The sequence below is a fragment of the Bufo bufo genome, chromosome 3 (genome assembly GCF_905171765.1).
Source record: "Bufo bufo chromosome 3, aBufBuf1.1, whole genome shotgun sequence".
Taxonomy (NCBI): domain Eukaryota; kingdom Metazoa; phylum Chordata; class Amphibia; order Anura; family Bufonidae; genus Bufo; species Bufo bufo.
The window spans coordinates 171,537,801-171,609,889 of NC_053391.1; the positions used below are offsets into that span (position 1 = coordinate 171,537,801).

Below are 72,089 nucleotides of genomic sequence, written 5' to 3' on the forward strand. Positions count from 1 at the left end.
AGGAGGAGACTCGAGCAACGCCATGTGCCGAGTATCAAGAGCCGAATAGGTGTTCGGCCTAGCATGCTCGATCACCACTACTAGTGATCCATCACTGGATCGCTATTATGCATACAAAAGAGTGTTACTGGCAGTAAATATGTAAAAGTATATTTCCCAACCGGGTTAGGATAAGTAAAGTGTCTTCTTGAGTTTAATTGGCAACATAGTTCTTGAATGCAGCTACCCGCGCCGCAAACGGATCATGTAGTTTTACCCGTAGAAAAGTGGAATAAAAAAAAAATCAGGTCCAGTCTTGCAACCCTGTCTCTATAGGGGTTAAAATGACTTCTCTATACCTGTTACATGCAATCCTATCTGTAGGCAGCTTAGTATAGAACAGAAGCAACTGATGAAATATTAATATATACACTGTAGTTTTGTTGGAAAATACCCAGTATAAATCGTAGCTTGTAAGACCTCACGGGCAGGGTCCTCACCCCTTTTTTAATAGTCTGCTAATATGTTTATACTCATTGTACATGTTTTGTTTTATACTATGTATGTATACCCTTTTTTAGAAGTACAGTACCTTGGAATTAATGGCACATTAAAATAATAATAATAATAATAATAATAAAGCTGTATTTTTTCATATACCGTATTTTTCTCCCCATAAGCTGCACTTTTTCCCCCCAAAAGTGTGGGGGGGGAATGCCAGTGCGTCTTATGGGGCGAATGCTGCCATTTTTACATCGCAGCCTGCGATGTATCAGTGGGGAGGGAGGAGGGGCTGGAGGCAACTCGCAGCGAGACCTGTTGCAGTCACTGTACTCTAATACACCGGGACCCGCACACACAAGTATTCAGATGTAAACTGTAGGCAATTGATATGTTAACTGTAGGCAATCCATATTTAAACTACAAGGTAGCGCAATCCGCGTACATTAGTACTCAATATTGAATGCCAGTACTTGCAGGGAGGCTGGCCAGTCACTCACTTCCTCACGGCGCATGCTCTGCCCACTTTATTAATGAAGCAGGCGGAGCTTGCGTCATGAGGAAGTGTGTGACGGCCAGCCTGCCTGCAAGTACGAGCGTTCAATAGTGAGTGCTAAGGTATGTGGATTGCGCTACCTTGTAGTTTAAATATAGATTGCCTACAGTTAACATATCAATTGCTTACAGTTTACATCTGAATACTGGTGTGTGCGGGTCCCGGTGTATTAGAGTACAGTGACTGCACCGGGCCCCGCAGTGATTTTAACACCAGTTGCTGGCCCCCACTTGTATTAGGTTCACTATTTACTGTACACAGGGACACTGTTATGGGGGATATCTGTGGATGACACATATATAACATAAGATTCTATATATGTGTCATCCACAGATGCCCCCATAACAGTGTCATCCACAGATGCCCCCATAACAGTGCCATCCACAGATCTCCTCCTCCTTTAAAACCTGGGAAGACCACATGGCGAGAAGGAGTGTTAAGGCTGGACCCTGACTGCCCCCCTACCCCACCACAGTGTAACCTAATAGACTGAAACATGTGGCTTTAATTAGGAGGCCAGGGTAGGAGCATAGTCAGTGTGAAGTGGGTCTGGAGCTCAGAAAATGGACCTGGAGAAAAAATGTGGGTACAAGGGGTTCTAAGAGGGCCCTCTACCTACTATGTTGTGCTGCTGTTAGAGAGAGAAGCAGAGAAATGAAAGCTTGCATTGATAAGAATATTTAAGAGGAGGGGAACCCCACTAGGGACTTAGGAGACCATATCAGGAACAAATAATTCCTTGATTGATGATTGGAAAAGGTAGGAATTTCTTGCCTAATATTGAAATATTTATCCCATCTTCATTCTCTTTGCTTCAGCTCTCCTATAGGACCAGCAGGGTCACCCTTTCTGCAACTGGCTTTTTGTGGCTAGTTGTGACAATAAACTGGTTGAAAAGAACAGACATGAAAGACTAGTGATTCAAAAACTGTCAAGCCAACAGAGGATAATTGGGATAGAAGAAATTAGGGGGACCGGTGGGTATGGGTAACCCCTCGAATCCGCCTATTTCAGGAAACCCCTTGTGAGCGCCAATCGTATTAGGTCGGTAGGAAGGTATGTGTTTAATATAAAGTACCATAAAACAACAATAGACTACACTGGGTCTCAGATGCCTAAGAGACCGTTAGCTGTAGTATCTTACAAGCCAATGTGTGGTCAATGGATAACGCGAACAAGCAGAAACATAAGGGTAAAATACGTATAAAAAGATACATGTATCTTAAAAATACTAAAGTATCGTATACTTCTTACTCACTTCACGAGGGGGGTGGTTTACCAGGATAAGCATAATACACCTGTAAACAAAACACCTTCCCAGCCTGGATCGCTTCTAGGATTTTACAAGATGAAGGCAGCCAAACACACGGGTGCTTCTGTTCACTTGTCTTTATTAGGGTAGATATCCGGCTCAACGCGTTTCGGGACAGGCACGCACATCCCTTCATCAGGAGCAAGGGACGTGCCTGTCCCGAAACGCGTTGAGCCGGATATCTACCCTAATCTAGATTTTGGGTCATAAGTCTAAGCCTAGATGCACTGAGAAATGTGTTGGCATGCTAATGCTGTGTATAATACTACCACTGAGCTATGTCTGCCTTAACCGCCTCACTTCCGCCCATAGGATATAAACGTCCTATGGGTGGACGTCTATTTCTGACAGCACGTTTTAAAACGTCCTGTCAGAAATAGCAGCTGCACGCTAATCGTGCAGCTGCTGATCGGGTTGCCCGCTGTCAGTGACAGCAGGGCAACCCAGAGACAAGGCAGGGACAGTTCCCAGGTGTCCCTGCCTTCACGATCGCTGCAGACACAGCGCTCACCGAGCGCTGTGTCTGCAGAGCAGGAAGCGCTGTGCGCTTCCTGTTCCGGCCCGGCGGTCATGTGACCGCCGGGACCGGAGAGTGCAGGGGCTGTGTGAGGTCTCTCAGAGACCTCGATCAGCCCTGCTCTGAGGCTGTACAGCGCTGGATTGCTGCTGTACAGCCTCTCTAGGGGTGCATTTCCACTGTAACTGGGGCTACTATGTCAGCCCCAGTTACAGGAGAAATCAACAGTGAAAAAAAAAAAAAAGTGAAGTAAATGTCCCCCAGAGGTCTTGTATGACCTTATGGGGGACGAAAAGTGTAAAATAAAATAAAAATAAAATAAAGTGTTGAAAAAATAAAATAAAAAAAAGGTTCACATGTAAAAAAAAAAAAAAATCCCAAGTAAGGAATAAAAAAAAAAAAAAAAAAAAATAGAAAAAATAAAATAAAATAGACATATTTAGTATTGCCGCGTCCGTAAAAGCCAGCTCTATAAAAATATCACATGACCTAACCCCTCGGGTGAACACCGTAAAAAATAAATAAAAAAAACTGTGTCAAAACAAGCAATTTTTGTCACCTTGCATCACAAAAGGTGCAACACCAAGTGATCAAAAACGTGTATGTCCCACAAAATGGTACCAATAAAACCGTCACCTCATCCCGCAAAAAATGAGCCCCTACATAAGAAAATCTCTCAAAAAATAAAAAAACTATAGCTCTTAGAACATGGAGACACTAAAACATCATTTTTTTGGTTTCAAAAATGCTATTATTGTGTTAAAGTGAAACAAATAAAAAAAAGTATACATATTAGGTATTGCCGCGTCCGTAAAAACCAGCTCTATAAAAATATCACATGACCTAACCCCTCGGGTGAACACCGTAAAAAATAAATAAAAAAAACTGTGTCAAAACAAGCAATTTTTGTCACCTTGCATCACAAAAGGTGCAACACCAAGTGATCAAAAACGCGTATGTCCCACAAAATAGTACCAATAAAACCGTCACCTCATCCCGCAAAAAATGAGCCCCTACATAAGAAAATCTCTCAAAAAATAAAAAAACTATAGCTCTCAGAACATGGACACATTAAAACATAATTTTTTGGTTTCAAAAATGCTATTATTGTGTAAAACTTTAATAAATGAGAAAAAGTATACATATTAGGTATCGCCACGTCCGTAACAATCTGCTCTATAAAAATGTCACTTGACTGAACCCCTCAGGTGAACGCTGTAAAAATAAATAAATAGAAACTGTGCTAAAACAACCAATTTTTTGGTCACCTTGCCCAATAAAGTGTTATAATGAATGATCAAAAAATCATATGTACCCAAAAATAGTACTAATAAAACTGGCACCTTATCCCCTAGTTTCCAAAATGGGGTCACTTCTTGGGAGTTTCTACTGTAAGGGTGCATCAGGGGGCCTCAAATGGGACATGGCATCTAAAAACCATGTGGAGTTCCTTTCCTTCTGCGCCCTGCCGTGTGCCCATACAGCAGTTTACGACCACATGTGGGGTGTTTCTGTAAACCGCAGAATCTGGGTAATAAATATTGAGTTTTGTTTGGCTGTTAACCATCGATGTGTTGAAGAAAAAAATTGATTAAAATGGAAAATCTGCCAAAAAAGTGAAATTTAAAAATTTGATCTCCATTTTCCTTTAATTCTTGTGGAACGCCTAAAGGGTTAACAAAGTTTGTAAAATCGGTTTTGAATACCTTGAGGGGTGTAGTTTCTACAATGGGGTCATTTATGGGGGTATCCACTATGTAGGCCCCACAAAGTGACTTCAGACCTGAACTGGTCCTTATAAAGTGGGTTTTGGCAATTTTCTTACAAATTTGAAGAATTGCTTCTAAACTTCTAAGCCTTCTAACGTCCTAAAAAAATAAAATGACATTTCCAAAATGATGCCAACATAAAGTAGACATATGGGAAATGTTAAATAATAACAATTTTATGAGGTATCACTTTATGTTTTGAAAGCAGAGAAATTGAAATTTAGAAAATTGCGAATTTTTCAAATTTTTGGGTAAATTTGGGATTTTTTCATAAATAAAGGTGAAATATTTTGACTCAAATTTATGACTATCATGAAGTACAATGTGTCACGAGAAAACAATCTCTGAATGACTTGGATAAATAAAGGTGTTCCAAAGTTATTACCACATAAAGTGAGATATGTCAGTTTTGCAAAATTTGGCCTGGTCAGGAAGGGGGCAAAGGGCCCAGATGGGAAGTGGTTAAAAAGTATACAATGAAACAAAGACATGACAAAGTTTTTAGTATTTTCAGGATATCATTGTAGCAGAAATTGAATTTTTCTGTTTTATTTCAACCTTGAATGAATTATGACATCGCCTTGATTTGTGGAGATACTAAAGCAACTATATTCTACATAATATATTCCTTTAAAGCAAGATGTTTTAAGATTACATATACTAAATGATATGTGATGATCAAGGACTGGTCCATTAGGTCATAGAGTTCTCATGACCTTGTGACACTAAAGCACTCCTGCAAGACACATGTCAAAATCAATCTGTGGCCTTATATGATGCACAATCTACTTGTACTCAGTTTGGAAAAATATATAATTGGTCACTATGCAGCAATATTAATCTCACTGACTCCAAAAATCTAAATTAAATAATAAAGACAATGCAAAATCGAATGTACTGTAAATACTAATTGTACGGGAGAACAATATTCTGAAATAGAAGAATAAAATAAATCAATATCTCTGTATAACAAAGGACATATTTCCAGATTGGTGATGTGGCCCATCACACATTAATACAAATTTTGTGTTAAAGAGGCTTTAGGGTGTTAGATCAATGATGCTTAATCACTGTAAATAAACATTTACACAATGTTCTGTTATACTTTATGTTTGTTTCAATTCCTCAATATTTTAAACTTTTTTCCCCATCTTCCAGTAACTATCACATTTTCATTTCTCCTTTGATATAACCATCTTAAAACGTGTTTTTCATGGGCTAAGTATTTTTTCTGAATGGCACAATTAAATTTTCACCAACTCCACACAAAAATTTAAAAAATATATATTTGTGGGGTAAAATGGGAAAAAAATACAACCATATATAGGTTTTGGGTTTCTGGTTTTATGGTGTTCATTATAAGGTATGATATATAACAACAATTATGATGATTAAAAATGCTATTGATTTTTCAAAAACATAAAAAAAAACGTAAAAAGATGTTTTGTGTTGCCATATTCTGACACCGTTAACTTTATTTTTCAATAAGCTGCTCAGAAGCTTATTTTTGTGGGGTGCTTTTTAGTTTTTATTGGCACCATTTTGGGGCACATACTGTAGGATTTTTTAATTCTCTTTTAGATTCAATTTTATTGTGCATTATTTTACAATGTTCACTGTGCAGGATGAATAATGTAGTATTCCCAAAATTAAATTTTTGTATTTTTTAACACCATATTATGCTTATTTTTTATTTTAATATTTGGTTAATGTACAGTCAGGTCCATAAATATTAGGACATCGACACAATTCTAACATTTTTGGCTCTATACACTACCACAATGGATTTGAAATTAAACAAACAAAATGAGCTTTAACTGTAAACTGTCAGCATTAATTTGAGGGTATTTACATCCAAATCAGGTGAACGGTGTAGGAATTAAAACAGTTTGGCGTGAGCATGTATGGCTACCAATGGAACTGGTTCTCTTGTATTTATTGATGATGTGACTGCTGACAAAAGCAGGAGGATAAATTCTGAAGTGTTTTAGGCAATATTATCTGCTCATATTCAGCCAAATGCTTCAGAACTCATTGGACAGCGCTTCACAGTGCAGATGGACAATGACCCAAAGCATAATGCAAAAGCAACCAAAGAGTTTTTTAAAGGGAAAGAAGTGGAATGTTATGCAATGGCCAAGTCAATCACCTGACCTGAATCCTATTGAGCATGCATTTCACTTGCTGAAGACAAAACTGAAGGGAAAATGCCCCAAGAACAAGCAGGAACTGAAGACAGTTGCAGTAGAGGCCTGGCAGAGCATCACCAGGGATGAAACCCAGCGTCTGGTGATGTCTATGCGTTCCAGACTTCAGGCTGTAATTGACTGCAAAGGATTTGCAACCAAGTATTAAAAAGTGAAAGTTTGATTTATGATTATTATTATGTCCCATTACTTTTGGTTCCTTAACAAGTGGGAGGCACATATGCAAACTGTTGTAATTCCTACACCGTTCACCTGATTTGGATGTAAATACCTCAAATTAAAGCTGACAGTCTGCAGTTAAAGCACATCTTGTTTGTTTCATTTTAAATCCATTGTGGTGGTATATAGAGCCAAAAATGTTAGAATTGTGTCAATGTCCCAATATTTATGGACCTGACTGTATAACTTTTCAATGGGATGCAATGGGAAAAGCAGTGGTCTGAACTCTAACAATAGACTGGGTAATCTAGTTGCTTGCTTTGGAATTATTGAAACTGATAGTATATTGAAAGTGCTGCAGAATGTACAAAGTTGAGCAATCTTCATATGACTGTGCCTCGTATCCTATGTGAATGAGGAGTAATAAAATTTCACTCCACATAATTGCTCAGTGTTTTGAAGATAGAAACCACCTAAACATACATTCATGGAAATTACAGTTTGTGGTTTCAGCAGAATCTGCACTTATATGAATAATTCAAAATCTGATATCTGGATTTTAACTAAAATATACATTTTAAGTATTTGTTTATGTATTTTTACTTGTGGTTTCCAATTTCACATTTTGCTGGCTGACCTGTAAATCGTACCCTATCATTTATAGTGTTTTTTCTTCCTCCTAGCCTTCATACAGCTTCTAATGTTTATCTATGTATTTCTGTTATCTTATGCTTTAGTATTTCTAATTGTATTTTTGTTGCATACAAAGAAGGTTTTTAGAAGAAACCTCTGTGAGAAAATAAGGTCCATAAGGCCTCTTTCACACGGGCGAGATTTCTGCGCAGGTGCAATGCGTGAGGTGAACGCATTGTACCAGCACTGAATCCGGACCCATTCATTTCTATGGGGCTGTGCACATGAGCGGTGATTTTCACGCATCACTTCTGCGTTGCGTGAAAATCGCAGCTTGCTCTATTTTGTGCGTTTTTAACACAACACAGGCCCCATAGAAGTGAATGGGGCTGCGTGAAAATCACAAGCATCTGCAAGCACCCCTCCATCCCTGTTTTACTAAGCATTCTGTATTAAGAATGCTATTATTTTCCCTTATAACCATGTTATTAGGGAAAATAATAAAATCTACACAACACCTAACCCAAACCCGAACTTCTGTGAAGAAGTCCGGGTTCGGGTCTGGGTACCAAACATGGCGATTTTTCTCACGGGCTTGCAAAGCGCATTAAAACGCTTTACACTCGAACAGAAAAATCACGCATTTTCCCGCAACGCACCCGCATCTTATCCGGCCCTCACACGCGACGCCTGTGTGAAAGAGGCCTAAGGGTTGTTCAGATGTTTTGAGTCTTGCTGTGAACAAGAAGCAGGAGCTGTTCTATGTTCATCATGCTACTTGCTATAGATGGATTTTTTTGAGTGGCTGAAGTAATCAGCTGCTCTTGAGAACCAGTGTCAGGAGTAGAGATGAGCGAATCTAAGCTGACAAAGTGGAATTCGATCCGAATTTCAGGAAAACTTTGTTTAGCAACGAATGCAAATTTCCTTGCGCTTCGTGGTAACGAATTGTAATTTTCCTAAAATGATGGCTACACGTGTGAGGACTGAGGACATGGTGCAAGGAAATCTGGGAAGGCGGGATCACCCAGATTGACATGCCTACATGCAGCCAATTAGCAGCCAGCCAGCCCTATAAATACGGCAGCCATTTTAGATTCTGCCATTTTCCAGCGTTCAGAGTGCAGGGACAGACGTGTGAAGGCGCTAGGGACAGCTATTGGAAAAACCTCTATATTTAAAAATAAAAATAAAAATAAAAAAAGGATTTATAAGTGCAGGGAAAGAATAGGAAGGAATCCTTTCACAGCCTCTTAGAGCAGAGATAGACATCAGAAGGCGCTAGGGACATTGATAGGAAAGGGATTTACAAGTGCAGGGAACGATTATTTGGGGATCCAAATAGTCATTAGACAGCTCTGTAATTCCAGTTTTTTGCTATTGGGCTGCAACTGTTATGTTGGAAAGCCTTTAGTGGCTTACAGTATATCTTAGTATCTTATTCAGTACGACAAGAAAAATATATGCGTATTTCACTTCTGCAGTTATTTCTGTTGAAAGCATATACGGGCGTATTACAGTACAACAAGAAAAATATATATGCACTGTTGCAGTTATTTCTGGTGAATGAGTATAGGGGCATATTACAGTAAAAAAGGACAACTCTATACGCACAGCACTGTTGCAGTTATTTCTGGTGAAAGCGTATAGGGGCGTATTTCAGTACAACGAGAAAAATATATACGCACTTCACTATTTAATTGTTTTCTGGTTAAAGCGTATAGTGGCCTATTTCATTCCAACAAGAAATATATATTCTCAGGTCACTTCTGCAGTTATTTCTGGTTAAAGTGTATAGGGGCGTATTTCATTATAAAAAGAAAAATATATACAAACTGCACTGTTGCAGTTATTTCTAATAAAAGCTTATAGGAGCATATTACAGTAAAAAAAATATATATATATATACGCACTGCACTGTTACACTTATTTCTGGTGAAAGCGTATAGGGGCATATTACAGTAAAAAAAGACAAATATATACTGTGAGGTAGTGACAGGCCTCATGGCTGCTAGGGGAGATTCATGGCAGGAGTTTCCATGTCTTCCACGTCAGTCATCAATTCTGAGGCAGCACCAGGTGCTACAATAAGTCTGGGCTAAGAGCCCAGCCCAGACTGTCAGTCAGGAGAGAGAATCTTAGTGCAACAGAGGCATGCTGGAGGCTCTGGAAGGGTGGTTTCAGCCAGGCTGGCTGAGGGGCCACGGGGCTAGGTGTTAGCCTGAACTTTGGGGGATTCTGTGAGGTCTGGGAATCGACAGTCGCTAGGCCAGAGTCAGGCAGACTTCTGAGCCACAATCCCCCAAAGGTACTGGACTTTGTTACAGCTTGGAAGTGCTGGAGTATAGGCTGGAAATTCCGTATGTTGGTACCAAGTGTGAATGGTGCTATAAGTGAGGTAGGATTATCCCTGTTTAGTTAAAGCCCAGACGGGCAAGGGGTTTGTTTTGTTATTTTTATTTGGCTGTTGTGAAAATAAACCTGACGTTTGGATGTGCAATCTGTCTTATGTGGAGATAATTGTGAGAATGACCCCCGAAAATGAGCTAATCCCTCACAATTGGTGGAGGATGCGAGCGTGCTGAAAAGTATAAAGCAACGCAGGTTGCTAGCAGCAACGATAACTCAGGAGCCTGTTTGTTTGTTGGAGAAGGTGCTGCTGGTGATAATCTGGACTTTTTTTTTCTGTAGTGCAAACTGTGTGGGAATTTAAAGGTCCAGTAGCCCTAATTTACAGAGACTGACCAATGGAAATTTTGGTCAAAATGGCCACCTGGGTGAAAGGTGGTCCGGTTTGGCGGAAAACCAAGGCTACAGAGGAAGTAATGGAGCAGCTGGTGCGGGAAACTAATTCTTTGTTGAGGAAGCAGAGTGCTGCACTTGGAGAGGCTTCTCTGAACTTGGCTGAGAGTTGAGTGCTGGAAGAAAAGTGGATGTATGCCATTGCCAAGGGCAACCGTCGGGAAGACAAGAAGATGGAGAACGGTGCGGTTTTCCAAAGTTCCTATATCATCTGCGACTGTGCACAGAGTCCTAAAGGATGCGGCTGGAGTGACCGTCCAGGAACTCCAGGCCATGCTGTTTTTGGTGGCAATGGTTGCAGTAAGTAGTCTGCCGGTGTTGGGGATACCAGGAACCAAGAGAAGGCTGGTGATCTTAGTAGAGATGTCCTGGGAATATCATCATCTTCCGAATCCATGACGTCAAGCGGTAAGACTGTTCCTGTTAATATTTTTGTGGCAGTCCCAGTGACGGTGAGCCGGCCGCAGTGGAAACTGGCTGGGTCGGTGTATAGAAATTCACTGAGGCAAGAAACTGTCTCAGAAGTGTATAACATTGGGAAAAATGCAGTGTCTGAACAGGCGGGTAAGCCTGTTGCGGTTGCTCCCTCGCAGGAACCTACAGGGGAGAAGGTCTCTGGGTCACCCAAAGAGCCTGTGATCAAAGCTAGATTTGGGGTGGTGAAAATCAGAGATCCCATGCTAGCCCGAGTAAGAGGTAGCATGATAGCCGCCCCAGAGACTGATATAGTGTTACATGTTCGGGACAATTATGCGGATAAAACAGACTATCAGGTGGTTCTCACTGAGGGAATGTTGGGCCATAATTTCCCCTTATGCTTGGAGGTTTTGAGTAATGGAGACACTTCTGCAGAAAGTGACAAAACTCCTGCAGAACCTGTACCTGTCCCTTTAAATGATAATGTGAAGAAGCTGCTCATTGAGAACAAGGGTGCAGATAAGATGCAAAGTGAAAGTGTCAAATTACTTGAACGCCATAATGGGTGGGCGGGGGGGAGGGCGGTCCGCCCTGGGTGCCGGCTCTCACGGGGGTGCCAGCAGGCCCAGAAGCAATGAGCGCTTCCATCAATACAGATGGAAGCGCTTATTGCTGAAGCGCTGAAACCCACATACTGCGGCGGGGCAAGGAGCGGAGCGCATAGTTCCCTGCCCCGCCGCCGATCACCGCCATAGGCTTTACGCCTAGTAGGCCTAAAACCTATGCGGTAGTGAAATCTCAGTGCAGGCGCGCGTCGGGACTCAGCAGCACAGTGCCGGGACTCTGCCAGCAAGCGCAGTTAAGTATTTAGTAGAGTTGAGCAAACACCTGGATGTTCGGGGTCGAGAAGTTCGGCCGAACTTCCTGGAAATGTTCGCGTTCGGGATCCGAACTCGACCCGAACTTCGCCCCGAACCCGAACTTCAATGGGGACCCGAACTTTTCGGCACTAAAAAGGCTGTAAAACAGACCAGGAAAGGGCTAGAGGGCTGCAAAAGGCAGCAAAATGTAGGTAACTCCCCTGCAAACAAATGTGGATAGGGAAATAAATTAAAATTAAAATTAACCAATATCAATTGGAGAGAGGTCCCATAGCAGAGAATCAGGCTTCATGTCACCCACCACTGGAACAGGCCACTGTCAGATATTTAGGCCCCGGCACCCAGACAGAGGAGAGAGGTCCCATAGCAGAGAATCAGGCTTCATGTCACCCACCACTGGAACAGGCCACTGTCAGATATTTAGGCCCTGGCACCCAGACAGAGAAGAGAGGTCCCATAGCAGAGAATCAGGCTTTATGTCATAGCAGAGAATCAGGCTTCACGTCACCCACCACTGGAACAGGCCATTGTCAGATATTTAGGCCCCAGCACCCAGACAGAGGAGAGAGGTCCCATTGCAGAGATTCAGGCTTCATGTCACCCACCACTGGAACAGGCCACTGTCAGATATTTAGGCCCCGGCACCCAGACAGAGGAGAGAGGTCCCATAGCAGAGAATCAGGCTGCATGTCACCCAGGGGCGGTCTGGGCCGGGGGGCAGGGAGGCAATTGCCCCCCAGGCCGCCCTAAAAAATACGTCCGTCTTTAACAAATTATTTATATATATATATTATTATTTTTTTATTATTATTCCTCAGGGCCGCACCACCGATCACCACAGGCGGCGCGGCCCTGGATGTAATTGCAGCGGCGGTGGTGGCGGCGGGCAGTAGGAGATGAGCGCTTCCACTGTGGAAGCGCTCATCTCCATATTCATCTGTATCGCCGTCCTCAGGACAGCGATACAGATGGCTGTGCTGTGGGGCAGGGGAGGGAGAGGCGTGTCCCTCCCCTGTTCTTCTGATAGGCCGCAGGCACTAATGCCTGCAGCCTATCAGAGGCCTGAGCCGGGCAGCACACAGCAGGGACACAGGCCGGAAGAGGCCTGCATCGCATCACTGCTGATGGAGGTAAGTATTAGTGTTTTTTTTTTTCTTTCTTTGCTGGGGGAGCTGTCACTATGGCTATGGGGGGGAGCTGGCACTATGGGGGGGCTGCCACAATAGGGGGGCTGGCACTATGGAGGAGCTGGCACTATGGGGGGGAGAACTGGCACTATGGGGGAGCTGGCACTATGGGGGGAGAACTGGCACTATTGGGGGGGCTGGCACTATGGGGCTGGAGCTGGCACTATGGCTATGGGGGGAGCTGGCGCTATGGGGGGGCTTCCACAATAGGGGGGGCTGGCACTATGGGAGAGCTGGCACTATGGGGGGGAGAACTGGCACTATGGGGGAGCTGGCACTATTGGGGGGGGCTGGCACTATGGGGGGAAGCTGGCACTATGGGAGGAGCTGGCACTATGGGGGGAGCTGGCACTATGGAGGAAGCTGGCACTATGGGGGGGAGCTTGCACTATGGGAGGAGCTGGCACTATGGGGGCATTTCTTACTGGCACATTATGGGGGGCACCATGGGGGAGAGGAGCACTATGGTATATCTGGGGGCTCTAAAGGGGCTTTTTGTAATTATTGGCACATTATGGGGGGCACTATAGGGGAGAGTGGCACTATGGGGCATCTGGTGTCACTATAGGGCATTATTTGGAGGCACTATGGGGAAGTGGGGGCACTAAAGGGGCATTTTTTACTGGCACATTATGGGAGGCACTATAGGGGAGAGCGGCACTATGGGGCATTATTTGGGGGCACTATGGGAGGGAGTAGAGCACTATTGGGGCATATGGTGGCACAAAGAAGGGGCATTTTTTACTGGCACATTGTGGGGGAGAGGAGCACTATAGGGGCATCTGCTAGGGGCACTATATAGGGGTATTTTATACTGGCATACATCTTTACTGGCATATTATGGGGGACACTATGGGGAAGGGGCAGAGGAGCACTATGAGGGCATTTACTGGGGCACTATATAGGGGTATTTTATACTGGCATACATTATGGGGAACTTAGCTCAACTGCGGGCACTAAGTGGGGGTATTTCATATACTGTCATATTATAAGGAGAATTATTACTACTAGGGGTATTATGGTGAGCTTTACTACTACTGGGGTGCTATGAGGAACATGATTACTAGTATGGGCACTATAGGGGCATTATTACTACTAAGTGTGCTCTGGCAGAGAATTATTTCTATTGGTGGGATTTTGGGGAGCACTGTTACTTTGGGGGCACCCTGGCACAGTATCAGCTTAGCACAAATATTTTTGGGGGACATTATCTTTAAACTATTACTGTCTGGGCGCAGTTATTTCTTAGAGCACTGTGTGCCAATAATTGTTGAAGGGGGCACTATCTGTGTGGTAGTAGCATTTCCAGGGGGACTGTTTCTGCAGTATAGTATTGGGGGTGGCAGCAAAGGGTGTTCAGAAGATGTGAAGATGATGGAAATGTGGGAAACTAATGTCTGTTTCTCAATCTCTGCAGAGACTGGAGATGGCAGAAAAATCATCATGGCGGTCTGGTCTGAATGGAGAAGATGAGGAAAGAGAACGTCTACAACAAAGGTGACATCACTGGATGTAAGAAGTATGTGGCACTATGTAGGAGAGGAGATGCTCTGGCTCCTCCCCCTGTCATTTGCAGAAGGAGGATTCAGAGCTAGGTGAGGACGGCAAAGGGGGACAGCAGGCCACGGGCGGGTGGCAGATGGTGGGGGGAACCACAGGCAATGAGCAGGATCTGGGGAGGGAGGAGAGCGGAGGAGCTTCCTGGCTGTAGCCTGCTGTTGTCTATTGTATAATGTGAAGCAGGCAGTGCAGCCAGGACAGGCCTCCCCTCTCCGTATGATGTGTAGAGACAGGCCTCAAGCAATAGAATGTCAGCTGTACAGTGTTTGTTGGGAGTGGCCTATTATATGTAGGAGGGGCTTTTAATAATGGGCGGGGCAAAAATGGTCTACTTGACTGGATTTGCCCCCCAGGACTAAGGCTGCCAGCCCTCCCCTGCCTGATGCTGCTGCTGCCATATCCACACTATGTCACCTTGCCACTCTGTTGTCTCCTCATGCTGCTTCCACCTCAACACTATGTCATAGGTCCACTCTGTGAGCTTCTCATGCTGTTCCCACCCTCCCTACTTCATGACTGGTCCACTATTTTCTTTCGGCCTGGCTGACATCATCATTTATTTGACCTTTCTTCTTATCTGTCAAAAGGAACAAAAAATGAGACATACAACGGATCCTGTCTGTGTAGCAGTTGTAAGGCCTGTATAGTCCTAACAGAATTGTCTTATGATTTGGTAGCCAAAAGCAGGAGTGGGTAGAAAAAAATATATGCAAATATTCCATTCACGTGTCATCTCTGTTTTGGATCCACTCCTTTTTTTTTTTTGTATTAGCAATACTGATGGATTATTGAGTAAATGTTGATGGAGTGAAGGCGTATGCTCCACAGACAGGATCTGTTTTTTGTGGGTTATTTTACTAACGGATCAGAGGAAGGTCAAAATAATTAGTGACAAATTTACTGCTGACACCCTCTCCACTCTGTCAGGGGGGCTCTACTTGTATAAGCGTTTAATAGAACTTGTTCCGTAGACATGTATGTGGAATCGGCTGTCAACGGTGTAAAAGGAGTGCGCTCTTTCACTCTACAGTAGAATCTTGGGCCTCTGCACGGTTCTTTATACCTGGCTCTAACATCGACCTGTAAGGCTGAGTTAACACTTGAGTTATTTGGTCAATATTGACCCCGTGACTGCCCAAATAAGTGAAGTGTGCAGTTATTCTAAGAGCAACGCCTGTTATCTGTATGTCATACGAACTCACAGTATTATTTCACTACCAAAGCAGAATCCCTATGCATGTCACTACAAGAAACAGTGTTTTACACCACTATAAAGGCTTTCAGGAGCCAGGTAATAGCCGTTTTTTAACGCTATTCGAAGCAAATATATTCGGATCTAAGCAAATTTTTTTGAAAATTTCGGCGATCCGGCCGAATCAAATTTTTTTAAAATTCGCTCATCTCTAGTCAGAAGCTTGAGATGGACCCATCTGACAAGTACAGATATAGTAAATGCTAACTTGACATTTAATGTTAAATATGCTGTTGCATCAAGCTTTAACCTGATGTTTTGTTGTGCTACGTATCAATTTAAATTCTTTTTTTCAATATTGCATTAACCGTATCAAGCTACTTTTTGCTATTTCACATTGGGTTCTGGTCTGGGAGTCTGAATTTTTGAGTGATGCCTATTTTGAGGTTTAAATTAATTTAGGTATCTGGTTGGTCCCCATATCAATTCAGGGGTCTGGTTTGGGGTCTCAATAACTTTAGATGTCTGTTAAGGGCTACATTAACTTAGGAGTCTGGTTGTGTGTCAATTAATTATGGGGCTTGATCTAGGTTCTTAATTACCTTAAGGGGTCCGGTTTGTTGACTGAATTAATTTATTGATCTGTTTTGGGGTATGAATTGAATTATGGGTCTAATCTGAGTTAATTTTGACATCTGATCTACAGGCTACTTAAGTGACATAGGGACTGCATGTGAGGAGGAACAGGAGACTTTGTTCAGATGTGCCATGGGATATCTTACAGCTTGAAGAAAATAGTAGCAGCAGCCAACTTGCATTTTGGTTATTAACTTTGTTTTGTACAGGCAATTGCTTTGATGCTATCAATCTTTCTACTCCCCCCCCGCCCATTGCATCTTTCTTGGCCTCACAGACTATCTATCTCTCCTTTCCCCCGCCAAAGCCCCAAGACCAACTATTGTTTGTGACTTGTCCCTTTGTAGAACCCTTGTTAGTTTTAAATGTCATCCCTGCACCTCCTTCCAGCATTTTCTGTTGCCCACCGACCATAATGAGGGGGAGCTGCCGAGACTTCTGTAAGGGTAATAGAAAATCCTGATGTTTTTGCATATCCCATATCATGTAGCCCGAATTTCCTGGTGGGACGATGCCCCAGGGGGCCACCCAAGTCCTCCTCTCTGCCACTGACCGGGTACATAATGACCTCTCAACGTTAATTAATACTGTGAGAATCACCTAACCAACGACTTCACATGCCCTACTGAATTCAACTTCTGTGGCCTGCACCTTACCACCTAAGCCCCCTGCTCCATAGGCAACTGGAGGAGGAGGACAAAATATGGTAGCTATTGATGGCCACCACAGAGGGCCAGCTTTTGGGGCAGTATATTGTGCTACACTGTGTTATTTGGTTCTTCTGGGATGGTATTTTGCACCATGGTATTGTTGACCCCGCCTACTTCTGTTAATTTTGACCTGCCTACAAAATGCGGATACTTTTAGTAATTTTTTCCAGGGCCTTTTTTTAGTTCTCAGTCCGCTCCAGAGTCCAGCTCCCCTTTACTTCAATGGCTGCAGCACTGCAGTAACCATCTCTATCCACTACACTTCTGCTGTCGGAGCTACACTGAAACATTTGATCGGCAGTGTCAGACTCCTGCTGATCAGGTATCATGTAAGACTTTTGGGGCAGCACCATGTTAATAAAGCCCATGGCCCACTTTTTTAGACAGATATAATGCAAATATATTACAAAAAATATCTCTCCTTACTTACTTATTACAAAAGTGAGCGAACATAATCCATGTCTCTCTGGTAGCTCATATGTTTTGTTGATAAATCTGACATGTCCCAATATCATTATATCCCCCTTATTACGTTCAATTTAATAGAAATTCAGAAATTTAGCTTTAATTGGCATCATCCTGGAGATCTCTTGTTTTAGTGGAAGTCAGATCCAAATGTTCATCATTTAGTGTTAAAAAGGGGTCCATTCCAAAGAAAGGGCAAAGGTGTAATACATACAGTAGTTGAATTGTTCTATAGAAAAGGCTCCTGAGTAAGGGTCTTCCTTCCTCTATGACATCCATATTTCCAAGCAGATTGTATGAAAAGGGGTTTAAAATCCTTTCAGCTACGCCATATTTGTAATTTGAGAGAAAAACAAGAGAATATGCAAGTAAAGAGAGCATACATTTTACCCAGTTTACAACTAGTTTTATCTGCAACATTTTATATTGGCATGGGCATCAATCCTCCATGATAACTGTATTTTAAATATTGTGTATCTCCATAGCACCATAGGACCAAGTAGTTACTGTATTTTCTACCACCAACCTTTATAGTTTATGTATTCCATCCTTTCCAATTGATGTTCAGTAAAAGCACAAACATTTAAAGTAAACCCCTATTTTCTTGACAAGATTTGTGCTTCAATTCTCTTTTTTAAATTCTATCTTTTACTTAATTTAAAAGTGATTTCCACCCGTCAAGCTTTTTGGCTCTCAGCAGTGGAAAAGTATCTGAAAACACTTTCAGGTTATATACTGATCTGACATTTGGATACAATAGTGGCCATAAAACAAGAACATGGAAAAACAATAAGTACCAAGTAATAAAAAGGAGCTGGAAAAACTCCCACACGTTTTAAGGGCCTGCATACTTTATATATATATATATATATATATATATATATATATACTGAAAGAATAGTGATATAATAATAATATATTATATTATATTCTTATGATATATATATAATATAATAATATAATAGTGATATAATATAATCTGTATGATATCCCCCAAATCTTAGAAAACTTATGGTCTATTCCTTTGAGTTTTTTTTATTTTATTCTAGGCTTATGTCTCATGAAAATAGCTGGCACATAAATTGGCTATGTGAGGTCTATTTTTTCCTTTTTTGCAGGACCAGTTGCTGAGTTTTTAAGGAAAAATTTTGATGAAAATGTATATAGCAATCCTTTTTTACTACTAGTAAAATGCATAAAATCAGCAACCTTATTTATTAATGTTTTACGTATTTCCAATGTATGGGATGTTAGAGATATCATGCATACCAAATATGTGTATATGATTTGCAAGATATTTTTATTTATTTGTAAATAAAATGAGTTTAAAGTATTCATACAGTATATTTCATTGGAAATAGCAGGATATTCGAACTTGGGAATATATGCAATTCAAGAGCAGAAAGAGAAGTAGACAAGTAAGACAAATTTGTTTAGTTTTCATATTTATTACATTTATACAGTATTGAGAAATACCTTCTTCCTTGAAAAGAATTAAAAAATCCTGTTTCATATTTTCACTTTGTAAATGGAGCATGCTGTGTGCTTCTGTGGAGTAACGGTGGTGGATGGGTAGGCGAGCCAAAACTATAGCTAAGAAATAGTCAAGTAACACTGATCCAAACTATGAAAAGTCAACATAAGGACATTATTTACAAAATGCCCTTGAGAGGTTAAAGTGGCCGTAGGACACAGAGCAGCTTGACCACTTTGCTTTTCACCTTTTGTGACCTTTCTTTCTTTGATGCCTAAATACTCTAATCTTTTTATTTATTTTTATTTCTTTTATTTTTCTATAGTATTCTGCAAGATCTATCCGGTTAGAGCTAAACTGGAAAGTAATAAATTTGACCCTTTTCACATATCCAATTAACGTCTTATCGTTATTCCTACAGTTTACCTTCACTTTGAGGAAAATTTCTTTTCACACTATTTAGTTTATGTAGTGCACTTCTTAATATCTCTCAGATTACCGTATAATTAACAAAAATAATATAACTTTTTGCAATGTACTTTCATTTATATTGTGTTATTTGTTAAGAAAGCTGTTTTATTATTTGATCAGTCAAGATTATTGGAAGAATTTATGAAAGCTCTCTAACTTTTACCAAGTTAAATGTTGGGAATTAACATTAAATCACTTATTTATTTGTGCACTATGTATACCGAATGGCAGTATATGAACAACAAATAGTTAACTAAGCGTGCTAGACCTGGTCCACCCTAAGACCTACATGTGCAAGCTCCTGCAAAGTAGACCCATAGAGAAGCTTTGTCTAGGGGATTAGACTCCTGAGACTGAAAAACTTCCAGAGAATACCTCTGAGAGAAAAAGAAGAAATGTTTTTGAAGGTCTAGAACCACCAAAGTTGTGCACTGGGTTCATACAGTAAGGTACTGCTTTTTTATGACATTGAAGACTTTGCTAGTGTGGAAAGGGTTAATTGCACACGCCACACTTTGAGATAGATTGGCCAAACAGATCTAAATTCTGCACCCCTCAGGCCAGAAATTAGAGGAGAAGTTAAGCACAGAAAAGCACACCTCTGATTATCCTGGAAAGATTGCAAAGTGTTAGAGTAACTCAGGGGCTATTACCCTCATCATTGCCACTGCCCATACACAGGTGTGAGAAGTAAGCTCTATGATATACCTCAGGACTAAACCAATTGTTATATGTTACTCTAACACTTTGCAATCACCAACAGGCAAGAGGTGCAGGACTTTAGGGAGTGCCCTGAAGGAAGAAAGGGTGAGCTCTCCATTGACTGTGCAGGGCCCGGGGAGAGCCAGAGTGAAGATTGCCACCATGAACTCTGTGTACTACTACCACACTGTGTGGCTATTCTGGGGCACTTAGAGAGAGGTAGGCCAAACCCTAAGTAGGCTTATCCCTTTTGCTAGTGGATGAGAATTTTCAGGATTCCACTTTTTAAAGGAACTACATTACTTGCAAAAATGGGGTTTCTGAGTTTTGCCAATGACGCATGGAGGATATTAAAGAGGTTGTCCAGGATTTTAATATTGATGACCTATCCTCAGGTCATCAATATCACACTGACAACTGGCACCCGCGCCGATCAACTGTATGAGGAGACGGCGCGAGCAGTGCACACGTGCCGTATCACTTCTCTGTTCCTGCTCTCTGCTGTATGTTTATGGAACAGCAGTAGTGGACAGGAAGGCAGACTGCACGTGCACACTGCCTGCACCGTCTTCTCATATGGCCGATCAGCAGGGATGCCAGGTATCAGACCCCCGCTGATCTTATATTGATGACCTATCCTGACCGGACAACCCCTTTAACCCTAGACCCTAGTGTCTACTCATTGGCTGCTCAAATGCTATTTTTTAGCTGTGAATGAGAAGAATTGGAAAAGTGCATTGGCTTTAAAAAAAGTCATTTTGGTTATAGAGAGAAAACATTTATAGATTGGTGAAGTGCTACATGGTAGCTGTTGTTGCTGTGCATGTGGGTTGTGGCCCATTTCAAGAGGGCTTAGCCTAACAGCAGAGGCACTGTTAGGCCGCTTAGTCTCACCTTCTGCAGCTGCTGTGCTGGAGCAGTGGTGTTCACTATGTGATACTGCACCAAATTAGTGTAAGGACCCACTCACATGAGGTCTGTGCATTTTAATCTAAATGTATACTAAGTGCCTCATATAAAGTTTTATAAATTATACTTAGCAGCAACAGATCGAAGCACAGCATGTGGGCATTTGATCCGTGTCTTTTTCTCTACAGTTCATTACATTTATAGATTGGACGGAGCTAGTACTTCCTCCAACAGTTTAAAAATGATAAACTATAAGAAATGAAAAAGTACTCCCTATTATTTATTATGTCAGGAGCTGTGCTAAAATTGTTAGTATATGCCATTTCAAGAATCTGTCATTGGTTACAAGGCTCTGCTTTCCTACCCTCATAATACATGTCAGCCTATTATTTGAAATGTGCTGCCAAATCTAGAGCTCAAATTTAGAAAATAAAAAGAACAATTATATATCTTATTATTATATAGCAGCAAATCTGCCAAAAGAAATCACAAGAATGTCAAAATCTTACACTTCAGCCATATGCTGAATAGATACGCAATGAGATTTCAGCCAATAGTAAAATAAACTATCAAATACTTCACCAACAGCATGGCAAAATATATATTCAGAGTATTTTTTATATGTTAAAGTCTATTGCAATACACATCAACATTAGCAGGAAACAACATTGACAGCAATGGACACTGTTGAGTTTAACCTTTTAAAGAAGTAGAGTAGGGTGGAGCTATTATTATTATTATTATTATTATTATTATTATTATTATTAATAATCGTATTATTATTATTAATGTTTATAATAATATTATTATTAATAATAATAATAATAATATTAATACTATTATTATTATTAATAATAATAATAATAATAATAATTTATAATAATAATATTATTATTATTATTATCTGACATAATTTTGAAAGGAACCAATAGTAGTAGTTTTTATGTCCCTAAACCACCAACATTGCTTTTACTTTTAGTTTTTAGATTTCTGAATATGTCAATTTATGTACTGTAATTTTTGTAAATGCATTATGCAAAAGAACTTTAAACCCTACATGTGCTGTATGCAAATTATGTTGTCATTAAGGTGTAGCCACTATGCAGAAAAATTCCTAAGCACTGGATATGTCATCTCGTCTAACCTCTTCTAACAGGCTAGTGGTTCCCAATACATGCACAGTCACCAATGAGGATAGTACATGTACAACCAGCTTCACTGTGCAGGCCCCAAAAGCCATCAGTCTGTCAGAAGAGGGCTTGAGATGACCCCATGCTTAGTGACTCTATTGCAGGTTCTACTTTCATGACTCCAACATGACTTTCCTTACTCTATCCTTCATGTTCATGGATGTCAATCAATCCTTGCTGAACAAGTTTACAACCTGGCTAACATGACTCTTCTACTCAGGGGCTTAACATAAATTACTCCTACAAGGTCATTTGCATAAAGCTCATGTTTAAAGGGAACCTGTCACCTGGATTTTGGGTATAGAGCTAAGGACATGGGTTGCTAGATGGCCGCTAGCATATCCGCAATACCCAGTCCCCATAGCTCTGCGTGCTTTTATGGTGTAAAAAAAACGATTTGATACATATGCAAATTAGCCTGAGATGAGTCAGAGTTTGAAAATATGACTCTTCTCTGGTCACACAAGTAAGATATGACTCTTTTATGTTAATTTGCATATGTATCAAATCGTTTTTTTTAAACAATAAAAGCACAGAGAGCTATGGGGACTGGGTATTGCGGATGTGCTAGCGGCCATCTAGCAACCCATGTCCTCAGCTCTATACCCAAAATCCAGGTGACAGGTTCCCTTTAAGCTTCTGATTTTACATAATGTGATTGCTAATATTACACATAGGGACACATTGAGAAAGTAAACACAAACATTAGAAGAAAGTGGTGGTGGTTCACATGCATAAACCCCACTAGTTTGGTAGAGTAGTTGCCTTAAAATGGGTTGTCCACCTTTTATTAAGTAATAGCCACGACTAGTTCACACAATTTTATGAACTGACCCATATCATGGACCTCCCATGCAATATTTGAAGAATAAATCCCAGGTTTATTACTCATTTATATTGAGTATATTGCAGAGATCAAACCTTGTGTTGGTGGTGGGGTAGAGGATGGGTCATAGAGCAGACAAAAAGAAGTTTAGTTCAGGTCTAGACATGCTTGGATCAAAGGTAGGGTAAATGTATTTTGGGATTGAGATTAGTTTTATTATTATTATATATGTTATATGTACTCCCAATATTATATAAATATTAAGTTATATATGTTATATAAAGTTATATGTTATATATATGCACCTCTAAAAAAAAATAAAGAGAAAGCTAACCCACATCCTAGATCTCAATGAATGAAATATTCCAGTTGCGAATCTTTATTCATTATATAATGGAATGCGTTGAGAACAATAAAACATAAACATGATCAATGTAAATCAAAATTAATATTCCTTGGAGGTCTGGATTTTGAATAATATTCAAAATCAAAGTGGAAAATCAAATTTTAGGCTCATCCAACTTCAAGGACAAGGAAATGAGGCTCAGTAGTGTGTGTGGCCTCCATGTGCCTGCATGACCTCCCTACAAGCCTGGGCATGCTACTGATAAGGCAGTGGATGTTCTTCTGTTGGATCTCCTCCCAGACCTGGATTAAAGCATCAGCCAACTCCTGGACAGTCTGTGGTGCAACATGGTGTTGGTGGATGGAACGAGACATGATGTCCCAGATGTGCTCGATTGGATTCAGGTCTGGGGGACGGGCAGGCCAGTCCATGGCATAAATGCCTTCATCATGCAGGAACTGCTAAAACACTTCAGTTAACACACTTTGGCCTAGCATTGTCATGCATCAGAAGGAACCCAGGACCTACTGCACTTGCTTATGGTCTCACAATGTGTCTGAGGATATCATCCCGGTACCTAATGGTAGTCTGGCTAGCACGCGGAGTGCTGTGTGACCCTCCAAAGAAATGCCTCCCCACACCATTACTGAACCTCTGCCAAACCAGTAATGCTGGAGGATGTTGCAGGCAGCAAAACGGTCTCCACGGCGTCTTCAGACTCTGACATGTCTGTTACATGTGGTTAGTGCAAACCTGCTCTCATCCGTGAAGAGCACAGGGCGCCAATGTCGAATCTGCCAATCTTGGTGTTTTCTGGCAAATGCCAATCACCCTTCACAGTGTAACACTAACTTGTGGACATCAGGCCCTCATACCACCCTCACGGAGTCTGTTTCTGACAGTTTGAACAGACACATGGATATTAGTGGCCTGCTGGACGTCATTTTGCAGGGCTCTGGGACTGCTCTTCCTGTTCCTCATTACACAAAGGAGAAGGTAGTGGTCCTGCTGCTGGGTTCTTGCCCTCCTACGGCCCCCTCCATGTCTTCGGATGTTCTGACCTGTCTCCTGGTATCTGCTCCATGCTCTGGACACTGTGCTGACAAACACATCTGACCTTCTTGCCATAGCTTGCATTGATGTGCCATGCTGGATAAGCTGCACTACCCAAGCAACTTCTGTGGGTTGTAGACTCCGTCTCATGCTACCTTTTTGCATTTGACAAAATGCAAAAGTGACCAAAACAACGGCCACAAAGGATGAGAACAGAGAAATTGTCTGTGGTCACCACCTGCAGAACTATTCCTTTATGGGGGTTGTCTTTCTAATTTCCTTCCATTTCTACCTGTCATCTGTTCAATTTGCCACAACAGCAGGAGAGATTGATTCACAATCAGTGTTGTTTCATAACTGGACAGGTTGATTTTGTAGAAGTGTGATTTAGTTGGAGTTACATAGTGTTGCTTAAGTGTCCCCTTTATTTTTTTGAGCAGTGTATATAGTTATATGTGAATCCACCAAATGGGGTGGTCGCACATGTTCAGCTTTATCTTGCAGCTGCCACCAGCCATCTTTTCAGTTAAAAGCTGTTACAGTTACAAGGAGAGAACTGCAGCAGAAAGGACATACCCCCGAGAAAGACATGCCCCTGAGAAAGGACATACTGTCTGAGAAAGGACATGCCCTCCTGAGCTGTGGGGTGAAGGGGGGGGGGTGCTCTGGATCAATGTGAGGCACAGGGCTGGTTCTATCTTTGCTTAAAAGAGATGGTCATGTACTTTATGGTGTCTCATTTTCATTTTTTACATTAACCATGTCAGTACCCCTTAAATCTTACATTACTTTAAAAATATTGAGGGAAAATTATCATAGCCATCATTAGTGATGAGCAGCAGGGGCGTACCTATAGGGGTGCAGAGGAAGCAGTCGCTACCGGGCCCAGGAGCCTGAGGGGCCCAAAGACCCTTCTGGTACATAAGACACTGGCATTATAGAAAGTGCATGCTGGTCAATTTACACCTCTGGCTGGAGGGAAGGGGTTAGGTCAAGAATTTGGCATGAGGGAGTGCCCTTTCAATGTTTGCCTCAGGCAGCAGGAAGGCTACATGCTCCCCTGCCCCTTTCCAAAAAGCACGAAGGGGGGCCCAAGCTGAACTCTTGCACTAGGGCCCATGAGCTTTTAGCTACGCCCCTGGCAGGGGCTATATTCGAATTTGCGATATTTCACAAATATTTTGTAGAATATTCGTCATAAATTTGTGAATTTCGAGAATTTGAGATTATTTTATTGAATGCAATAAATCGGCAATGTAAAAATCGCGTAATGCAAATTCGTAATGCGAAATACAGGCGTGGGTCACTTTGGCTACATTTTTCAAGCTGGTATAAGTTTCCTGAGACTGGATAAAATGGTTGGCATGGCAGAACATTGGAATAGCTTTATATGCAGATAGAGTCAAGTGCTCCAATATATTCACGATTGCGCTAATCGGCAGTGATCAGAATATTTTTTCGCACTACGTGCAACTTCACATTTTAGCAGGTCTGACTACAGATTACTGACTGGTGCACTAAGTGTTGTTGTGAACTTGACATTGCTTCCTTCTCATTGGCCCACAAGCAAGAAGCAGAGAGGAATAATGTGTTCAGATGGCAAAAACTGCCGAATATTCCATATAACGAATATATAGCACTATATTTTAAATATTCTCAAATTCTCGAAGTGGCGATAATCACAATAAAAATTCACTATTCGAATATTCATGCTCAACACTGGCCGTTATAACTTAAATCATTTGGCAGTTCATGCGTCTCAACTGAAATCTACACCAGCCTCTCGTTGGCATAGATTTCAGTTTTCTGGTATAGAAGATGATAAATGTGGCCCCGACCCCTCCACACTCTCAACCAAGATCCCTTTTCGGGAAAGTGGCAAGGCCAGCGGAGAAACAAATGTGGCATAACGCATAAATCTGGCCTATTGGATCTATTTAAGAAAGTTTAACATAAATACATATGTAGTAGAGTTAAACTCTTAACTCAAATTTCTAAAAGGGGTTCATATCCATTTCTTCTCCCAGGCAGCTTCTCTGAGTGGAGCATCATAGCATTTCATGCTTCGATGCTCTCCATTTCTCTGGAAGGGCTGTTTTGTTTATATTTTTTCACTGCTAGGTGAAAGCTTCAACCTAGCAGTGCTCCTGGTGATGTCACTGAAAATAATGGGTGGGCTTTAGCTCTGCGTTTGACTGTTTTACAGGCTAGGGCAGCGCTAAAGCCCGCCTATTAGTGTCACTAGGCTCACTGCTAGGGACAAGACTCCAACTACCATTCCAATAGTCAGATCCGGTTCATCACCAGATCTGCTGGAAAAGTCCTTGCCCTACACGATTCAGCGATGGCAAGGGAGAGCAATGGAGCAGGAAATACTCCAATGCTCAATTCAGAGGGGCTGTCTGGGTAAAGAAGGGTTCATGTCCGGGTTCAGCTCTCAACCTGGACAACCCCTTTTAACTCATTGTGATATCCTGCAACAAAAGCCATTGTAAAGCAATTGAAGGTATCGGCTTAAAACAACTAGTTTTAGTTAACACAGGGATGCTCAACCTGCGGCCCTCTAGCTGTTGTAAGACTACAACTCCCACAATGCCCTGCTGTAGGCTGTTCAGGCATGCTGGGAGTTGTAGTTTTGCAACAGTTGGAGGGCCGCAGGTTGAGCATGCCTGAGTTAACACATCTAGTTAAGCATGTGTCTTAATTCTACTACATCTGTGTAAAGATGTACAATGTGTAATTTATCATTTATGACATGATTTATAAATTCTTTACAGATGACAATTTTTACATATTATTTTATTATGTCTACTTTCATAGAAAACTCTGAATATGAAATTTTGTTTAAAGCACATATACATGATTCCTTGTATTTTAAAGCCTTAGAAGTGCCACCTCTAGAAATAAAGTAACAAAATAAAGATTTTAGTATCTGAACGTCAGTGAACTATATTCCACCGAAGGTGGTTAAATGGATAATGACATCTCATTAAAACGTTTGGAAGTTAAAGCTTATTAAAAGATTATTATGAGATTTAATTCTTTGCCAACTCAACTGAACAGAAAAGAATGTCTGACGCTAGAGGGGTAATTTGAAGCTTTTGAGCCATAGTGGAAAATTTGTAAGGGTATGTCGAGATGGTATGTATACAGTGCAGATTAGCCACCGTGGATTTGCATGCCTCAAATATATAGCTTTTTCCAGTACCAGCAATAGGATGAGAATTTAGTAAACCTGATCCACATGTTGCAAAAAACAGATTTCCACTACAGCGTTCACCCTTTGCAAAACACAGGGTGAAATCTGCAGAAAATCTGCCACAAAATCCTTGAAAGATCTGCAGAATTTCCACTTTAGAAAAGCAGGAAATTCTGCAGGGTAATTTTCCCTGCGGAACAGTGATACACAGTGATATTATAAGTATTATTATTTGTAAAACTTAGTTCAAACTCATAGGCTTCTTTTAGCACAATTGCATACTGTGTTTGTGTGTGTGTTTTTCCCCCACATATCTCTAGGTCAGAGATGGCCAACCTGTGGCTCTCCAACTGTTGTAAAACTACAACTCCCACCATGCCCTGCTGTAGGCTGATAGCTGTAGGCAGTCTGGGCATGCTGGGAGTTGTAGTTTTGCAACAGCTGGAGAGCCTCAGGTTGGCCATCCCTGCTCTAGGTGATAACCCTTAACGTGTTTTACTATATCAAAAGCTTATACGTTTATAAAAGATAAATGTATGATCAACAGGGACCTGACCACTTGGGCCCTTGCTGATCATGAGAACAGGGGCCCCATGTTCTCCCATTCGCTCAAGGTAGCCGAGTGCTTGCACTCAGCTATATCCAGCAGTCCTATAGAGTTGAATGAAGCATCAACATAGCTTGTCTGCTATGTTGGATTTTTTCAGTCTTTGTCTGGAGCTGTAGGTGACAATATATACCTGCTGAACAACAGATCTGTATCCTACCTATAGAAGCTCAGACTAAGGGTCCATTCTCACATCCGTAGTGCATTGCAGATCCGCAATACACCCTGCCGGCACCCCCATAGAAATGCCTATTCTTGTCCGCAATTGCGGACAAGAATAGAACATGTTCTATTTTTTTCGGGAGCCGCGGACCGGAAGATTGGAGGCGTGCTCCGGAAATGCTGATGCGGAGAGCACATAGTGTGCTCTCCGCATCCATTCCGTCCCCATAGAGAATGAATGGGTCCACCCCATTATTGCGGACCCATTATTACGGATGTGTGAATGGAGCCTAAACCATGGCAGTGATCAATTGATGATTTCTCATTTTGGCTTACAGCTTTGTTGTCAAAATCAACAACTGTAACTAATCTCCTGACACCCCGACTGGGTACCTCCGTTGATGGATGCTCCTAGTGCTTCCTGAGGGCTCCAAGTACTCCACTTGACACCATAAGCACTGCAGACCCCACAAACCGCCGCAGCTTGGTTGGGGTCTAGTCGTCTCCTACCCACCCTGGACCCACGACAAGGCGCCAGGCTCCAGTAGGTGAACCTCTCTTCCTTCAGAGAGATTTGCAAAAGAGCTCAGTGATTATAGCCAGGGGAGTATACGCATATAGCAATCCCCAGTGTAGATACAGCCTTTCCCCCCCACACATGAGGCGAGGCTCTATGTTGAGGGTTAAACAGGAACTCTTTAATGGGGCTACATGTCAGCCTTTTATGCAGGCCTTTCAGCAAGGGAAACTCCCCCTGGGGACCTTGTGGAATACTGCAACAGTTTATACATTAGCCAATCACATGCATTTACAGTATTGAAACCTTCCCAGCAATTGTACACCCCCCCCCCATCTGTGACGCAATCAACAAAATACAATGGGCATTGCCTGTGATACAATTACCAAACACAATTAACAAAACACAATAGGCTCTGCCTGTGAGACAATTACCAAACATAATGGGCTAACTTAATCACTCACAGGCAGAAAACACACAAAACACCTCAAAACCCCACATATCCCCATAATACATATCCCCATAATACATCCATGGATAGCTCTGATCTGGGCGAACAACATATGCAAAAATCACCCAGATCCAAGCAGATGAAGGGGGTATTATATGGACCCCCGAAACGCGTTGAGCCTTAAATTTATTCCATAAATAAAGAGAGATTTCATGAAGTAGAGGATCGGGCTGCTCAGGGGGGACTCACCCCAGGTGTCTAGAGCTCATCCTGGAGGTGACCCCCCTTGTGAAGTGAGTGGAAAAGTTCTTCTATCTTTTAGTTTGGTATACAATTACTTGTTTTTTTATACATATCAATTTACTGTGATCCTTATTGGGCACATCCACATACTGGTGTTTAGTCCATTTCTGGTCACAGTGATTTTATTGTGTTACCGGTACCATCAACAATCTATAATATTATATTCATCTCTTTATTTCATTATATGTAAGGTTAACTATTTATCTACCTACCACTACATAATATTTAATATATTTATCCTTCACTACATCTGGCATTAGATTAGAAGTTTGGCGCTATTCTTCTCCTTCCCGCTTATCGGTGTTGTCTCGTCCAACTGGCTTGGACTTAATCACTTCACTGGTAACTGTTTTTCCTTCTATTCACTTCATTAACATAGTGTTAAACTTTGTTGACACTAATTGGAGCAGCCTACTTCCACTCCGTTGTTTTATATCCTTCACATAACGTGGTCACAGTCCTGTTGGCGCCTTTCTCCACTTCTTCAGGGGCATTTAGTTGATCCCTTGAAAGAATTTGGATAACCTTGTTCTTTTTTTCTCTTTTTTCACGTCTTCGATCTTAAGAAGCAACAGACGTGATTGAATTCTGCTATTTAGTCAACCATGACAATCAAAGGCAATGTCATGCATTTCAGGCCAATTGTGAGCCATGAGAGCTTGAACATCACATGTCATAGCACAGAACTCTGTACCAGGTAAACCTAAGAAGATGTCAGATTTAAAGGGAACCTGTCATCAACTTTGTGCGGCACATACTAACGGCAGAATAAAGTAGAGACAGGTGAGTTGACTTCAGCGGTCTGTCATTTATAAGTTAAAAGTAAGTGGTTTCCGAAAAACCAACATCACAATCATTGCAGACTGGGCCTGGAAAAGAGTCACGGCCACCTGAGAAGAGTCATGGTTATTCTTGAATTCCTGCTCTCCCTGCCCACCTGCTGATGATTGACAGTCTTCTACCTAGTTTTCTCCCTTTCTCTCTAGGAGAGAACTGCCAATCATCAGCAGATGGGCGGGAGAGCAGGAGATTATAATAACCAGGACTCTTCTCAGGTTGATTTGACTCTTATCAAGGCCTGGGCTGCAATAATTATGATGCTGGTTCTCAGCAACCACTTACTTTTAGCTCATGAGTGACACACCGCTGACATCAGCATTTCTGTCATTTCTATTTTATGCTGCCCTCAATGAGGTCAGTATAAAGTTGATGACAGGTTCCCTTTAATGTTAAATCCAAAAAAAATCAAAACTATTTTGTGGGGAACTTACATTTATACAATTTTTTTTTTCTTATTACAATATGAAGAACTGCTCTTACGTGTACCACCTACATGCCATGAGGTCATTTAAATAGTTAAAGCATTATATATATATATATATATATATATATATATATATATAGTATTGCATCAAGCATAGCAGTCTTTTCACACATTGTAAATCTGCAAAGCTCCTTATTTTAAGAAACATTAGGTCCCTTATGAGTTGAAATTTGTGACCTTCTGGAAAGTATTGACACCTGAACTTCAATGTGTATGATTTTTCCTGCTGAGAAATTTCCTTTCCTCATAAGACCTGGTTAACTAGAAGGGAAGATCATAAATAATAGTCTGTCAGGGCCTGACTCCCCTATACACTGCACAGCATGCTTCTTTGGAAAGTAACATTCTGACTGAATTATGTGACAAGCTCCTATGGGAAGAGTGGTTTGCTTGTTAGTACAGTAAATGAACGGTAACCTATTTGGCAGCTCCAATCAAACTATGGATCAGCAAACAAGTGCAATTTTCACAGCAGCGGCCTTTGATGGCATTTAAGCCTTAATCTGAAAGCTATTGACAGCACTCATCTTCTAGCCAGTTTTGATCAAAGTTGTCAAAATGATAACATTTCAACTTTTCCAAGAACTCAGGGGATATCTTTCATCCTCTATAAGTATTTCCTTCTTCTTCTTCTTTTATTTTGCTTCAAGATCCATGACCTTTGTATATAATCTACAGGAACCATCATTGAACGTGTAGCCCAAAGGTCACCTTTTTGAAATGACATTCAACATTTCTACAGATATTTTCAGCAAACAAGATGTACAAAATGGGTGTTCTCAATATATGTATAACTTTTAGCTCAGTTGTTAGCACTGGTGCTTCGCTTCGCTGCAGCGCTGCTGATGTCCAGTTGCTAGGAAGACAGGCCATGTCTTGCTGTGAAGGAACCCTGTCCAATCATAGCCAGCGCTCGCACGTTAGGCTACTTTAACACTCGCGTTTTGGGGAAGATCCGTCATGGATCTGCAAAAACTGATCCGTTTCAATAATACAACTGCATGCAACCGTCATGAACGGATCCATTTGTATTATCTGTAGCATAGCCAAGACGGATCCGTCATGAACTCCATTGAAAGTAAATGGGAGACGGATCAGTTTTCTATTGTGCCAGATTGTCCCCATTGACTTACATTGTGTGCCAGGATGGATCCATTTGGCTCAGTTTCATCAAGCGGACAGCAAAACGCTGCAGGCAGCGTTTTGGTGTCCGCCTCCAGAGCATAATGGAGACTGATCGGAGACAAACTGATACATTCTGAGCGGATCCTTTTCGATTCAGAATGCATTAGGGCAAAACTGATCCTTTTTGGACCACTTGTGAGAGCCCTGAACGGATCTCACAAACGGAAAGCCAAAATGCCAGTGTGAAAGTAGCCTTAGGCGCGTTGACATCACTGGTGCCTGTGATTGGTTTCTAGTGATTTTCACAATAAAAGGTTCATGATCCAGTTTTTAGGAAATTAAATGTTGCATATCCACTATCCATATGTGAGCCGGACGTTTCGGTCCACAGGGACCTTCTTCAGCGGCTTGGAGTTTCTGTGGTCATAGATGACCTTCATCTCTGACCAATGAAACTCCAAGCCGCTGAATAACCTATGGACTGAAACCTCCGGCTCACATATGGATAGTGGTTATGCAACAATTCATTATCTATAAAGTGGATCAAGAAACTTTTATTGTGAAAATCACTAAATAAAATTACCTTTAAATTGCTAAAAATATTCTGTGTGCCGCATATTTATACTACTGTTGGATGACTGTCTGGTCTTTGCTGGCACTGGGAAGAGCAAAACAGTGTGCGGTACTCCATTCTCCAATATACTGTGATTGGTTTCTAATCCTTGGATTGCCTCACTAGCCCTATATAGCTTTGTTGATTTCTGGATCCCTGACTAGAGTTGAGCGGACACCTAGAGGTTAGGGTTCGACGGGTTCGGCCGAACTTCACAAAAAAGTTCGATTTCGGGACCCAAACTTGATCCCGAACCCGAACACCATTTATGTCAAAGGGGACCCAAACTTTTGAGCACTAAAATGGCTGTAAAAAAGTCATGGAAAGGGCTAGAGGGCTGAAAATGGCTGCAAAATGTGGTTAAGAGCACGGCAAGTGCTCTGCAAACAAATATGAATAGGGAAATGACTTCAAATAACATAAAATACGTAAAAATAAAAAATAATCTTGATCTTGGAGGACGAGGTCCATATGGAGTAGGAGGTTGAGGAGGCGGTGAATGTGGTGTTGTAGATGGAAGCGGCGGTGGAGGATAAGTAAATAGCATACACTGCTTTTTTGAAAATATAACCTGTTATAAACCCCTCCAGCCATGCTAAACAAACATTCAGACAATACACTGGCTGCAGGGCAGGCCACACCTTCAAGAGTAAAGGGCAAGCTCAGGCCATATGCCCAATTTGTAGATTTTTCACTAATAACTAATATCTAGTGATATTTTACCAATAGGATTCCACCAAGAATAATTTTTATATTCACGTAATGGACTTACACACCAGAATATTTTATGATATTATATTTCTTTCCTCCCCCGATTGTTCTTTGAAAATCCGGCCCATCTATTTTTTCTTCAGTCTTTAACTGCCAATATTATTCTTATATAGCACACACTTGCAGTTCTAAATTACTGCCCAAATAACTTTCTTAAATAGGGTATGTTAGTTACATTTATGAAACTGTGTCTATGATAATAATTGATACAGTTTTCATAATAAAAACACATCACTACATTATATTGATACTTACTACTACAGGATAATCTCCTGTGCCTTTTCTTCTCCCTCTTTTTTTTTGAAACAAATCAGTTTCCAACATTTACTCATATGAAAAATCACCCAACTAAATAAAACCACTATACTCCAACTGGATTTTATACTCTGGTTTATTTCCCAGATATGCGAGTAGGAAACGAATACACCTTCTGATAGTTATAGCGCACAGTAATTTTATACTCTATATATATATAGATTTTTTTTATTTCTATTTTTAATTTTGAAACAAACGATTCTTTGACTCAGACTATAGAATAAAATAAATTAATGAAACCACCATACTTTAAACCACCAGCTGCCCGGTCCCTGTCAAAAACACTAGTATGAGATCTACACACCCGCAAACAACTCAAAATGCAGTCAATCCTACTACATTAGCACTGCCATATTTCACAGTACACTCTACAATAAATATCTTCTAAAATAAACCAGTTCTATTACTAAATAGGTCCGTAAGGACCTTGAATGCCTGATGACGTGTTTTCATTGTCTGTGATACACGCCCATCCCCCGCCCCTTTCCCTCCCTCTGTTCCACCTTTCCTGGGTCTCACGTGCCATTTTTGAGTTTAAATAACTGCTATATGTGAATACTGCTTCATGTTGTATATTGTCCTGATGAAGGGGGTTCTCCGCCCCTGAAACGCGTCGACTGTAAATAAAAAGTATTGTGTTACCAATACTTACCTGTTTCCAGCTGACAGCGCCATCCTAAAGGTTCAGTTTCTTTCTTCTTCTGCATCAATTTGTAGACCCAGAAGTTGAAGGGGGCAGACCCATCAGTCAGTAGGTGTAGACGTGTGCACACATACTGCTCCACCATGTCGCACGTCCCCGTCATGTCCACGATCCAATTGGATATCTGATCTATCAACTTTCAATGTTCTTTTCTGTGCCTACCATGTTGATCATGTTTTAGCGGCGAATCAGGGTTCCACGACGGAGAGGGAGCGTGAGAAAGGGAGACCACATCCAAGGGAGGTCAATGGCTGCAATGTAATCAAGCTGAAATGTGGGACAAATTATTAAAGCAGAAGGATCGAATGAAAGGGCAAATTAAAGATGAATTTTAGAAATTAAGTCCATGTCACCTATGCAGAGCAGGGGTTTTTCATCGCCAGAAATGGTAAAATGTCACCCAAGAATGTAACAGAAAAATTTTGTAAAATTTAGGAACCTGTCTACTAGGTAGAGCAGCGTTATATCACAGCCAAAAATTGGTTAATGTCACCCAACTATGTAACAGACAAATTTGTGAAATTTATTAACCTGTCTACTAGGCAGAGCACGGGTATATCACAGCCAAACATAGGTGAATATCACTGGACAATGTAACAGAAAAATTTGTGAAATGTATTAAACTGTTTACTAGGTAGAGCAGGGGTATATCACAGCCAAAAATTGGTGTCAAGTTCGGGTCCCGAACTCAAACTTTTTTGTAAAGTTCGGCCGAACCCTCCGAACCGTAACATCCAGGTGTCTGCTCAACTCTAGTCAGGGATCCAGAAATCAACAAAGCTATATAGACAGTAGTATAAATATGCGGCACACAGAATTTTTTTTGCAATTTAAAGGTAATTTTATTTAGTGATTTTCACAATAAAAGTTTCTCGATCCACTAAATAGATAATGAAATGTTGCATAACCACTATCCATATGTGAGCCAGAGGTTTCAGTCCATAGATTCTTCAGCGGCTTGGAGTTTCATTGGTCAGAGATGAAACGTCGTTTCACATATGGATAGTGGTTACGCAACATTTAATTTCCTGAAAACTGGATCATGAACCTTTTATTGTGAAAATCACTAGAAACCAATCACAGGCACCAGTGATGTCAACGCACCTAAGGCTACTTTCACACTCACGTTTTGGCTTTCTGTTTGTGAGATCCGTTCAGGGCTCTCACAAGTGGTCCAAAAAGAATCAATTTTGCCCTAATGCATTCTGAATCGAAAAGGATCCGCTCAGAATGTATCAGTTTGCCTCCGATCAGTCTCCATTCTGCTCTTGAGGCGGACACCAAAAAGCTGCCCACCCGCGATCCCTGGCCCTGAATGCCAGCATTTCAAAATTCCTGTCATTCCGTCTGGTGGAGACGGAGAGTTTTAAAAGCCTTATGGCGGTGGCTGTCCCACAGTACGTCGAGTCCAACCACCACTACGTTTCCAGGCGAGCCATCCCTTCCCTGCACAACCAAGTGGGAGAACAAATTAGGTGTGCACTGCGCAACGCCATCTGTGGCAAGGTCCACCTAACTACGGATACGTGAACCAGTATGCACGGTAAGGGACGTTATCACAGCCAAAAATTAGTGAATTTCACCCGAAAATGTAACAGACAAATTAGTGAAATTTGTTAACCTGTCTACTAGGTAGAGCAGGGGTATATCACAGCCAAAAATTAGTGAATTTCACCCGAAAATATAATAGAGAAATTAGTGATTTTTTTTTACCTGTCTACTAGGTAGAGCAGGTGTATATCACAGGCAAAAATTTGTGAATTTCACCCAAAAATGTAACAGACTAATTAGTGAAATTTGTTTACCTAACTACTAGGAAAAGCAGGGGTATATCACAGCAAAAAATTGGTGAATTTCACACGAAAATGTAACAGACAAATTATTGAAATGACATAAAATAAAATACGTACAAATCAAAAATTATAATCTTGATTTATGAGGTGGAGGTCCATATGGAGTAGGAGGTTGAGGAGGTGGTGGACGTAGCGGTGTTGGTGGATGCGGCGGTGGAGGAGGATGAGGTAGCCAACACTGGCTTTCCGTTTACATTTTTTAATTTAATATTATTTTTTTATTAGAGTGGGAAATATAAAAAATACAACAATGAGCAATTGTGCTGTAGTATAACAATGGCTGGGTAAGGCCGGTATACATGTCTATTCTGCACAAGGTACGGACAAGTCCTGTGGGATCCATGCCTGGTTCATTTTAATGAACATGAGCTTGTCCACATTGGCTGTGGACAGACGGCTGCGCTTGTCTGTGATAACGCCCCCTGCTGTGCTAAACACCCATTCAGACAATACACTGGTGGCAGGGCAGGCCAGCACCTCCAAGGCGTAAAGGGCTAGCTCAGGCCATGTGCCCAATTTGGAGACCCAAAAGTTGAAGGGGGCAGACCCGTCATACAGTATGTGTAGGCGTGTGCACACATACTGCTCCACCATGTTGCTGAAATGTTGTCTCCTGCTAAGATGTTGCATATCAGCTGGCAGTGCTGGTTGTTGTGGCGTGCTGACAAAGCTTTTCCACATTTCGGCCATGCTAACCCTGCCTTCTGAGGTGCTGGTGGTGCCCCAGCTGCATTGGCGATCTCTTCCTCCTTCTCTGCCTTCGCCTTGTTCTTCCACTGTGCCTCCGCTGTCAGGTGGGAATGCCACCAGCAGCGCGTCTATCAGCGCGCGCTTGTACTCGCGCATCTTACGATCCGCTCCAGTGACGGAATTAAGGACGGTACGTTGTCCTTGTAATGGGAATCCAGAAGCGTGGCCACCTAGTAATCAGCAGAAGTTAGAATGTGGACAACTCGACGGTCGTTGCGGAGTCACTGCATAATGTAATCGCTCATGTATGCCAGGCTGCCCAGAGGCAACGAAAATCTGTCTTCTGTGGGAGGTGTATCGTCTGTGTCCTCTGTATCCCCCCAGCCATGCACCACTGATGGCCATGAGCTGGTTTGTGTGCCACCCTGCTGTGAACACGGTTCCTCCTCCTCCATCTCCTCCTACTCATCCTCTACCTCATCATCCTCCAGAACTGTGCCCTGGCTGGACAATTGTGTACCTGGCGTTTGTGGTTGCAGGAACCCACCCTCGGAGCCAATTGTGAATGACTATCCGAAAACCCTATAAAATGATCCCTCTTCCTCCTCCTTCTCCTGTGCCACATCCTCTTCCATCATCGCCAGAAGCAATTTTTCAAGGAATCATAGAAGTGGGATAGTAACGCAGAGAACGGCGTTATCGGCACTGGCCATGTTGGTGGAGTACTCGAAAAAGAGCAACAAGGAACATAGGTCTCGCATGGAGACCCAGTCATTGATGATGAAGTGGTGCTGTTCCGCAGAGCGACTCACCCGTGCGTGCTGCAGCTGAAACTCCAGTATCGCCTGCTGCTCGCACAGTCTGGCCAGCACGTGCAAGGTGGAGTTCCACCTTGTGGGCACGTCGCATATGAGGCGGTGAGTGGGAAGACCAAAGTTACACTGCAGCACTAACAGACGAGCAGCAGCAGGGAGCGAATTTCCGAAAGCGTGCACAGACGGCACGCACTTTATGCAGCAGCTCTGACATATCGGGGTAATTTTTAAGGAACCTCGGCATCGGCAAATTCAGCACATGCGACAGGCAAGGGATGTGCGTCAAACCGGCTAGTCCCAGAGCTGCTACGAGATTTCGCCCATTATCGCACACCACCACTGGCACAAACCACTCATTGGTCTGTTGTTCAAGGCCCGTCCGCAGCTCCTGCGCGGTGTGGGGTTTGTCCCCCAAAAATATAAGTTTTAAAACTGCCTGCTGTCGTTTATCCCTGGCTGTGCTGAAGTTGGTGGTGAAGATGTTACACTGACCGGATTAGGAGGCGGTAGAGCATGAGGAAGCGGAGTAGGAGGAGGAGGCATTAGGAGGCAAACTGAAGTGCCCTGCAATTCTTGGTGGTTGAAGGACATGAGCCAAACTGCTCTCCGCCTCAGGCCTAGCAGCCACTGCATTTACCCAGTGTGCTGTTAGGGAGATAAAACGTCCCTTACCATGCATACTGGTCCACGTATCCGTAGTTAGGTGGACCTTGCCACAGGTGGCGTTGCGTAGTGCACACCTGATTTTGTCCCCCACTTGGTTGTGCAGGGAAAGGATGGCTCGTCTGGAAACCTAGTGGCGGCTGGGCTCAATGTACTGTGGAACAGCCACCACCATAAGGCTTTAAAAACTCTCCGTCTCCACCAGACGGAATGACAGGAATTTTTAAATGCTGGCATTCAGGGCCAGGGATCGTGGGTGGGTAGGGGTGTACTTCCTCTTCCGCTCCAGTGTTTGGTAGATAGAGAGCTGAACGATTCTGTGAGACATTGTGGAGATGCATGGTGACCCAGGTGGTGGTGTTGCTGGCAGATCCTCTGTTTGCGGGGTGGCAGGTGCCACTGTCACTCCAGAGGTGAATAAAGAGGCCAAGACTGCAGCAGAAGAGTAAGCAGGAGGAGCCAGAAACCTTTCTTGGTTTTTCAGGTATCTACTCCACTGCTTTGCACTTAGATGCCTGGTCATGCAGGTTGTGCTCAGGTTGCGAACGTTTATGCCTCACTTCAGGCTCTGATTGCACAGCGTGCAAACCACTTGTGTCTTGTCGTCAGCACATTGTCTGAAGAACTGCCACGCCAGGGAACTCCTTGGAGCTGGCTTTGGTGTGCTCGGTTCCTTGTTGCATTTGGCAGTAGCAGGCTTTTGAACCCTGCTCCCTCTTCTGCTGTGTTGTTGGTTCTGTGCGACCACCGCCTCTTCCTCCGAACTACACAGGTCACTCGCATTACCTTGATTCCATGTGGGGTCGAGGACCTCATCGTCCTCCACATCATCTTCCACCCAGTCTTCACCCCTGCCCTCCTTGTCGGTCTGCACACTGCAGAAAGCCACAGCAGTTGGCACCTGTGTTTAGTCATCATCCGAGACGTGCTGCGGTGGTCCTCCCATGTACTCATCTTGAAACATAAGTGGTTGGGCATCGGTGCACTCAATCTCTTCCACTTCTGGGGCAGGGTTATGTGGCTGGCCCTGGGAAACCCTGCTAGCCATCAAAAAGCAGAAGAGACTGCTCCATGACTTGGGGCTCAGGCTGCTTGGCTGATTTGCAAGGGGGTGAGGTGAAGGACTGATGGACATCGGCTGCAGATGCCAACTCTGATCTTTCAGCAGGAGACTGGGTGGGAGACAATGTGAAGGAACTGGAGGCACTGTCAGCCACCCAATCAACCATTCAACTATCGCCTGTACTTGTTCTGGCCTCACCATTCATAGAGCCGCATTCAGCCCTACCAAATAATGCTGAATGTTCTGTTGCCTACTCGCACCTGAGGAAGGTGGTTCACTTGTGCGTGTAGCTGGCACAGATCGACCACGTCCTTTCCCTGCAACAGGAGCTCCACCAGCAGCCCCACGACCGGGGCCACAGCAGTATCTAACGCTTGTATTTCAAACTGACAGATGCAGCAAGGGCTGTAAAATTTAGTATTTTGCCCAAAAAGGGTGTTTTTTAAAACCCAGAAAATTATTGCAGTATTTCAAGCTTAAATTTCACACTGACAAATGCTGCATAGGCCCCAGATGGAGGGTATTGCCAAAAAGGGGTGCTTTTTTAAACCCAGAAAATTATTGCAGTCTTTCAAGCTTGTATTTAACAATGACAGATGCAGCAAACGCTGCAAAATTTTGATTTAGCCTAAAATGGGTGTTTTTTTTAATAACAGAATATGACAGCAGTATCTAACGCTTCTATTTCACATTGACAGATGCTGCAAGGGCTGTAAAATTTGGGATTTTGCCTAAAAAGGGTGTTTTTTAAAACCCTGAAAATTATTGCAGTCTTTCAAGCTTGTATTTAACAATGACAGATGCAGCAAATGCCGCAAAATTTGGATTTTGCCCAAAATGGGTGTTTTTTTAATAACAGAATATGACAGCAGTATCTAACGCTTGTATTTCACACTGACAGATGCAGCAAGGGCTGTAAAATTTAGTATTTTGCCCAAAAAGGGTGTTTTTTAAAACCCAGAAAATTATTGCAGTATTTCAAGCTTAAATTTGACACTGACAAATGCTGCATAGGCCCAAGATGGAGGGTATTGCCAAAAAGGGGTGCTTTTTTAAACCCAGAAAATTGTTGCAGTCTTTCAAGCTTGTATTTAACAATGATAGATGCAGCAAACGCTGCAAAATTAGGATTTTGCCCAAAATGGGTGTTTTTTTTTATAACAGAATATGACAGCAGTTTCTAACGCTTGTATTTCACATTGACAGATGCAGCAAGGGCTGTAAAATTTAGTATTTTGCCCAAAAAGGGTGTTTTTTAAAACCCAGAAAATTATGGCAGTCTTTCAAGCTTGTATTTAACAATGACAGATGCAGCAAATGCCGCAAAATTAGGATTTTGCCCAAAATGGGTGTTTTTTTAATAACAGAATATGACAGCAGTATCTAACACTTGTATTTCACACTGACATATGCAGCAAGGGCTGTAAAATTTTGTATTTTGCCCAAAAAGGGTGTTTTTTAAAACCCAGAAAATTATTGCAGTATTTCAAGCTTAAATTTGACACTGACAAATGCTGCATAGGCCCCAGATGGAGGGTATTGCCAAAAAGGGGTGTTTTTTAAAACCCAGAAAATTATTGCAGTCTTTCAAGCTTAAATTGCACACAGACAAATGCTGCAAAGGCCACAGATGTAGGATTTTGCCAAAAATGTGTGTTTTTTTTAAAACCAAGAAAATTATTGCAGTATTTCAAGCTTAAATTGCACACAGACAAATGCTGCAAAGGCCACAGATGTAGGATCTTGCCAAAAATGGGTGATTTTTTTTAAACCCAGAATATAATTGCAGTATTTCAAGCTTCTATTTGACTGTCACAAATGCACATATGCTGTGCTGGTCCGCTGAACATGCATAAAATGGCCACCGCCACCCACCTAACTACCAGATGGATAAAAGTGTTTTTTCTGTTTCACTGGGCTCAGGGCAGGGTAACAAGATTGTGCACTGCACCCACAAAACAAAATCTAGGTAGATCGCTGAGTTAACAAGCACTTCAGATTAAAGATTCTGTCCTATTTTCTCCCTCACAGCAGCAGCATCCTATACCTACACTAATCAGAGCACAGTGATGTGCAGCGCTACATGACTCCCGCTTAAATTGAGGCTGGGTCACATGCTGTACTGCCCATTCACAGCCATGCCATTAGTAGGCATGGCTGTAATGGCTTCTAAGGGCACACAAGTTAAACGCTTGTTGATTAGCTGCTCTCAGCCTTTCAAAAAGTGCCATTAACTCGCCGAACACCAAACCCAAAGCCGAACTTTTACTGAAAAGTTTAGGTACAGGTCCGGGGTCCAAAAATCCTAAAGTTCAGTACGAACTCGAACTTTACAGTTTGGGTTCGTTCAACCCTATCCCTGACCTCTAATTTGTACCTTGACTCTGCCTCCTGTCTGACCCTTTGGAATTGATGAGATGTCCTGATTTTGACCCATGGCTACCCCTGGTTTTGCCTCTCTGGTTCTGTTTAGTTTCATTTGGTATTGACCTGCTGCAGTACTCTCTTGGTATTGACCTTGGCTTGGCACATTTTTTATTTTATTTTGTTATTTTTGAGCCATTCTGTCACTTGTCTTTTGTTATTTGTCTCCCTGGTTTCCCTCTCCTGATTCAGACCCTGCAAATATTTAGGAAGTGACTGCCAACCAGTTTTGGGATGCTGTTTAGGGTGGATTTTGCAAATAGGAAGGGACAGTGCTAGGCAAATATCCCAAATATCCCAAACTTTTTGTGAGTAGTGTCATTATTACTTAATGTGCATGCTTACTTAATGTGCATGCTAAAGTGACTACTAAACCTCCTGTACTTTGCATTTTTAAAGACATGCAACTATAAAAGAAGCAACCAAAACACATAAAATTGAGCACCATTCTAAAAATAATATAATTAGTTATTTCAACCCGAAATTACAAATTTTCTTTGTGGTAAAATCAGGAATCATAGCAAAGAATTAACGTTTATTGTGCAACGTGTGAACCTACACATGCAGCAAACTGGATGAAGATGTCATAGGTGCAAGAAATGTTAAGTTGTTTAACTGTTTGCCACTCATTTGCAAGTGACCCCTTTTGTTGTTAAATTGAACAGGCTTTAAACTGACATCAATGTGAACCAGGTCTCGTGTTATTTGGCTGATAAGTAATATAGGTTTCACGTACCCACAAAACCGTCTCTGTGCATTATTACACTAAATAATATCTGCCATGTGTCTAAGCCTTTCTTCTTTTTCTGTCACACCTTTGCTTAACCTTGTTAATCGTGTTAGTCAGAAAACATGGTTTAATGTAACACAGAGAGTGACCCTGACAGATGACCTAAAGAGATCAAATGACATGCATACATTTTCTCCACAGTTAAAAAACAGCTAAAATTCTTTACATAAAATCATCTAATTAGCATTAAAACATCAAGAAAGTGGGAAAATATAAAAAAAATTGAATATACTGAATATTTGTACATTTCCATGAAACATATGACAAATAAACATATCACTTTTTACAGTTGTAGTTGTAACAGTTCAGTCATATGCAAGAAGTGATGCCAAAATGTATTTAATCATATTCTTGTATTTGCTTTGGTTAAATGGGTGTCATTTCATCTGGGACAACTGATATGTATAAGTACCACCTCCGCTCCTGATCCTGTCTCAAGAATGGGGCCCTGCCATGAACGAAGAGCATGCCGCATATGCATGGCACCATTCTCACTCACTGTGATGGGACTTCTGGAAATTGTTGCAAAAGCACTCTCAGTTATCTTGAGAAATCCAATGGCAGTGAATGGAGGGGTGACCACTCTAGCACAGCTTCCACTCTATACACTTTAGGGCACAAATGAGAGATGAGTGAAGTTATCAAAGATTTGATTTGGCTGCTTAGCCAAACTTCACAAAGAAATTCAATTTGTTCCGAATTTCTTCGTCACCATTCACATTCCATTGTATGTAGCCGGCACAATGACGGGGAATGGTGATAGCGCTACCCCCCATCAATGAGCCCCTCAGATGCTGCATCCATCGCTGATTGTGGCATCTGACCTTAAAATTGAGACCTTTCAGCAGTTAATCAGGGGTAAAAAAAACTAAAAAAACATACTCACTACAGATGAGTGTCAAAGTTTACGAAGTGGAATACGATCCGAATTTCAGGAAAAATTTGATTTGCACCGAATTAGAATTTCCTCACGCTTCGAGGTAACGAATCACAATTTTTCCTAAAATGGCTGCTGCACGTGTTAGGACATGAAGCAAGGAAATCTGGGAACGAGGGATCACCCACAATGCCATGTATGCAGCCAATCACCAGCCAGCCAGCCCAGTGATGTCACACTTTTATGGGGCAATCTGTGGATGACGGACACTGTGATGGGGGGATCTGTGGATGACGGACACTGTTATGGGGGGATCTGTGGATGATGGACACTGTTATGGTGGGATCTGTGGATGATGGACACTGTTATGGGGGGATCTGTGGATGATGGACACTATTATAGGGGGATCTGTGGATGACGGACACTGTTATGGGGGGATCTGTGGCTTGAACTGTTACAGGGGGATCTGTGGATGGCACTGTTATAGGGGGGATCTGTGGATGGCACTGTTACAGGGGGATCTGTGGATGGCACTGTTACAGGGGGATCTGTGGATGGCACTGTTATATATGTGCAGCCGGCGCGTCCCTCACTGACGTCACTTGCCTGCGCCGCCTGCTTCATTCATAAAGTAGGCGGCGCAGGCACGTGACATCAGGGAGTTACGCTGCCGCCTGCCCGGCCTGCCTGCCTGCATTCTACAGAAGCGGTTAGGATGTAAGGTACTATTAGGAGTGAGGGGGCATGTTTAATAACTATTAATTGAATAAGACATCTTATATTAGTATACCGGAGCGGCGGGGCGGGGCTATACTACACTGACTGCACTGCCCCGCCGCTATTGCCGGCCCCCAGCTCCTCCTCCCAGTCCCTCCCCGATTCCCCGCTCGCTCGTACATCGCAGCTTGCGATGTAAAACTGCAAGCATTCGCCCCATAAGACGCAGGGGCATTTCCCCCCCATTTTGGGGGGAGAAAAAGTGCGTCTTATGGGGCGAAAAATACGGTATATGTTCTAAAGCAGTTTTTGGCTTGTATTAGTGGGAAAAGAAGGGCTTATTAGTCATTGTGTGGTGAATTGAGAAAATTACAGCCCTTTTTGGCATGTATTAGTGGCACAAAAATATATATTATTTGCCGTTCAGCGGTGCACTGATATGTTCTAAAGCCCTTTTTGGTGTATATTAGTGGCAAAAAAATATATATTATTTGCAGTTGAGCGGTGCAGTGAAAAAAAGTGTGGGTTGAAGTGAGATAATTACAGCCCTTTTTGGCGTGCATTAGTGGCAAACAAATATATATTTGTCATTCAGCGGTGCAGTTATATGTTTTAAAGCCCTTTTTGCAGTGTATTAGTGGCAAAAAATATACATATATTATTTGCCGTTCAGCGGTGCAGTTATATGTTCTAAAGCCTTCTTTGGCTTGTATTAGTGGGAAAAGAAAGAGCTTATTAGCCATTGAGTGGTAAAGTGAGAAAATTACTGACTTTTTGGGTTGTTTAAATATCCTTTTTTATTTTTTTATTTGATCTAATAGTATGTGAGACAGAGAAGTGCCAGGCCCTGCACAGGGAAGTGGCAGAGGCCTAAATGTTTCTGGCGCAGGCACAGGTCGCACAAGAGTAAAGGGGCATGGCAACAGGAGTCGCAGCGAGAGGCCTGAGCTCCTAGTGTCATCTAACGGTCGTGTCTTGACCAGAAACCCAGCAGTTCTTGAATGGTTGACTTGGTCATCCACTTCGCCCCAAGTGACATCAGACACCCCAAGCCAAGAGTCGGTGGATTTGTCAGACACAACCCTTAGTTGGCATGGCCCGAGAGCAGGCCCTGTGTCCTCACCTGTCCTCAACCTGTCTATGTCCTTTTCTGTTCCCTCAGCAAGAGAAGTATTATATGCTGTGGGCTCAGCTCCACTATACAGCGAGGATGAACTACTAAAGGACAATCAGCAGCTACTGGCAAGCCAAGATGTGGAGGAGACACCCACCGCTTCCTCCGGTAGGCGGGCAAGTAGTGATGAGGAGAGTGGCGTTAGGGCTGGTGTTGCCAGCAGTAAGGCTCCTGACCCAGAGACAGTTGAGGAGGACATCAGTGACGTGCAGACAGTACTCAATGATGATTTAGCTGATCGCACTTGGGTGCTGGGTGAATTTGGGGCTTCATCATCATCGGGAGAAGTGGGTGGCAGCTTGCCCGTGAGGCAGCGGCGGAGACAGCAAGTCGCTAGCTTGGCCGGGAGTGAGCAGCAGTGGGAGGTCGGGAGCCAAACAATCCTGGGGTAGACCACCCACTTCGCAGGAGACTACCTGCCCGCAAAGTAGTTGTGCAGGTGTTCACAGAAGCAGCGGCGCAATAGTCAGTTAGTGTGGAGTGTTGGGGGTAAAATCATCTACTCGGCGGTGTGGCAGTTTTTTATTAAGCTGCCGGAAGAGGTGAACATGGCCATTTGTAGAATATGTGAGCAGAAGTTGAAGCGTGGCCTGGGTGCCAATGTTGGCACATTGGCCCTGCTTCAACATGTGCAGCATCACCATAAAGTCGCCTGGGAGAACCGTAGCTCCGATGTGATGGTCCAGCCTGCCACAGCAACTGCTGCATCACCCAGTGGCATGCACCCGATTTCAGGCAGTCAAGGCTTCACCACCTTAGCTGAAGGGAGCTGTCTGTCCTTCCAATCATCTGCTTGTCCTGATGCTCCTGCTCCTACTCCTCGTCAGTCATTCCGTCAGCAAGCGGTCACTGAAGCAATTGCCAAGAGACAACAGTATGAGTGCACTCATCCAACCGTGCAGAAGCTGATTGTCCTCCTGGCCAAGTTGCTGGTGCTGCAGTCCCTCCCTTTTCAAGTGGTGGACTCTGCACCTTTCAGAGAACTGATGGCTTTGACAGGCCGAGGTGGAGAGTCCCAAGCCATCATTTCTTTGCCGACGTGTGGAGCTGTAACTACGGTGAGGGACAATACATGTCCTTTACGGTCCACTGGGTGAATGTGGTTCCTGCACAGCCACACCAGAAACTTGGCTAGGTGACGCCGCTTCCGCCTACATGTTCTCACGCCGTTGGTCCTGCAACAATGTTCGCCTCTGTCTCCTCATCCACCACCTTGTCCTCAGCCTCCACTGCAGGGAGAATTCACAGTGTCCCTCCAGCATACCTCATGTGCAGGGCACGGCGGTGTCATGTTGTTCACCTTGTTTGCCTGGGAGAACTGAGTCACACAGGGGAGGAACTGCTCCGTGTCCTTCATCAAGAACTCCAAATCGGAACCATTGTGACCGACAACGGGAAGAACATGGTGTCTGCGCTGCTTCTACTTTTTTAAAATATTGTAATTTGATGAATTAAGCAGATAATATGAATTCATATACGTTAATTGAAGTTATTAATCTCTCCACAGTATGGATTCTAGTATATTATTGCTTTTTTTTTGCATAATTTTTTTTTATTTTATGCACAATACAAATCTAACACATTAAATCTAATTCTATTATTAATAGTTTTCACTAAATAATCACCTGAGTTTGTATTTGTACTTGGCAACATTCACTTTTGTCACTACTTGAGAAGATCTCATTGTGTGGACTGCAACATCGTTTTTGATTGAATAAACGCACATTTTCTTGAGGCTGTGCCGTGGTATGTTTATATATGTATATAATATATATACAGTATATATAATTATTTTTTTTATTTTTTTTATTTTTTTATTTTCTTGTGGGCTTTATAATCTGAAAAATGCTTTAAAAAAAAATGGGTAAAGGAATATTTAGAAATTTGTATGCATGGGGACACATTCCTGCTGCCAACAAAAATCATGCTGCTGTCAGAGGTGTATAAGTTTATTTTTGGGGTTGCCCCATTCTGGCGGGGGCCCATTCATGGGAACATATTTATCATGCAAACAAAGAACCGGCTACTGTCTGTTCTGACTGAGTTTGGCCCAGCTATGTGTAGGGCCTTATACTACACCATTACCATTTACCTGCTGCTGTCTGTCCTGATGTGTTTAGCCTGGTTATGTGGAGGCCCTATACTACACCATTACTATTTTCCTGCTTATGTTTGTCCTAATGAGTGTGGTGGAGCTATATATGTAGCAGGGGTAAAGCACACACACACACACACACTCTTAACTCAAATTTCTTAACTCATCGCGTTATCTTGAAACAAAAGCCATTAAAAAGCAATTGCTTAACGCATTTAGTTGCATTTAGTTTAGATAACATGTCTCATAAAGCATGTGTGTTAACGCTGCTACATCCGCATGTGTAGGCCTTATACTACCACGTTGCTGCCTGTCCTGATCCTGATAAGTTTTACCCAGGACTAAAGGGTCCTTACTGCAACCTTATCAGTTTAAATTAAATGAAAACATAACAATATTAAAAAAAACTTAACCACACGTTCTAACAGGAAAACAATATTTATTTACAAACAGGCCTCTAAGGCAACTTTTTCAACACTTCATGGAGGTCTGAAATTTTCTTCATTTTTTTCTATGCTGCATCTCCATCTTGCGCAGCAGCCTCCGCATGTCCTGCAGTGGCCTCCGCATGTCCTGCATCGTGTTGGGCTTGCAGCTGGGCCATTTTTATTTTTTTTGGCATTTGATTTAGTACAGTCAGAATAGAAAAAAAAATGAATGATATTGCTGTGTGAACAAATTTACCCTCCTGCTGGGGGCTGGTCACAACCTCCTCCTCCTACTCATCAAGAGTCAGGTGTGTGGAATCTGGCTTCTGGGAGGGACCAGACTCTTCAACCTCTACCTCCTCACCCACTTCAGGTGGTATTGGTGGTGCATCTGGCTCTTGCTGGGAGGGTCCGGCCTGGTCTACCTCCTCCTCCTCGCCGGATACCACCACCACCTCCATCTCGTCCGTCGACGACCTGCGACGGACTGAGGGAAGTGGAACCCCTGTAATCACACAATGTTCAGAATTTAGACAAACAACTCAGAACTCATAACATATGCAAATTCACCCCTTAATGACAGGGCCATTTTTCACCATTCTGACCAGGCCATTTTTAGCAAATCTGACATGTTACAGTTTATGTGGTAGTAAATTTAAAACGCTTAACTTTAACTTTAACTTTACTTATCCAGACCATTCTGAAACTGTTTTCTCGTCACATATAGTATTTCATGACAGTGTTGAAAATCATTCTCAAAATTAAATTTTTATATTTAAAAAAATACCAAATTTACCAAAAATGTGATCACTTGGAATTACGCTTTTTGTGATGTAAGGTGACAAAAAATTACTTTTTTGACACAGTTTTTTTTTTTTTTTTTTACGGTGTTCACCAGTAGTGATGGACGAACATCTGCTAGGACGGTTCGCGAATGCGATTAAATGTTTGCGAACCGCGAGTTCGCGGCGGGTCCCATTTATTTTAATGGCAGACGAACAAGAAAAACCTTCAGCTCATATTTGCAGCCAAGAAATAATTACTAGAAGTGCACAAATAGTCCCACAACATGGACAGTGACATACCAGATGTATTATTCAAATTTACGATCTCCATTCATTATTTTTTTCAATGCGAAATATCGGCAATATAATGAAATGATTAAAGTTAAGCAAAAAGCATAGATGTGGTAGGCAATAACAAGTGCTCGGCGGCACTAAATCAGGTGCTCGGCGGCACCAAATCAGAAACCATATGTCCTACCACAATCCGGGGGGTTCCAGTGCACATCCATGAATCCTGGAGGGAAAGCAAAAAACATCTATCCCTGGGCTAGATGATGATGTGGTATTGAAGGACAGGGTGGGCAAAGAACTGTCCCAAATATTGCCCTACAGGGGGATGCTATTCTGGCCCTGATAGCCTAACCACAGACCACCCGCCCTGTCAAGAGCGACCCAGTCTGGAACCTTACCCTATATAAAATTGGCCCTAGTAAGCCCCTAGCCCCTAGGCTCCTGACTTCCAGGTGATCACTATATAGATCTATGTGTTTTTGACTCATTATAAAAGTATATTATAAGTATATCTCACCCCTCTGTGTATCACACCTATCGATAGCACACCGATACCAGTCCTTAAAATGACTTTTGTGGCCCTATTAGCTAGCGTTTGGTGTCCCTAACAGCCTGCCCTGCTACACACAGCAACCTCTCCCTACACTGGCAAAACACTGAATGTAAAATGGCGGCCAGATCAGGTTTATTTATAAGGCAGGGGGTATGTGCTGAAACATCTCAATTGGCTGTCCTGTACCACCTGATGGATGTGTCATAGGTCAAAGTTCTTCACAATATAAAAGAATATGGTGGGTGCGAATATCTCCATATGTTCGCATGTTCGGCGAATCGCGAATACGCAAAGTTCGCCGTGAAACGACCGCTGGGCGAACCGCAAGGCCATCTCTATTCACCAGAGGGGTTAGGTCATGTGATATTTTTATACAGCTGGTTATTACTGACATGGCAATACCTAATATCTATACTTTTTTGGGGGGGATTTTAGTATTAGACAGTAGTAGCATTTTGGAACAGAAAAAAATATTGTTTTAGTGTCTCCATATTCTGACAGCCATATTTGTTTTATTTTTTGGTCGATTGTCTTTGTGGGGGCTCATTTTTGCGTGATGAGGTGATGGCTAGATTGGTACTATTTTGGGGGTCATACGCCTTTTTGATCGCTTGGTGCTGCACTAGTGATGTAATGTGCCCAAAAAATTGTTTATTTAACACAGTTTTTATTTTTATTTTTTTAACGGTGTTCATCTGAGGTTAGGTCATGTGATATTTTTATAGAGCCGTTTGAAAGGCATGCGGCGATACATAATATGTCTAATTTTCTTTTTTTCCCTATTTTTTACAATTTTTATTTAACTTTATTTTGGGAAAAAGGACGCTTTATTTTTCTAATTGAAAATGTTTAGTTTTTTTTGGAAACCTTTAATTTCAAAAAATATATATATTTCAGTTTATTTTTTGCCCCCCTCTGGGACTTAAACTTTTGGGGGTTTGATCCCCTTCACAATGCATTACAATACTTCTGTATTGTAATGCATTGGCTGTACGTGTATTAACAGTGTAATACAGGGGGCTGGATCTCATAGGCCCCCCCGAAAGGCAGCTACGATGTCTAAGGAAGGCATTGGGCTAGCTTCCCTGCCACTGGGTCGCCGTCACAGCAGCTTTGAAGCTTGCACGTGCTGCGGTCAGCGCTGACCGCGGCCGTGCAGGGGTTAATGCACCGGCATCTGTGATTTCACAGCAGTGGTCCGGCTATCAGTGACTTCCGGACCTCTGCCCCCGACTGGGCGGGCGCAGCTCCTGCACCCTCCCGATCACCATGCAGTACATTTATGTCACTAGGATTTAATTCACATCCAGATCTGACATACATGTACAGTATGTCATCGGGCGTTAAGGAGGTAAGTGTGTGATGTATCTAATGTAATGATGTACGGGGCCTTTTACTGGAATACAAAATAATGATTGCAGTTTATGTATACAGTTGCAAGAAAAAGTATGTGAACCCTTTGGAATGATATGGATTTCTGCACAAATTGGTCATAAAATGTGATCTGATCTTCATCTAAGTCACAACAATAGACAATCACAGTCTGTTTAAACTAATAACACACAAAGAATTAAATGTTACCATGTTTTTATTGAACACACCAAGTAAACATTCACAGTGCAGGTGGAAAAAGTATGTGAACCCCTAGACTAATGACATCTCCAAGAGCTAATTGGAGTGAGGTGTCAGCCAACTGGAGTCCAATCAATGAGATTAGATTGGAGGTGTTGGTTACAGCTGCCCTGCCCTATAAAAAAAACACACACCAGTTCTGGGTTTGCTTTTCACAAGAAGCATTGCCTGATGTGAATGTTGCCTCGCACAAAAGAGCTCTCAGAAGACCTACGATTAAGAATTGTTGACTTGCATGAAGCTGGAAAGGGTTATAAAAGTATCTCCAAAAGCCTTGCTGTTCATCAGTCCACGGTAAAACAAATTGTCTATAAATGGAGAAAGTTCAGCACTGCCGCTACTCTCCCTAGGAGTGGCTGTCCTGTAAAGATGACTGCAAAAGCACAGCGCAGACTGCTCAATGAGGTGAAGAAGAATCCTAGAGTGTCAGCTAAAGACTTACAAAAGTCTCTGGCATATGCTAACATCCCTGTTAGCGAATCTACAATACGTAAAACACTAAACAAGAATGGATTTCATGGGAGGATACCACAGAGCACCTGGATGTTCCACAGCAGTACTGGCAAAATATTCTGTGGACAGATGAAACCAAAGTTGAGTTGTTTGGAAGAAACACACAACACTATGTGTGGAAAAAAAGAGGAACAGCACACCAACATCAAAACCTCATCCCAACTGTGAAGTATGGTGGTGGGGGCATCATAGTATGGGGCTGCTTTGCTGCATTAGGGCCTGGACGGAATGCTATCATCGAAGGAAAAATGAATTCCCAAGTTTATCAAGACATTTTGCAGGAGAACTTAAGGCCATCTGTCCACCAGCTGAAGCTCAACAGAAGATGGGTGTTGCAACAGGACAACGACCCAAAGCATAGATGTATATCAATAACAGAATGGCTTAAACAGAAGAAAATATGCCTTCTGGAGTGGCCCAGTCAGAGTCCTGACCTCAACCCGATTGAGATGCTGTGGCATGACCTCAAGAAAGCGATTCACACCAGACATCCCAAGAATATTGCTGGACTGAAACAGTTCTGTAAAGAGGAATGGTCAAGAATTACTGCTGACCGTTGTGCACATCTGATCTGCAACTACAGGAAATATTTGGTTAAAGTTATTGCTGCCAAAGGAGGTTCAACCAGTTATTAAATCCAAGGGTTCACATACTTTTTCCACCTGCACTGTGAATGTTTACTTGGTGTGTTCAATAAAAACATGGTAACATTTAATTCTTTGTGTGTTATTAGTTTAAGCAGACTGTGATTGTCTATTGTTGTGACTTAGATGAAGATCAGATCACATTTTTTGACCAATTTGTGCAGAAATCCATATCATTCCAAAGGGTTCACATGCTTTTTCTTGCAACTGTATATAGACACACACAGATATAAATTTCTGTGTGTAAAATGCACAAAATCAACTTATTAAATCATACATCATACTCGCTGTGTGTATAAATACACAGGTAATCTACTGGGCCATATGTCCCTGTGAAAAAATCTATGTGGGGATGACCTCACGACAGTTTAAAAAACGGATCCGTGAGCATGTGCTAGCGATTGAAGCCGCACAGGAGATAACTGATACACAACTATTAACAACCATACCAAGGCATTTTAAAGCAGAACATGCCTGTGATGGATCAGCCCTACGTTTTCGAGGGATTGATCATGTAATGATCTCCCAAAGAGGTGGGAATTGGAAGAAACTACTGGCCCAGCGAGAGACACGCTGGATATATACTCTGAAAACTATGGCCCCTGTGGGATTGAATGACTATAATAGCTATGCTCCATTCCTCTAGATTACCCGTTTTGTACTTCGAAGTCTGGATCATCACAGAACCACCAGGTAAGATGGGTTCATTTTTAATCATTGTTATTTATGTGTTGATGAAATGACGTATATTTCTTTTAGCAGTGATTTGTTTATGTTTCTTTCTTCTCTTTGACACCAGTGATGAGCTGCCTGCATCTATGACGCCACACGGTGGTTCTTTTCTTGTTATGTGTTTTAATATACATACTGATCTTCTATATATTCCTGTTTTTGGTTCTGGTTTCTTCCAGTATGTTCTGAATGTCTGGATAACATGCATTTTGGAATATGGAGCTTCCTGGTCTATGGAGTGATATGAGAAAAACTTGCAGCATCAAACATACAGGTCATCAGGAAAAAGTGTGAGAGAGAAAAGGAGAAGAAAAAAGAGAGGAAAAAAGATGTGGAGAAGATTAAGGTGGTCTGGACTTTCCTATCCATGGAAACTCCTGAAGATATACATAGTGTTCCTGTGTTTATATACATAGTCAGATAAATGATCAAGGGGTTTCTGGAATGGGGTATATGTTGGTTGGGTTTTATATGATTAGAGTGATTAAACATGAAAGGGCGAGCTGGGTTTGGATACCATCAATATAATTCTCTCTTATGGAGCACTGGCACTGGCACTTTTATAATTTTAACACTCCCCTTCTTTTCTTCCTCTCACACTTATCTTTTTTTCACACACCTGCACTTGCACTTTTATAATTGGTGGTATCGGAAACACATCTGGACCCTGAGTAGTTATCTGAGGTATGGGTCTACATATGATCAATTGGATCCTATGTATTAACTTTATGGTCCTGGTGTCAGGATACCTCAATGTTGCACATCTGATGATGGTAGATAAATAATTGATTTTTAAGAATCATATATGCACTGCCTGTTTGGCGGTGTTCTTATTAATATGATGTAATTAACACTAAAGCACTTTAAGCATTGTATTGTAATTGTTACACTATGTGGGATATTGTAGTAATTGTTCTGTATAATTAATGTAATTTGTATATTTACACAATCAGGTATATTACCAAATTGTATGTGCACTGGTTACTTTCATTATTTGTAGAGATATATGCCCTAATTTCATGTATCATGTAGAATACCCAACTATTTATATTTATATTTATTATTTATTTTTATATTTATTTTTATTTTTATATATATATATAGCAGAGAGTGATGACAACATGCTATAAGCTATTGACCCTGGTCTTCTTCGTAGGCGTTTTGTAATAATAACATTAGAGATCTAAGATGCCGCTGGTCCGATCATGTGACCCGCCTCGTGACTCGGTTGATAGGAAACTGGGACACCATGGGAGTACGGCGTTAGTACAGAGGGTGACGTCACTCTCTGGTGCCACTAGCTTGTGTGATCGAGTCATGATGCGGATCGCGTGACGGTATGCGATCATCCGAGCGCTACCTGTGATCTAATATATAATCTCAAGGAATGATACGGAGGTATAGTAGGAAGAGAGAAACAATAGTGGCTGATGCTCAGGATTGAATGGTGCTGCGCTACGGTCCGGAGAGATAGGTGGGCGGTGCCAATACTTTGAGGTCAGGTGACTGATGACGAGACTGAACATGACTGACTATTGGTTGGGCACTCTCCCCGCTGCCAGGAGCAGCTGATCTGCTCAATTATGGAAAGCTGGGTAGGTGTGTTTTGATTGGTTGAATCTAGATGTCAGGAGTATATAGGAGACCAGTATGGAGGAGTTCAGTAGGCCCCAAGAGGAAGCATTTAGCGAAACCATCGTCGGGCGGCTGTTTCAGACCAGGGTCAGTAGGTACTAATTGCACTTGCACTTTAAACTGTGTTTTCTCCCCCCTCTTCCCTTGCAGTCCCTGCTTGGTGTGGGCGGCACCCAGGCTTACACTCCCTTAAATGTTTGGAGTGTTTGTGTATGTATGCTCTGGGTGCTACTACTGCTATATGCGCCCCACCAAGTTGATACTACTTTATTGTGTATGGGGGGATACTAGTCCCTTTTGGTTTGGAGCTTACTCTGTTTTTATACAATTATTGTAACACCGTAGTGTTCCCATTATGTGCTGTTTTTGTATATGTTTTAACTGATATACCATCTAATGTTTTTGGATATCCAATAAAGGAAAAATTAATTAGAATTGCTCTCTGTGTGGTTGCTCTTTGAGCTGTGTAGGTGATAATATATATATATACAGTACAGACCAAAAGTTTGGACACACCTTCTCATTCAAAGATTTTTTTTTTATTTTCATGACTATGAAGGCATCAAAACTATGAATTAACACATGTGGAATTATATACATAACAAACAAGTGTGAAACAACTGAAAATATGTCATATTCTAGGTTCTTCCAAGTAGCCACCTTTTGCTTTGATTACTGCTTTGCACACTCTTGGCATTCTCTTGATGACCTTCAAGAGGTAGTCCACTGAAATGGTCTTCCAACAGTCTTGAAGGAGCTCCCAGAGATGCTTAGGACTTGTTGGCCCTTTTGCCTTCACTCTGCTGTCTAGCTCACCCCAAACCATCTCGATTGGGTTCAGGTCCGGTGACTGTGGAGGCCAGGTCATCTGGCGCAGCACCCCATCACTCTCCTTCATGGTCAAATAGCCCTTACTTTCAAAGTTTTCCCAATTTTTCGGCTGACTGACTGACCTTCATTTCTTAAAGTAATGATGACCACTAGTTTTTCTTTACTTAGCTGCTTTTTTCTTGCCATAATACAAATTCTAACAGTCTATTCAGTAGGACTATCAGCTGTGTATCCACCTGACTTCTCCTCAACGCAACTGATGGTCCCAACCCCATTTATAAGGCAAGAAATCCCACTTATTAAACCTGACAGGGCACACCTGTGAAGTGAAAACCATTTCAGGGGACTACCTCTTGAAGCTCATCAAGAGAATGCCAAGAGTGTGCAAAGCAGTAATCAAAGCAAAAGGTGGCTACTTTGAAGAACCTATGACATATTTTCAGTTGTTTCACACTTGTTTGTTATGAATATAATTCCACATGTGTTAATTCATAGTTTTGATGCCTTCTGTGTGAATCTACAATTTTCATAGTCATGAAAATAAAGAAAACTCTTTGAATGAGAAGGTGTGTCCAAACTTTTGGTCTGTACTGTATATATATATATATATATATATATATATATATACTCATATCGAGGTAGAGATGCATGTATGATGTAACCGGCTGATTTGCTACATGTCACACCAGTTAATAAGTAATCATTTGTAAAGGGATGAAATACTTATTTTCATAACTGTATATAAATATATATATACATTACAGTGTTGGAGAGAGATACAAAAGTAATGTAAACATTGTACCTGGGCATTTTCTGTCACGGATATCTTTTATCCGTTCTAAGTTTTGATGCTTAAAATCGGTCCATTTTTTCAATAGTGTCATCCGAAGGTGATTGCCCTTAAACTTCCTCTCACTCACAATCGCCTGCTTCTCAGCGTGGACCCAGGTCCGGTCATAGCCCCGCTCCAACATGTGCTGGAGGATAAAGATGCAAGCATATAATCCCAATTTTTTTAAATAGAAGTATTGTTAATAATGTCCTCCTCAAAAGATTAACAGCTATTTTGTCTTCGAAGGGGAAATATTAGATTTAATGCTACCGTTATAAGATCGGATTGCATTGTGATTGTATGTGTGTGGGGTCTGAGCAATCAGATATTGGCCAGCTGAGCAGAGATGTACCTGTCTAGTGAAGTGACGATACGGTATGGGGTATATAGCTGGTTTGCCTCCCCGTGGTGCACCCTGGGTAACGCTAAATGAACCAGCAAATACTGATGATAAGACAAAGAAAGCTTCTCCTGAGTCCTGACCAACAGGACACAAACTCTAATCTATAGACTGTGTTTGTGTGTGTGTGGGGGGGGGTATATAGTGTGCGGCAGGAAAATGGATATGCAATGTGCATGTGAGAGATATTTCTCTGCTGTCCATACATACATGATACTGACATAGTGCTGTGATGTCACAACTAGTGTTGAGCACGAATATTTGAATAGCAAATTTTTATTGCGAATATCGCCACTTCGAGAATTCGCAAATATTTAGAATATAGTGCTATATATTCGTTATATTGAATTATTGAATATTCAGCATTTTTTTTCCATCTAAAAACATGATTCCGCTCTGCTTCTTGCTTGTGGGCCAATGAGAAGGAAGCAATGTCAAGTTCACAACAATACTTAGTGCACCAATCAGTAATCTGTAGTCAAACCTGCTAAAATGTGAAGTTGCACGTAGTGTGAAAAAATATTCTAATCACTGCCGATTAGCATAATTGCGAATATATTGGAGCACTTGACTCTATCTGCATATAATGCTATTGTAATGTTCTGCCGTGCCAACCATTTTCTCCAGTCTCAGGAGAAACTCATGAAACTTATAGCAGCTTGAAAAATGTAGCCACGCCTGTTTTTCGCATTACGAATTCTCATTACGCAATTTTTACATTGCCGATTTTACGCATTCAATAAAATAATATTGAATTCTTTAAATTTGCAAATATATGACGAATATTCTACAAAATATTTGTGAAATATTTCTGAATTTGAATATAGCCCCTTCCTCTCATCACTAGTTACAACAATACTTAGTGCACGAATCAGTAATATCTACTTAGACCTGATAAAAAGTGAAGTTCCATGTATTGCGGAAATTTTTTTGGGATCAGAAGTGGCGATTTTCGCAATCACAAATATTTTATAACACTCTATCTACATATAAAGTGATTGTTCTGACATGCATGTGAAATGTAATCAAATACACTGCTGTAATGTCAAATTACTTACAGTGATAATTAGTTCTTCCTCACTGTCGCAAAAATAGCTTCCCACCATCTTCTTAAACTTCGGGTAGTTTGAAAACTGTTCCGGAATTATGAATGGCTTTTACATTAACTCATATTCCAATTCACACGAAAAGCAGATACTCCACAAAACATAGACACTAACAATTTCACCCGTCCTACTGAACACTCGCAATCACATAACACACATCATCCATATAAGCACTTACCTTCCATTCACTCCCACCACCTCCTGGTATTTGCACTCCAAGAATCACCTTATCTTTCCTTAACAATAGGTGACAATGAGCACTCTTGCCACACCCCTGAAAACACATTTACTCTTCTACCTATACAACCATTCAACAACACTCAACTAAAAATTCCATCATACATATTTCACTTTCCACACAAACTCAGCTGGAAATCCCATTCTTAACACTCTATACACAAACATATGAGTCAATCTCTCATATGCTTTTTCAAAATCCAAACTTAACAAAAACACCTTCTTCTTCCTCTCCATACAGTCCCACAAACAATCTCTCAACATACACATACAGTCAGGTCCATAAATATTGGGACATTGACACAATTCTAACATTTTTGGCTCTATACACCACCACAATGGATTTGAAATTAAACGAACAAGATGTGCTTTAACTGCAGACTGTCAGCTTTAATTTGAGGGTATTTACATCCAAATCAGGTGAACGGTGTAGGAATTACAACAGTTTGCATATGTGCCTCCCACTTGATAAGGGGCCAAAAGTAATGGGACAATTGGCTTCTCAGCTGTTCCATGGCCAGGTGTGTGTTCATTTCTCATTATCTTAATTACAATGAGAAGATAAAAAGTTCAGAGTTCATTTGAAGTGTGCTATTTGCATTTGGAATCTGTTGCTGTCAACTCTCAAGATGAGATCCAAAGAGCTGTCACTATCAGTGAAGCAAGCCATCATTAGGCTGAAAAAACAAAACAAACCAATCAGAGAGGTAGCAAAAACATTAGGCCTGGCCAAAACAACTGTTTGGAACATTCTTAAAAAGAAGGAACACACCGGTGAGCTCAGCAACACCAAAAGACCACGGAAACAACTGTGGTGGATGACCGAAGAATTCTTTCCCTGGTGAAAAAAACACCCTTCACAACAGTTGGTCAGATGAAGAACACTCTCCAGGAGGTAGGTGTATGTGTGTCAAAGTCAACAATCAAGAAAAGACTTCACCAGAGTGAATACAGAGGGTTCACCACAAGATGTAAACCATTGGTGAGCCTCAAAAACAGGAAGGCCAGATTAGAGTTTACCAAACAACATCTAAAAAAGCCTTCACAGTTCTGGAACAACATCCTATGGACAGATGAGACCAAGATCAACTTGTACCAGAGTGATGGGAAGAGAAGAGTATGGAGAAGGAAAGGAACTGTTCATGATCCTAAGCATACCACCTCATCAGTGAAGCATGGTGGTAGTAGTGTCACGGCGTGGGCATGTATGGCTGCCAATGGAACTGGTTCTCTTGTATTTATTGATGATGTGACTGCTGACAAAATCAGCAGGATGAATTCTAAAGTGTTTCTGGCAATATTATCTGCTCATATTCAGCCAAATGCTTCAGAACTCATTGGACTGCTTCACAGTGCAGATGGACAATGACCCAAAGCATACTGCAAAAGCAACCAAAGAGTTATTTAAAGGGAAAGAAATGGAATGTTATGCAATGGCCAAGTCGATCACCTGACCTGAATCTGATTGAGCATGCTAAATACAAAACTGAAGGGAAAATGCCCCAAGAACAAGCAGGAACTGAAGACAGTTGCAGTAGAGGCCTGGCAGAGCATCACCAGGGATGAAACCCAGCATCTGGTGATGTCTATGCGTTCCAGACTTCAGGCTATAATTGACTGCAAAGGATTTGCAACCAAGTATTAAAAAGTGAAAGTTTGATTTATGATTATTATTCTGTCCCATTACTTTTGGTCCCTTAATAAGTGGGAGGCACATATGCAAACTGTTGTTAGTCCTACACCGTTCACCTGATTTGGATGTAAATACCCTCAAATTTAAGCTGACAGTCTGTAGTTAAAGCACATCTTGTTAGTTTAATTTTAAATCCATTGTGGTGGTGTATAGAGCCAAAAATGTTAGAATTGTGTTGATGTCCCAATATTTATGGACCTGACTGTATTTTCATGAATCCTCCTTCCTGGTTTCACACAACACTGTCCTTCCCCTATCACTCTATCAATCACTTCTTTCATTCTATTTGCAAACATCTTCGCGTAAATCTTATAATCACAATTAAGTAACGTTATTGGTCGCCAATTCCTTAAATCCTTACAGTCATCTTTTTTTCAGAATCAAGGTAATCACCCCCAACCGCATACTATCAGCCATTTTTCCATTCATCCACATAAACTTATATAATGCTACCACATCAGTTCCTACCACATCCCAAATCTTTCTATAGAATTTAACCGGAAGACCATCCTCCCCTGGCGTCTTATTTGCCGCCATACTATTAACCACCCTCCATATTTCATTACTTGTTATATCCCTCTTAATCCCCACTCTTTCTTCTTCATTATCTATCACACAACACATCCTCTTCCAACCTTTCATCCCTCCATTTCTCAGCATACAATTCTTCATAACTTTTTTTAACTTCTTCCTTAGCTGCAAGTACTACCTTCAAGTACTACATTAAGTACAGTAAAGAGATATTGCAGGAGATAGTCAGGAGGTAGGCTGGAAGGTGGAAACAATACAAAAAAAAAGGTAAGATTTGTTTGATTTAAACTTACAATTTTTTTATTTTATTTTTTTTATTTATATTTTTTTATCCTCTTTAAAATAGCAGACTTGGTTCAGTGCAGGAATTGTTGTGCATTTATTTCCTGTTCCACTCTTTGGAGATTCGGATGCTGTCAGATCTGTAGACAGTTCTCCTTACTGCAGCAGGAAATTGCATTTTTGAAATCTGAAATATTTAAATTATCTGTTAAACAAACGCCAGCTAGGACTGCTGCAATGCCACTGCCACAGAGGACCCCCAGAAATGGCAGATGGGTTAATGTAGGTGTGGCGAAACCGACCTCGCCACTGGGTTTTGGAGAGGACTGGCTGCTGGCCTCTTGCCCCAGGATTATGGGCCATATACTAACTTTTAAACCCCTGAACCGATTCAAGTGAATTTTGGATAGGTTTGTCCCCAAGTTATACTGTTTAAATTAAGGTAAGTTATATGTATGGCCAATGTAAACTCACAAAGTTGTAACAATTTATAATAAGTGTAACTTGTCAGCTTGGGAGGAATATGCGGGTGTGTTTCTATTGTGCCATTGTCCCATTGTGTGTTTAAAATGGTGATGTCTGTTCTGTTGTCCTCACATGTGTATTGGCGATCTCCGTTTGTCCTCAGAGATAATTGGATTGCTCTTCAGGTTGTCTGGACAGAGAGGAGGAAACCATGATGCATTGTGGGGATATGTAGTCCTATGTCACAGTCTTCATTCTGGTCCTCTGGGGGCGTGAACGATTGGTTGCTGTAGTTACATTGTATGTGTTGTTAATTACTGATTGGTTGTATTTCAAACCCCTGTGGGCAGTACTATGTTTGTGGTTTATGAATAAAAGAGGCTGTACGTGAAGTACAGTCAGACCACTGTTTGACCCTCAACACGGAGCCTTGTCTCGTTATTGGGGGGATTCACTGTATGCTGTTAGAAGACCGATTGCCAGGATTGTATGCTTTTCCTGTTCGTCTGCTAGCAGCTATTCGTGAGGTTCCAGTTTGGAGTGCTACTTTGTATCCAGTTCGGGAGTTTGGGGTATCCTGCAGTAGCTGTGCCTGTCTCTCAGAAAGGGGCTTATTACCTAAACGGATTTTAACCCCTTGTCTGCTGAAACGGTCCGTTACAGTAGGTTCTGGAAGACTTAGAGTGGTGGATAGAAGACATGTCCCACAGTCGGTGGTTCTCCATAATTCATTTGCAGCACTCTCAGAATGTAAGGACAACATGGATATGGACTCAAGCACAGAGGGTGAGAAACCATCGACTCCTATGTCTAATGTATGCAACAAAAAAGATAAAGTGAAGTCTCAAAGGAAGCAGCTGTTGCTGGGTGATTCAATCATAAGAAGTGTGGAGCTTAAAGAAAATGGTTTTGTGAGATGTCTCCCTGGGGCTACTGCTAGAAGTGATAGAAGACGTATTATTAATATTGTTAAGCAAGCAAAGCAGGAAGGGGACGTGGATGTTCTTGTCCATCTAGGGACAAATGACCTGGCTTGCAATGAAGTGTCAGAGGTGAAAAAATCTTTTATCACACTTGGTAATGACGCACAGGATTTTGCATCCACCATTTCATTTTCTGAAGTTCTGCCTGTGCATAAGGTTCAGAATGATAGGCAGAGGCGCATAAAGAAGTTCAACATATGGCTTGGTAAATAGTGTCAAGAGCAAGGATTTGGCTTTGCTTCTCATGATAGCTCTACTTGGAATAGAAAGGAACTGTACAAAAAAGATGGTTTGCATCTTTCTCTCAAAGGAACAAATGTACTTAGTGAACAACTCCAAGAATTTGCGAAAGAGTATTTAAACTAGGAAGGGGGGGCAAAAGAGTGAAAATAAAAGAGTCCAATTGCCCCCCGAAACAATGCCACAACAGGTCAGAAGCACAGAGGTTAAGAAATGATAAGCTCAGAGTCCTGTCTACAAATGCTCGCAGTTTAGGTAAAAAAATCAATGAACTTGGGTCAATAATGGCATCTGAGAATGTAGATTTAGTGGCTGTTACGGAGACATGGTTTAATGAAAGAAATGACTGGGACATAACCATACCAGGGTACTCTTTATACAGAAGAGACAGAGAAGGCAAGAAAGGAGGAGGAGTGGCCCTGTATGTGAAAGATAGCATTAAATCTAACCTAATACAAGTTGGTGAGGCCAACATAGAGTCAGTTTGGGTTACGTTGCAGTTTGCTAACCATGCAGTAACTCGTGTAGGTGTGATATATAGACCACCTGGTCAAGTTAAAGAACTAGATGATCTACTAGTTGAAGAAATAGCTAAAATGACAATGAAAGGAGAGGTTATCATTATGGGAGATTACATTCTTCCAGATATAAACTGGAAAACCAAAATAAAAAGTTCTACCAGGAGTACAGATATTCTAAATTCCCTACTGGGGTTATCTCTACAACAAGTGGTTGAGGAGCCAACCCGGAGGGAGGCCATTTTGGATTTGGTATTCACAAATGGGGATTCGGTATATGATGTCATTGTAGGCGAAACCTTGGGATCTAGTGATCACCAGTCAGTGTGGTTTAATATAAGAACTGTGAAAGAGTCCCACCACACAAAAACAAAAGTTTTAGATTTTAGAAAAACAGACTTTTCAAAAATGAAATTAGTCATAAATGAGTCCTTATCAGACTGGAACGGATTACATGGAGTCCAGGAGAAATGGGACTACTTAAAAGGTGCATTATTGAAGGCAACAGAAAATTGCATTAGACTTGTCAGTAAAAGCAAAAAAAGGAAGAGACTAGGGGTGCACCGAAATGAAAATTCTGGTCCGAAACCGAAACCGAAAATTCAGGATGCCCTTGACCGAAAACCGAAACCGAAACCGAAACTGCCTTTTTGCCCAAATACTTTTAAAATACTTTTTTTTTAATGATTTTATTAATAATTCTTTTTCATGAATGAAATTCATCTGTGGGTGGCGCTGTTATGGAGAGGGGGATCTGTGGGTGGCGCTGTTATGGAGAGGGGGATCTGTGGGTGGCTCTGTTATGGAGAGGGGGATCTGTGGGTGGCGCTGTTATGGAGAGGGGGATCTGTGGGTGGCGCCGTTATGGAGAGGGGGATCTGTGGGTGGCGCTGTTATGGAGAGGGGGATCTGTGGGTGGCGCCGTTATGGAGAGGGGGATCTGTGGGTGGCGCCGTTATGGAGAGGGGGATCTGTGGGTGGCGCCGTTATGGAGAGGGGGATCTGTGGGTGGCGCCGTTATGGAGAGGGGGATCTGTGGGTGGCGCTGTTATGGAGAGGGGGATCTGTGGGTGGCGCTGTTATGGAGAGGGGGATCTGTGGGTGGCGCTGTTATGGAGAGGGGGATCTGTGGGTGGCGCTGTTATGGAGAGGGGGATCTGTGGGTGGCGCTGTTATGGAGAGGGGGATCTGTGGGTGGCGCTGTTATGGAGAGGGGGATCTGTGGGTGGCGCTGTTATGGAGAGGGGGATCTGTGGGTGGCGCTGTTATGGAGAGGGGGATCTGTGGGTGGCGCTGTTATGGAGAGGGGGATCTGTGGGTGGCGCTGTTATGGAGAGGGGGATCTGTGCACTGTTATGGGCATAACAGTGCACAGATCCCTTTCCCCATAACAGTGCACAGATCCCTTTCCCCATAACAGTGCACAGATCCCCCCTCCCCATAGCAGTGCACAGATCCCCCCTCCCCATAGCAGTGCACAGATCCCCCCCTCCCCATAGCAGTGCACAGATCCCCCCTCCCCATAGCAGTTCCATAGACCGATCCCCCCTACCCATAACAGCCCCGGCCCTGCTGCTCACAGCATCTTTATTTTACCTTACAATCGTGAGGCTCCAGTAACTAACAACTCTGCAGGCAGAGCGGAGGGCGGCGTAACGTCACTTACTCACGTGACGCACCTGCTCCGCCCACTTTATGAATGAAGGAGGCGGAGCAGGCGCGTCACGTGAGTAAGTGACGTTACGCCGGCCTCCGCTCTGCCTGCAGAGTTGTTAGTTACTGGAGCCTCACGATTGTAAGGTAAAATAAAGATGCAGTGACAAAGTAAACCGCCCGCCTGGCGCCCGCCCGCAGATGGTGGGTGACAAATCCCACACCCCATATTTTCGGCCGATATGTAACAATATCGGCCGAAGTGGATTAGGTGCATTTTCGGCCGATATTTTCGGCTGCCGAAATTTCGGTGCACCCCTAGAAGAGACCACTGTGGTACTCAGCAGAAGTGGCCCAAATCATTAAAAATAAAAAGCTAGCATTTTGTAATTATAAAAAAACCCAGAGCAATGAAGATAAGGAAATCTACAAGATTAGGCAGAGAGAGGCAAAGCAAGTTATAAGAACTTCTAAAGCGCAGGCAGAAGAAAAACTAGCTCAGTCTATGAAAAAAGGGGATAAGACATTCTTCAGATATAGAGTTGAGCGAACACCTGGATGTTCGGGTTCGAGAAGTTCGGCCGAACTTCCCAGAAATGTTCGGGTTCGGGATCCGAACCCGACCCGAACTTCGTCCCCAACCCGAACCCCATTGAAGTCAATGGGGACCCGAACTTTTGGGCACTAAAAAGGCTGTAAAACAGCCCAGGATAGAGCTAGAGGGCTGCAAAAGGCAGCAACATGTAGGTAAATCCCCTGCAAACAAATGTGGATAGGGAAATGAATTAAAATAAAAATAAAAAAAATAAAAATGACCCAATATCAATTGGACAGAGGTCCCATAGCAGAGAATCTGGCTTCACGTCAGCAGAGAATCAGTCTCTTCATGCCATAGTAAAGAATCTGGCTTCATGTCAGCACAGAATCAGTCTCTTCATGCCATAGCAGAGAATCTGGCTTCATGTCAGCGCAGAATCAGTCTTCATGTCATAGCAGAGAATCAGGCTTCACGTCACCCACCACTGGAACAGGCCACTGTCACACATTAAGGCCCAGGCACCCAGGCAGAGGAGAGAGGTCACGTAACAGAGAATCTGGCCTTATGTCAGCGCTGAATCAGTCTTCATGTCATAGCAGAGAATCAGGCATCACGTCACCCACCACTGGAACAGGCCACTGTCACACATTTAGGCCCAGGCACCCAGGCAGAGGAGAGAGGTCCCGTAACAGAGAATCTGGCCTTATGTCAGCGCAGAATCTGTCTTCATGTCATAGCAGAGAATCAGGCTTCACGTCACCCACCACTGGAACAGGCCACTGTCACACATTTAGGCCCAGGCACCCAGGCAGAGGAGAGAGGTCCCGTAACAGAGAATCTGGCCTTATGTCAGCACAGAATCTGTCTTCATGTCATAGCAGAGAATCAGGCATCACGTCACCCACCACTGGAACAGGCCACTGTCACACATTTAGGCCCAGGCACCCAGGCAGAGGAGAGAGGTCCCGTAACAGAGAATCTGGCCTTATGTCAGCGCAGAATCTGTCTTCATGTCATAGCAGAGAATCAGGCTTCACGTCACCCACCACTGGAACAGGCCACTGTCACACATTTAGGCCCCGGCACCCAGACAGAGGAGAGAGGTCCTGTAACAGAGAATCTGGCCTTATGTCAGCACAGAATCTGTCTTCATGTCATAGCAGAGAATCAGGCATCACGTCACCCACCACTGGAACAGGCCACTGTCACACATTTATGCCCAGGCACCCAGGCAGAGGAGAGAGGTCCCGTAACAGAGAATCTGGCCTTATGTCAGCGCAGAATCAGTCTTCATGTCATAGCAGAGAATCAGGCATCACGTCACCCACCACTGGAACAGGCCACTGTCACACATTTAGGCCCAGGCACCCAGGCAGAGGAGAGAGGTCCCGTAACAGAGAATCTGGCCTTATGTCAGCACAGAATCTGTCTTCATGTCATAGCAGAGAATCAGGCATCACGTCACCCACCACTGGAACAGGCCACTGTCACACATTTAGGCCCAGGCACCCAGGCAGAGGAGAGAGGTCCCGTAACAGAGAATCTGGCCTTATGTCAGCGCAGAATCAGTCTTCATGTCATAGCAGAGAATCAGGCTTCACGTCACCCACCACTGGAACAGGCCACTGTCACAAATTTAGGCCCAGGCACCCAGGCAGAGGAGAGAGGTCCCGTAACAGAGAATCTGGCCTTATGTCAGCGCAGAATCAGTCTTCATGTCATAGCAGAGAATCAGGCATCACGTCACCCACCACTGGAACAGGCCACTGTCACACATTTAGGCCCAGGCACCCAGGCAGAGGAGAGAGGTCCCGTAACAGAGAATCTGGCCTTATGTCAGCGCAGAATCAGTCTTCATGTCATAGCAGAGAATCAGGCTTCACGTCACCCACCACTGGAACAGGCCACTGTCCCACATTTAGGCCCAGGCACCCAGGCAGAGGAGAGAGGTCCTGTAACAGAGAATCTGGCCTTATGTCAGCACAGAATCAGTCTTCATGTCATAGCAGAGAATCAGGCATCACGTCACCCACCACTGGAACAGGCCACTGTCAAACATTTAGGCCCAGGCACCCAGGCAGAGGAGAGAGGTCCCGTAACAGAGAATCTGGCCTTATGTCAGCGCAGAATCAGTCTTCATGTCATAGCAGAGAATCAGGCTTCACGTCACCCAACACTGGAACAGGCCACTGTCACACATTTAGGCCCAGGCACCCAGGCAGAGGAGAGAGGTCCCGTAACAGAGAATCTGGCCTTATGTCAGCACAGAATCTGTCTTCATGTCATAGCAGAGAATCAGGCATCACGTCACCCACCACTGGAACAGGCCACTGTCACACATTTAGGCCAAGGCACCCAGGCAGAGGAGAGAGGTCCCGTAACAGAGAATCTGGCCTTATGTCAGCGCTGAATCAGTCTTCATGTCATAGCAGAGAATCAGGCATCACGTCACCCACCACTGGAACAGGCCACTGTCACACATTTAGGCCCAGGCACCCAGGCAGAGGAGAGAGGTCCCGTAACAGAGAATCTGGCCTTATGTCAGCGCAGAATCAGTCTTCATGTCATAGCAGAGAATCAGGCTTCACGTCACCCACCACTGGAACAGGCCACTGTCACACATTTAGGCCCCGGCACCCAGACAGAGGAGAGAGGTCCTGTAACAGAGAATCTGGCCTTATGTCAGCACAGAATCTGGCCTTATGTCAGCACAGAATCTGTCTTCATGTCATAGCAGAGAATCAGGCTTTACGTCACCCACCACTGGAACAGGCCACTGTCACACATTAAGGCCCAGGCACCCAGGCAGAGGAGAGAGGTCCCGTAACAGAGAATCTGGCCTTATGTCAGCGCTGAATCAGTCTTCATGTCATAGCAGAGAATCAGGCATCACGTCACCCACCACTGGAACAGGCCACTGTCACACATTTAGGCCCAGGCACCCAGGCAGAGGAGAGAGGTCCCGTAACAGAGAATCTGGCCTTATGTCAGCGCAGAATCAGTCTTCATGTCATAGCAGAGAATCAGGCTTCACGTCACCCACCACTGGAACAGGCCACTGTCACACATTTAGGCCCCGGCACCCAGACAGAGGAGAGAGGTCCTGTAACAGAGAATCTGGCCTTATGTCAGCACAGAATCTGGCCTTATGTCAGCACAGAATCTGTCTTCATGTCATAGCAGAGAATCAGGCATCACGTCACCCACCACTGGAACAGGCCACTGTCACACATTAAGGCCCAGGCACCCAGGCAGAGGAGAGAGGTCCCGTAACAGAGAATCTGGCCTTATGTCAGCGCAGAATCAGTCCTCATGTCATAGCAGAGAATCAGGCATCACGTCACCCACCACTGGAACAGGCCACTGTCACACATTTAGGCCCAGGCACCCAGGCAGAGGAGAGAGGTCCCGTAACAGAGAATCTGGCTTTATGTCAGCACAGAATAAGTCTTCATGTCATAGCAGAGAATCAGGCTTCACGTCACCCACCACTGGAACAGGCCACTGTCACACATTTAGGCCCAGGCACCCAGGCAGAGGAGAGAGGTCCTGTAACAGAGAATCTGGCCTTATGTCAGCACAGAATCAGTCTTCATGTCATAGCAGAGAATCAGGCATCACGTCACCCACCACTGGAACAGGCCACTGTCAAACATTTAGGCCCAGGCACCCAGGCAGAGGAGAGAGGTCCCGTAACAGAGAATATGGCCTTATGTCAGCGCAGAATCAGTCTTCATGTCATAGCAGAGAATCAGGCTTCACGTCACCCACCACTGGAATAGGCAACTGTCACACATTTAGGCCCAGGCACCCAGGCAGAGGAGAGAGGTCCCGTAACAGAGAATCTGGCCTTATGTCAGCGCAGAATCAGTCTTCATGTCATAGCAGAGAATCAGGCTTCACGTCACCCACCACTGGAACAGGCCACTGTCACACATTTAGGCCCAGGCACCCAGGCAGAGGAGAGAGGTCCCGTAACAGAGAATCTGGCCTTATGTCAGCACAGAATCTGTCTTCATGTCATAGCAGAGAATCAGGCATCACGTCACCCACCACTGGAACAGGCCACTGTCACACATTTAGGCCCAGGCACCCAGGCAGAGGAGAGAGGTCCCGTAACAGAGAATCTGGCCTTATGTCAGCGCAGAATCAGTCTTCATGTCATAGCAGAGAATCAGGCATCACGTCACCCACCACTGGAACAGGCCACTGTCACACATTTAGGCCCAGGCACCCAGGCAGAGGAGAGAGGTCCCGTAACAGAGAATCTGGCCTTATGTCAGCGCAGAATCAGTCTTCATGTCATAGCAGAGAATCAGGCTTCACGTCACCCACCACTGGAACAGGCCACTGTCACACATTTAGGCCCCGACACCCAGACAGAGGAGAGAGGTCCTGTAACAGAGAATCTGGCCTTATGTCAGCACAGAATCTGGCCTTATGTCAGCACAGAATCTGTCTTCATGTCATAGCAGAGAATCAGGCATCACGTCACCCACCACTGGAACAGGCCACTGTCACACATTAAGGCCCAGGCACCCAGGCAGAGGAGAGAGGTCCCGTAACAGAGAATCTGGCCTTATGTCAGCGCAGAATCAGTCTTCATGTCATAGCAGAGAATCAGGCATCACGTCACCCACCACTGGAACAGGCCACTGTCACACATTTAGGCCCAGGCACCCAGGCAGAGGAGAGAGGTCCCGTAACAGAGAATCTGGCTTTATGTCAGCACAGAATAAGTCTTCATGTCATAGCAGAGAATCAGGCTTCACGTCACCCACCACTGGAACAGGCCACTGTCACACATTTAGGCCCAGGCACCCAGGCAGAGGAGAGAGGTCCCGTAACAGAGAATCTGGCCTTATGTCAGCGCAGAATCAGTCTTCATGTCATAGCAGAGAATCAGGCTTCACGTCACCCACCACTGGAACAGGCCACTGTCACACATTTAGGCCCCGGCACCCAGGCAGAGGAGAGAGGTCCCGTAACAGAGAATCTGGCCTTATGTCAGCGCAGAATCAGTCTTCATGTCATAGCAGAGAATCAGGCTTCACGTCACCCACCACTGGAACAGGCCACTGTCACACATTTAGGCCCAGGCACCCAGGCAGAGGAGAGAGGTCCTGTAACAGAGAATCTGGCCTTATGTCAGCGCAGAATCAGTCTTCATGTCATAGCAGAGAATCAGTCTTCACGTCACCCACCACTGGAACAGGCCACTGTCAGACATTTATGCCCAGGCACCCAGGCAGAGGAGAGAGGTCCCGTAACAGAGAATCTGGCATTATGTCAGCACAAAATCTGTCTTCATGTCATAGCAGAGAATCAGGCATCACGTCACCCACCACTGGAACAGGCCACTGTCACACATTAAGGCCCAGGCACCCAGGCAGAGGAGAGAGGTCCCGTAACAGAGAATCTGGCCTTATGTCAGCGCAGAATCAGTCTTCATGTCATAGCAGAGAATCAGGCTTCACGTCACCCACCACTGGAACAGGCCACTGTCACACATTTAGGCCCCGCCACCCAGACAGAGGAGAGAGGTCCTGTAACAGAGAATCTGGCCTTATGTCAGCACAGAATCTGTCTTCATGTCATAGCAGAGAATCAGGCATCACGTCACCCACCACTGGAACAGGCGACTGTCACACATTTAGGCCCAGGCACCCAGGCAGAGGAGAGAGGTCCTGTAACAGAGAATCTGGCCTTATGTCAGCGCAGAATCAGTCTTCCTGTCATAGCAGAGAATCAGGCATCACGTCACCCACCACTGGAACAGGCCACTGTCACACATTTAGGCCCAGGCACCCAGGCAGAGGAGAGAGGTCCCGTAACAGAGAATCTGGACTTATGTCAGCACAGAATAAGTCTTCATGTCATAGCAGAGAATCAGGCATCACGTCACCCACCACTGGAACAGGCCACTGTCACACATTTAGGCCCAGGCACCCAGGCAGAGGAGAGAGGTCCCGTAACAGAGAATCTGGCCTTATGTCAGCGCAGAATCAGTCTTCATGTCATAGCAGAGAATCAGGCATCACGTCACCCACCACTGGAACAGGCCACTGTCACACATTTAGGCCCCGGCACCCAGGCAGAGGAGAGAGGTCCCGTGACAGAGAATCTGGCCTTATGTCAGCGCAGAATCAGTCTTCATGTCATAGCAGAGAATCAGGTTTCACGTCACCCACCACTGGAACAGGCCACTGTCACACATTTAGGCCCAGGCACCCAGGCAGAGGAGAGAGGTTCCGTAACAGAGAATCTGGCCTTAAGTCAGCGCAGAATCAGTCTTCATGTCATAGCAGAGAATCAGGCTTCACGTCACCCACCACTGGAACAGGCCACTGTCACACATTTAGGCCCCGGCACCCAGACAGAGGAGAGAGGTCCTGTAACAGAGAATCTGGCCTTTTGTCAGCACAGAATCTGTCTTCATGTCATAGCAGAGAATCAGGCATCACGTCACCCACCACTGGAACAGGCCACTGTCACACATTAAGGCCCAGGCACCCAGGCAGAGGAGAGAGGTCCCGTAACAGAGAATCTGGCCTTATGTCAGCGCAGAATCAGTCTTCATGTCATAGCAGAGAATCAGGCTTCACGTCACCCACCACTGGAACAGGCCACTGTCACACATTTAGGCCCAGGCACCCAGGCAGAGGAGAGAGGTCCCGTAACAGAGAATCTGGCCTTATGTCAGCGCAGAATCAGTCTTCATGTCATAGCAGAGAATCAGGTTTCACGTCACCCACCACTGGAACAGGCCACTGTCACACATTTAGGCCCCGGCACCCAGGCAGAGGAGAGAGGTCCCGTAACAGAGAATCTGGCCTTATGTCAGCGCAGAATCAGTCTTCAT

At 43.1% G+C, this 72,089-nt stretch overlaps 1 long non-coding RNA gene across 1 annotated transcript; it reads right to left on the bottom strand.

The window, feature by feature from the left end:
• Window positions 1-9,013: 9,013 nt before the first annotated feature.
• Window positions 9,014-24,552, bottom strand: LOC120993288. Its single transcript, XR_005777196.1, has 3 exons — window positions 24,250-24,552; window positions 9,318-9,325; window positions 9,014-9,024 (listed from the first exon to the last, which is right to left on the bottom strand). It is a non-coding gene; the product is annotated as an uncharacterized LOC120993288 (long non-coding RNA).
• Window positions 24,553-72,089: the final 47,537 nt, after the last annotated feature.